At 40.1% G+C, this 60,948-nt stretch overlaps 2 protein-coding genes across 3 annotated transcripts; one reads left to right on the top strand and one right to left on the bottom strand.

Moving 5' to 3' along the window:
- Positions 1-443: 443 nt before the first annotated feature.
- Positions 444-30,816, top strand: wrap73 (WD repeat containing, antisense to TP73). 2 transcript variants are annotated; one of them, XM_063033471.1, is made up of 12 exons: positions 444-792; positions 5,165-5,317; positions 9,903-10,019; positions 16,237-16,309; positions 18,089-18,192; positions 18,941-19,027; positions 21,587-21,721; positions 22,762-22,839; positions 23,919-24,024; positions 26,320-26,445; positions 27,356-27,547; positions 27,661-30,816. In XM_063033471.1, the coding sequence occupies exons 1-12, from the start codon at positions 724-726 to the stop codon at positions 27,768-27,770; spliced, it is 1,350 nt and encodes a 449-aa protein (XP_062889541.1). In that variant the 5' UTR covers positions 444-723; the 3' UTR covers positions 27,771-30,816. The 2 variants fall into 2 exon arrangements, with proteins under 2 accessions (XP_062889541.1, XP_062889543.1); XM_063033473.1 differs by lacking the exon at positions 22,762-22,839.
- Positions 30,817-30,959: 143 nt separating this feature from the next.
- Positions 30,960-51,538, bottom strand: tprg1l (tumor protein p63 regulated 1-like). The gene is made up of 5 exons (XM_063033474.1): positions 51,150-51,538; positions 40,815-40,906; positions 39,079-39,255; positions 33,378-33,531; positions 30,960-33,021 (listed from the first exon to the last, which is right to left on the bottom strand). Exons 1-5 carry the CDS (start codon positions 51,390-51,392, stop codon positions 32,827-32,829), a joined length of 861 nt encoding a protein of 286 aa, XP_062889544.1. The 5' UTR covers positions 51,393-51,538; the 3' UTR covers positions 30,960-32,826.
- Between the last annotated feature and the right edge of the window lie 9,410 nt (positions 51,539-60,948).

The following is a 60,948-nucleotide window of genomic DNA, read 5'->3' as shown; positions in this document are numbered from 1 at the left end:
ATACTATATCTTATAACTTCAGTCGAAGGGTCTTCGATGTGAAACATTATCTCTTCCTACAGATGCTGCCTGAACTTCTGAGTATTTCCAGCATATTCTGTCTTGATATTAAATCGTCAAGTTGTGTCGTCAAAAAAAAGAGAGTCAATACAAGATATAACATACTACTCCGTACGGTGAATTAGCAATCGGTGCTTTTCTCCATACCTTGCCTTTGCTGGAGGAATCACATGCTCGAAATGTTGAAAACCGTTGGTTCCCGGTACCCCACCAAGCAACATAAACTACAACTCCCATAGTTCTCTATTGCTTCAGTTTCCCTCCACTGGACCGAATTGGATTGGTGGATGAGCCTATCAATCGGAAGTTGAAGCCATCACTCCTGCCGGATTGGCCGACTTGATATCTTTCGTGATCCCGCCCTGCAGCTAACCTCAACTGGTGGTTTCAACGGTTTTCGGCTCGAGCTGATTCCCGGAAACTGGGTCGGAACAAGTTGGGGAGGAGACAGGGCCTCGGGTCAGGAGGACCGGGGAGAGTGAGGGGCCAGAGCGGCGAGGGTTTAGGCGGCCCCTGGCCCCCGGCCTGGGCAGGTGCAAGTGCAAGGAGTGAAGGGGCTTGTAGCCAGGACAGGGGTAAAGAGTGAGGAGGGTCTCGGACCGGGCCAGGGGCAAGGAGTATTGAGGCTCGGGCCGGACGAAGGGTCCCAAGGTTTATACTGACATGAATTTCTCCGAACTGTTTAAACAGTCGAACCAGTTGTGCAGACTATCTCCCGATGGGCGGTACTCGGTAAGAAATTTCATTGCCGCACGGCCCGTGTCTTCATTGAAATACTTAGTCATCCGCTGACTTCAGGACTGCTTGTAGATCTTTCATTGTTGATAGATTGGCCCATGCAAGAGTGATACTTGGGAAGTGATTCATTGCCTGAGTGGTGTGGGATTCAATTGAACAAGGAGAGCTGATGTGTACAGTATTTGATAAAGGCGAATTGTGCGTGATAACGATTGCACTCCTGGAAGTAAGAGAAGGTTGATCAAGATAGTGTAACATGTCTGTAGGTTTAGACTTTTGGAGAACTAAAGGTGAACTAGGTAGTAGAGGCTTACTAAGATAGCATATTATGGAATTAAAAGACTGATGTTGGGGCAAAGTAAAACCAGGAAGCCAATGATTGTGGAGGTGATGATGAATGTATGTTTTTTTAAAAACTGGATGGTAACTTGGTGTGATGTTTTACAAAGCAAGGCTGGACTTCAGTCCAGATCGATACTTGAATTGGTGCTATAGCAGTTAAACTAATGGCTAGTAATCCAGTAGCCTGGACTAATGGTAAGGAAGGAGAATTGGAAAATGTAAAACTTGTGTTGTTTCCATCCCAATTCATGTTTATTTTTCCACTGGAATATTGAGATTGTTTCTTGTTGATGGATTATGTAATTTATCATGAAGGTCTTAAGTTTGGTATTTTTCTAAATTCAAATTGAGTGCCCAAGTTCAGTATGCTCATGAATTCATATATGCTTATAGTTCAAATCAATTTGCAGCTAAACCATGTTCTAATTGACATACAATCAATATGAAAAGACTATAAAGATTGGCCTGGAAGAAATGGATTTCAAATCATAGGACATGAGGGAATAAGTGTGTTGTTCCACTGAGATGGGCTTTACTCAAATCAAGCTGAAATTAGTGCAATATAAAAACAGAAAATAGAAAGGTACCCAGTGCATGTATAAAATACAAGACAGTCTCTAGACCATTGTATTGAGTAGCCTACACGGAGAAAGGTTGTTTAGTGGAGAGCTGCAGAAATCTATATTGGGGCCTGGGCTGCTCATGGTCATTAGGGAAATAAATGTAATATATCCAAATTTGAACATACAAAGCTGAATGGCAATACAAGTTCTGAGGAGGATGCAGAGAGGCATCAGAAAGGCCAGATTAAGTTACTGATGAAGAAAAAAAGGCTCAAAGGTTCATTTATTATCAAAGCATGGATCTATGTACAACTTTAAATGTGCCTTCTCCAGATGGCCATGACACAAAGAAAGAACATGAAAGTCATTCAGAGACAAACGGCCCCCCCCCAAAAGAATGACATCCCCATCATCAGCCCCCTCCCAACCCCCCCCCCACAAAAAACAGAACAGGAACATCAATCCCCAAACAACCCTTCCCCCCCAACAAAAAAACTCAAATCATCAATTCCCAAACATGTTCCCCTCACACAATAAGATGGGAAAAATGTGCAATTAAAAAAACGCAATAAAAAGACCATAAGTCTGAAAAAAGTCTGCAGTCAATAACTCAATGGTCCAATCCATAAATGCAGAAATTATACATGGAATATAATGTAAAAATATGAGAAGAAAAAGTTAGCTGAGAGATTGGAGGGTGTTGGTTTTAGAGGGCATGGATATCTTTGAGCACCATTTGAAAGTTAACTTTCTTTTTTCAATCTTTTTATTGATTTAGAAAAAAAGTGTGTATACAAACAGGAGAATATCTCTGCTATATATGTCAATAACAGTACATACAGAAGGTGAAATAATATCAAAATCACAGTTGATCTACAAAGTATAAATTTGATATACAGTAGAATGTATAATACAGAAAAAATGTAATTCATTCTCTTATCAATTTATGAAGAAAGGAAGGACTATTAGAAATTTTTATATATAAAAAAAGAAAAAAAAACACTAATCTAAACAGGAGAAAAAAGGGCTGGGCAGTCCATCCTGAGAGAAAATCTAAGAGAAGAGAGACTCTCTGATCAAATCCAAGGTTCTGAAAAAATAGCCGGAAGAGAACAAGTACAAAAATCAGATCATATGAAAATATTGAATGAAAGGTCGCCAGATTTCTTCAAATTTAAAGGATGTATCCAATGGCTGAATAGAGCAAGGGTTCCCATACTTTATGCCATGGACCAATACCATTAAGCAAGTGGTCCGTGGACAAGATGTTAGGAAGCCCTGACTTGGAGGCACAGCAAGCATTGAGGAAAATCAAACAGGATGGGCCCGAATGAGATCATATGTGGAATATGTCGAGGTCTGGCCCCCTAACTGGAAAAAGAATATTCTCGTGATAGAAGAGTGCAGTGAAGATTCAGTAGATTGATTCATGGCAGTTTGTTTCTGAGGAAAGATTGCTGAGTAGCCTTGTTCTCTTTTGTTTAGAACATTGAGAGAACAAAATTATAATGGGGCTTGCCATGGTAGTTGGCGAGATGTTTCCTTTGGGTTGTCTAAAACCAAGGGACAATCTCAAAATAAGGGCTTAGACTTTCCAAATGAGAAGACGTTTCTTTGCCAGAGTGGAGTGCATCCTTACAATTCTCAACACGTGGGCTGTGGAGCATAATATATTTAAAAAACAATTGGATATGGAGTTTACGCAGGAAATTGAACTGCATGAACAATTAGCTGTTCTGGATGCTAGAGCAGGTGTGAGGGGCTGAATGGCCTACTCCTTTTTCTTGTTTACTTTTGGGAATGAATCCACATTTTTTTATGATTATACTTACAGTAGTTTGTTAAATTGAGTGCCCTTTTCAAGTCAGAATTAATAGTCAAATGTGGCCTAGATCTGATTTCCCAAGTACCTTCAGCGTAAATAGTTTAAAGATTGCAATGTTTTATTGTTTTTCATTTAATTGAAATTTAAATGACCCCAATATTGTCTGTTATTCAATTATTACTGCAGCAATATAACCTCACTGTCATCATTTCTACATGATTTGGTGTTCCCATCAATTCTTTTTGCTTTTCTACAGTTTTTCAAGTTAAATTGAATAAAGTTTCTCTTATTAGACTCCTTAAGTAATGCAGAGAGTTTGGTTTAGAACATGGAACACTGCAGCACAGTGCAGGCCCTTCAGCCCATGATGTTGTGCTAACCTTTTAACCAACGCTAAGTTCAGTCTAACTCTTCCCTCCTACAGAGCTTTCCTTTCTTGTATCAGACATCTAAGTCTTATATTCTAAGATTTCTTAAAATATCCCTATATATGGCTCTACCATTACGCTTGGCAGGGCGATCCGTATACCCACCACTTTTTTTTATATATAAAAAAGCTTAGCTCTGATATCCATGCCTGCCCCCATACTTTTCCTCCAATCACTTTAAAATTTTCCCCTCTCATGTTAGCTATTTCCACCCTGGGTAACAGTCTCTGGCTATCCCCTTGATCTATGCATCTTATCATCTTGTACAACTGTATCAAGTCACCTGTCATCCTCCTTTGCTTTGAAGAGCAAAATCCCCAGCATGCTCAACCTATTCTCACTGGACAAAATAAGGTTTAAAGCACAAATGGCGGTCAAAGGGTCCGTTAGTAATCCAGCTTCTGTGTTTGCTAAAATGATGGTACTATGACTTTTGTTGTTTTTGTCAATAAAAACACTTATGCAATAGAACACTGCTTCATGAGAATCAGAATCTGTCCTTCATCAATTGAAACATACCTGGAATTGTGAATATTGTGGCCACTTTATTAGGTATAGACGTGCTTGTTCATGCATACATCTAATCAGCTAATCATGTGGCAAAAACTAGGTGCAGACATGATCAAGAGGTTCAGTTGTTGTTCATACAAAATATCAGATTGGGGAAGAAATGTAATCTAAATATCTTTGACCATGGAATTATTGTTGGGGCCAGACAGGGTGGTTTGAGTATCTCAGAGACTGTTGATCTCTTCGGATTTTCACATATCGCAGTCTCTAGAGTTTACAGAGAAGGCTACAAAAAAACAAAAACAATTTAATGAGTGGCATCTCTGTGGATGTAAATGCCTCGTTATTGAGAGAGGTCAGATGAGAATGGCCAGACTGATTCAAGCCGACAGGAAGGCGACAGTAGCTCAAATAACCATGTATTACAACAGTGGTGTGCAGAAGAGCATCTCCTTGAGAGTTGAACGTTGGAGTGGATGGACTACAGCAGCAGAGGACCACACCAGGTTCCACTTCTATACCTAATAAAATAGCCACCGAGTTTTCTAGCTGTGTATATAGGGCACTGATATGCAAGGTGTTTCTTCATAAGATATAGGTAGCAACTTTGAATGACCGGTACCAGGATGTCTGATTTGTGTTTTTATCAGTTGGGGAAATTATCAAACTGAATTTAATAATTTGATCCATTCATGCAGGCAGTTTGTGTCCAGTACCGTCTGATAATCCGTGATGCACACACCTTGCAAGTCCTGCACTTGTATACATGTTTGGACCAGATTCAGTATGTCGAGTGGTCAGCAGATTCCCTCTTCCTCTTGTGTGCCATGTACAAGCGTGGTCTCGTGCAGGTAATTTGCATCTATTAATATTTCTATTCAGAAGGCTTTTCATGTCCATTTATATTCTTCAACAGGAAGGATTATCGTATGCCATGTATTTTTCTAAGATGTGGACTCCAGTTCATGTATTCACTAAGAATGAAGAGAAATGTATAGAGAAGTAGGAATGAGGGTAACTCATTCAGGTTCTGGTCATGACCTAGTCTGAATATTTCCTTTCTATTCTGCAGTATGCTCAGGGCATCTGGAAATATAGCTATTATGCATTTAGTAGTTCTGATATTAGATTTAAATGCTTTGGGATGTTGAATAGTGAATATTTTGTGTATGTTAAATATACACAATATTGAACCATGAACTTTAAATATATAATGAATATTATATTTAATATAAATGGTATTTAAAATTTAATATTGAAATACCATATTAAATATTTAAATACCATATTTAACACTGGAATTTTATCAGTGTTGCACAAAGATTGAGGACAATCTGCTGGACTTGCTGCAAATTAGTTGGGAATATTGCTGAAAGAAAATTTGAGGCCTCAATTTGGCAGAGCCGGTTTTTTTTTGCATACTTTATTAGCCTTGGTTCATTAGTAGTTCTTTCTTCTCCTGAATCAGCAGTTGTGTTCAAACTGAACTTCAGAGATCATTAGCCTTAACGTACAATAATACTGATTAGATTAAATACTGGACTGTTGAAGATGGTATTTTATGAATAAGAAGTTTTATCTCTCAGATCACCATCATCATTATGTACTGTGTCATATGATGTGGGCAATCATAGTCTTCTGACTGTGATTGTTCTTGGCACATTTTTCTACAGAAGTGCTTTGCCATTGCCCTCTTCTGGGCAGTGTCTTTACAAGACAAGTGACCCCAGCCATTATCAATACTCTTCAGAGATTGTCTGCCTGGTATCAGTGGTTGCATAACCAGGACTTGTGATGTGCACCAGCTACTTATGTTGCCATCCACCACCTCCCCCCCATGGTTTCAGTAAGTCTGATCGGGGGGTAGGGGGGACTAAGCAGGTGCTACGTCTTGCCCTGCAGGCTTGTTGCGGGAAGGAGTGCCTTACACCTTCTTTGGTAGAGACCTATCATCACCCCACCACCTAGATCTCCCAGATGACACTATTTAAAGAAGAGTAGAGATGTGGGATGGCTTTCGTGGGTGCAATACAAGTGTGTTTGGTTCTGCTAATATCTCCATTATACTTTAGCTGACATCAGCGTCTTAAAAACCTGCAACGTGCACCAATAAAAAGACCAAGGGCAATGGGCATTTGGGAACACCACCCTCTGCATGTTTCCCTCAAAGTTGCACTCAATGTTGACTTGGAAAAATGTTACTACGACTTCATTGTTGGCATATCTCCCTGTATGATTCAATTTAATCGGGAAGAAGATAATGGATAGTTTTAATCTTAATATCAGATCGCTACCTTTTGTTTCTTTCTGCCCCATCCACATTTCTCTGTTTTTTTTTCCCCCTTTAATGCCCTCCTCTAATTTAGTTTGTCAATAACGCTTACCTTTTCTATTCTCCCAAACCAGAAACCACTAAGTTGCAGTCAATGTTATTTTCCTTCCTGTCTCTGTTAGCTGTTAATACTGGATTATTAGTCATAGTCATACTTTATTTCTGCTAAGTGCTGACTTTTCTACAAAATTGATTCTGTTTTATTCACGTGTGCTTGAATCCATTGTCTTTCTTCAGTACTGCATCTCAACTTTTTGAATGTGGAGTTGCTTCCAAAATCTGTGCCCATCATTTCCATCTTCAAGTTAGAATCTCTCATCAGGTTTCTGTTCCTTTCATAATTCATCCTCCTACAACTTTCAATAAAACTTAAATTATAAATTAACCATCGCTGTGATAGATTCATTCTCATCCTTTCTGCAGAATTATGACACCTAAAGGAAGATGCAAATTTAGTTTCCAGGTATAGAATCTATTTCTAGTCTCCCGCCCCCCTCCCCCCACAGAATGACAGCCATTTAAATTGGAAGTAGTTTGAATGATGTGAGGTGAGAGTAGGAAATTGTTGTAGTTTTCTTTCTTAAAAGATTCTCTTAGAATGTACCTTTCTCACAAAGTCTTTAGACCTCTGATGCAATATCTCCTTGTGTGATCACAAATATAATGTACAACATTACTGGTACAGTGAAAATTCTTAGCAACTTTTCATGTGTAATTTAACTTGATTAGTGTTTTACTTCTGTGGTGAATGGTGGACCGTTTTTAATGTATATGACCTGATACACTCAGATGTAAAGAGTAGAAATCTGGAGCAGTACGTTATTAGCACTGTTAGAGTTCCAAATGCTCAGTTTCAGAAAGTGAACAGTTTAGTACACACTTGAACCTGTAATGATACCATCCATAACTCCTGAGTTTGTCATCAGGACAAGATCTTTTTAAGCCAGTTAGTATGCTGAAAAATGTGTGTGAGATTTATGCCCATTGTTTATTGAAAATGGACTGAAACAAATATAAGCATTGTTTCAGATTCAATTATTAGAAATGCATACATTGAATCATACAGTGAAATGCGTCATTTGCATTAACAAACAACATAACCTAAGTATGTGTTGGGGTCTGCCAGTAAGTGTTGCCATACTTTCTGGTGCCAACATAGCATGCCCCGCAATGTCCAACAGAATAACACAACCAGCAACAATAACAGCAAAACAAATCCCTTTCCCACCCTCCTACTCACACACACACACAGATAGGTGTCCAACCACAGGGCAAGCTGCCTCTGGAGTCCTTGGCTCCGAATTCCCAGTCTCACAGACATTGGATCTCTAAATGTCCAATACTAGTCCAGACTTGCAGACATTGGGCCTCTGACTTCCAAGCATGACAACCCAGGGGCTTTGAGCCTCGACTGCTGGACTTGCGGTCTTTGGGCTTCGGGGTTCAACTTCCGGTATTGACCCCAAGATTCGCTAATCATAGGGCTTTGAACTGTGAACCTCATCCTCTGGACTCCAATCCTGGAATTTGCCAACCTAGGAGGGTGGTCACCAGCCCTCATGCCTCCTGCCCCCAGAGACCTCTGACCCCGGGTCTCACCAACCAGGGTGGTTGGTCCAGCCCTTGTCCTTGGCAACTGCTGGCCTTGGTCCCTGATCATAGGGATCACTGGTCTTTGTCCTTAACACCTGCCGGACCCACACCTAGCTCACTGTGCTATCCTCAAAACCATCCTTACAAACCTGAAAAAAACAACCAAGCCTGAAGCACAACCTCAATGGTCACTCAGCTCAGTGCCATCTTGAAATAAGTGGAAAATGGATTCCTTGTCAATAGTGTATGTTTCAGTTGGATGAGAGAAGTGCCACTTGGTATAATAAGCCATCATTCACTTAATGTCTCCTTTTTGTCAATCCATTTAAAGTACTTAGGCTATGATTATACATTACCTGTTAATGATTTAAATCTACTTTTTAAAATCTAATTGTATTCTCAGTGATATGTTGTAGTGCAACATCAATTTGCTAAGTTAGACATGCAGGATAAAATCAATTAGAAAACTTGGATTTACTGAACAAAATATTGTGTAAATTTGTAACATTTGACAAGTTTGCACGCTTGTTAAGAATGTGTAATCAAAGTAATGCTAAATGTATTTCTAAAATTGACTAGAATTAACATTGTTCCAGAATAGACATTTTGAAATAATCTTGCCCTTTCCCAATAACTGCTGGGACAGTTCCGTGTGGTGGAATATGATCCCACAAGTACAAGTGCCCATTTACTGCCTCACAAAGTTCTTGTTCTTCTTGTGTGAGGTTTGACAGCAGTAATGCCAAAGGGAGATAACCTGTAGAAAGTATGCCAAAGCTCTACATAATTTCTTCTCTGCGTAATTGTTTCACATACTTCTATAAAATGATTGATTAAATGGCAATGTAGGATGTAGCAAGGAAAGGAATTACAGTGCAGAATATTAAATTGCTTCATCTGATTTTATTGATTTTGATTTTTGCTGCAGAAATTGCATCACCAGGCAGTGATTTGCAGGTTGTTAGAATGACTTAGAACTGCTACTTTAATATAGGTTTTACTCTGGCAATTCGGCAGGTATTGATTATAAATATATCTAGAGGTAATGGTTGCAAATAGAGGCAAGAGGGATGGGGTGTGAATAAAGAACAAAGTAAAAGCTTGTTTAAAACAGTTTTTTTTTCACCACAGCTATCTTATGCAAAATCCACACTTCAAGCTATATTGCAAATATTGCATTTTGTAAATTTAGATAACTGTCATATTAATCTCATCCATTACTGAGTATAAGCTCCTCATCTGTTGTTCATTAGTCAGTAAACAAAGCTGCAAATCATCAATATTTGCTGTAAATCATAAGGGAAGGATCAAAGGAAAGATCATAGTTACCTTTGCAGAGGTATCCAGCGCCAGTCTTTCATGCTTTAGCTTGCTTTCTAAATACTAGACTTCGGAAATGTTTTTTATGTAGCACTTCTCTCTGCCTCTTGAACTGAATGAAGAGTACTAGCTGTTCTATGACAGATTGTTTCCAATGTCTGTATTCACATTTGTGGCTCTTCTAAAAACAGGTCTGGTCCTTGGAGCAGCCTGATTGGCACTGCAAGATTGATGAGGGATCTGCTGGGCTACTGGCCTCACGTTGGAGTCCTGATGGACGTCATATTCTCAATACTACAGAGTTCCATGTAAGTAAGGCTAATGACCCCACAGACAGCCTCAACTGTTGCTGTCTGTAGCCTTGTGCTGAAATAGGACTCGAGTCTTAGCAGTTGTTAGCTACCACTTGCTCTGCTAATCCTGTGCAATATGTTGGTGTGAGGGAGTTAAAAAGCTGTCCAGTGATGGAATTCAGACACAATAATAAACTGATAATGAAGCCTGAATTAAGTACTTTAGACTGTAAAAATGTATGTAATTTGTTTTCTCTATTTCAATTATTCTGCCATCATTTTCAGAAATGCCGATAGACTACAACACAACACGTATGCTTTTAAAAATTGGTGTTATTCTAATATTTGAGTTTGAATATGCAAGTGAAGTTCAGAGAATTAGTGTCATGTCACAACTTTTTCTTAATGGTATGATCCATGGAACTTATATTTTATTGTCAAATAAAATAGTGTTACATATAGTGCAAATTCAACATGGGCCAGTGCCCTCAGCAGCTTCGCATTTTCCAGAACTACGTTTCATCTAGACTTAAGCCCCACTCCAGACCCCTAATATCAATACACTGGCTCTTGCTACCCACTGCCTCTCCACTCAAATATCTCAAATTTATATTTCTCACTCCTTCATTATTCTCTCCCATTAACACTTATTTTAGCCCATAATTAACCAATTTATTCCAGCCTGCCTTTCTTAACTAACCCTTTCCTCTAACCCCTCCCTCCACAAAATTCCTCCATGTAGATTATTATTGTCTTTTTGTATTGTGTTTTGCATAGAAGCAAATATGTCTTGATCAAATTATGCAGGGCTTTCATGGGACTGCTTGAGTATTGTGCAGTCTTGAGCTGATTAAACTTGCCAAGAAGGTTATCCTGGTTAGGGAACTAGAGGTTGATGTCTCAAGACATTCAGGAGAAGATTTTTATGAGTGTGGTGAATCTGTGGAAGTCTTAATCAGAAAGCCATGGAGGCCAATTCACTTAATATGTTTATGAAACATTTCAGAACAGAGCATTAAGGGATATGAAGAAGAAGCAGGAATATTGGATCAAGTTACAGGATCATTCGCAATGATATTGAATACTGGAGCAGATTAAAAGGACTGAATGGTCAATCATTTAAGTTTATCTCTGCTTATCATTACTTCACCTTGTTTAGTCATACTTGCATACATTTTGGATTGGGTGTTCCTGAACTAGAGGTTTGCCATTTTAGAACACCTATCTTCCTCATATTCATGGTGCCTATCCAGACATCTTTTAAAAGCCTCTAACGTATTTGCCTGTACCGCCATACCAGGCCTTGCATTCCAGGCATCCAGCACTCTGAGTATAAAAAAAACTTAACCCCTCACATCCCCTTTGAAGTTACCCCCTCTCACCTATAATGCATGCCCTCTGGTATTCGACATTTCTACCCTGGGGAAAACAATATTCCCTGTCTACTCTAAGTCTCTCATAAGCATATAAACCTCTATCAGATCTCCCCCTCAGTCTCTGCCACTGCAAAGAAAACAACCCAAGTTTGTCCAGTCTCTCGTCCTCTAAACCAGGCAGCATCCTAGTAAACCTCTTCTGCACCCTCTCCAAAGCCTTAACATCCTTCCTGTAGTGAAGTGACCAGAACTGTATGTAACTTTATTTGTGACGTCATGAGAATCAATGAATTGTAATCATGGGTTGTATTACTTTGCTAAATTCATATTGTGGTAATATGAGATCTTGTTTTGAATGATGCAATTATAAATGGTGATTCATGTCTGAAAATTCATAGACCATTGCCCCTACATCATATCCTAAAACAAGCATTACGCACAGCATTCTGATAACCTTGCGTCAATATATTAGACCTAACTGGTTTGTGACTATTTTAGCTTAATCTAATAGTTTTAACACCTTTTATTTTAATGCCTGCTTAATTAAGTCCTTTCTATTAGTTGTGTTCTCTTCCGTCTCCTGGCCTGACCATTTCAAAAGTTTCCAAGTATAGCTGAAATGGGATGACAAGTGACTTTCCTACCAGGAATTGGCAAGGGTTTTGGGGGGGGCAGGGGGTGAAAGATTATTTGCTGAATTTTGACCAATCCACAGTAATATTAGAAAAAATATCCTGTTAAATGAAGGATTTGATAATAGTATTAAATATTTCATTATTTAGCTATATGGCTCTTTGCTGCTTCATTCTTGTTACAGGTTCTTCCTTTTGTGGGGGTGATTCCAGAAGCGCCAGGCGCTAGTATAATCTTACCCTTTTTTTTTGTTGTTGGGCCAACACAATGATTACCTGGCAGAGCTCTGGACATGAACAATGGGACTTGAGCAGTGAAACTTACTGTTAAGCACCTCTGCTACTGTCCTAGTTGATGTCAAGTGCAACATTGATCTTTTCTTGTATATTCTGAGTTGCATGCATTTAAGCTTGTGGTGCATCATAAAGGCTGGGTTAACATGTCTTGAGACCTGCCATCTCCTGCAGCCGTATAATGCTCTGCATATAATTACTGTCAATGTTGGTTAAGTTACATACTGACTTTACCAAGTAAGCCATTAGGATAGTATATTTTTCAAAAGAATTTTAAGTTATTTCGAAACTGAACATTGATTTAAGAATTGTGTTGGTACAAAGTTAACTTGTAGAAAGCATCAACAAAGTTAACTTATAGAAAACAATGCAGTGTTCTTGCACCCTCTAAATCAAAGCAAATAGAATTGAAATGATATAGGAAGTGCATTTAAAGTCGTTCAGTTAAACGTTTTATGTTGTGGAATGGTCACTGTGTAATTCAGTAAAATCCCATGCTGACAGACATGGCTGGGAAAAGAGACCTCCTGACTGAGCAGTCTGGTTTACTAATGGAAGGTTATTTGAGCTTTTTATAATTGTTATTTTGTACGGTGGTTACCAGCATAGCACCTGTCGGAATGCTTCAGCAGCAGTCATTGGTGTCATTCAGCCCCGAGGTATATTAGCTTCTTGCGTTATTGACGGATATTACAAGCTCAAGATGTATTTTGGACAAGGCAGACAGTCTCATTTTGGAAAGAAAGTCATGTATATAGAAGTGTTCATGTTCCTTTCAGGACATCCTAAAGTGCTTTGCTGCCACTGAGGAACTTTTTAAAGAGTTGTCACTGATTAAGATAGGAAATGCCCATTGGAAATTCCGATACGTAACAATGTAATTATGACTTGATAATTTATCTTTGAATTTATTGCAACATGTGTATGATATTGTCGCTCTGCAAAAGCTTGAAAGGGTTTTTGCTTTGGAATGAACTGTTAGAAAGAGAACTTGGCGCAGTTTCCCATATTCCTTAAGTTACAGGCATAGGAGTCTATCCTGTCTCTCAGGCCAACCCCATAACCTCACTTATTTTCTTATAACTTATTCCTGAAAGGAACATAGCATATCTTTTGGGCTGGTGGGCAGGAGGAAATGGAGAGCCGGGGAAAATTTACAGACTTGTAAACACCACACAGACGTACAAGTGGTCAGAAATTAACCCTAATCACCAGCACTGTGAGACAGCTGCACAACCAGCAGTGCTACTTTGCTGTCCACTTGACAAAAATCTAAATATAATTGACATTTTATATTCAAATTTTCAATTAAAACACCAGCCCCCGACTTTCTGCCTTTTGAGGTTCACCTGTTTTACCTTCACTGTACTCTTTAACTGTAACACTGCATTTTGCTTCCTGTTACTGTTTTCCCTTTTGTGCTTTTTCTGTGTATTTGCTTGGATTGAACTGTCTGGATGGCATGAAAAAGCAAAGCTATTCACTGTACCTCGGTACATGGAAGAATTAAAAAAAAAACATTTTTAAAATTTGTATAGTAACAATTTTCCAACTTCCATCTTAAATAACACTGCACCATAGTTTGTTCTTCAGAACTAACAATTGTATAACACAATAGTAGTGTGAATCTTTTAAATTTTCTGCCCTAAAAAGTGGTGGAGACGTTCATTGTCTACTGCCCTCACAGTGTGGATATACAAAGCAATACAGTGAGTTAAACAATTTCTCAAAAATCACCTGAGATGGAAGTTTCCTTCGGTGTTTTTAATGACATCTTGTAGAACTGGAGAAAGTTAAGTAAAATGCATATTAAATTCAAGGCAAGATTGCGGCTCGCCTGAATATACTAATACTGTCAATTATTCTCTTAATCAGTATTAATCAAGGTAATACATAAACACAACTCTCCATCACTATGCCGTGTAAACAGAAGTAAATTTGTGGCACAACGAAATCTTAATGATGAATGATAAACGTAATACTTCTTTCAAAATATATCTACTAAATGTTCACCGATATTAACAAAAACTTGAGGCTCACAGATGTTGCTGTCTCAAGGACAAGTAAAGAGAGAATGGAGTCTTTTCATTCTGTACTTCAAAACAAAATCCAAATTAATCCGCGCAGAAATTTATATACACATATATACACACAGTACATAAAAACTGCTTGCGTACTGGAAGTGATGAACTGAACTGCATACGAAATGAGCGCATCTCCAGAGGCCAGAGCACATTAGATATATTCAAGGTGGGGACAGAAAATCTTCTTAAACCAAAAAGGAGCTGATGGGTATTAAGGAGACCCAAGGTTGGTGGAATGGCATTATTATTATTATCATTGTTATAATGTAAATTAGGAAGTGCAAAACTATGTGAAATGGTAATAGAGCTGCTAATTTATGGCCACCAGGTAAAGACCAACTTCATTTAAATGAGTTATTCTGGGATTTCCATTTGTAATTTGGAGAGTTGTATTTCTTTGCTCATTGCTTTTTCTCTGCAAGTAGATAACCATTTGGCTGACTTTAATTAAAGTTTGAAGCTTAATCCTTCCTTGATTATGATGGTTGAAGTTGGCATTCTTTAAATGGCACTAGGTCAAGCTATCTTGAGTTACCATGTTTAGACAATGTCAGCAACTTGTATTCTATTTTAAAAGTGGCTATACAGTATAGTGGCACAATTCAGGATCACTTTCTCTTGTGAAACAACAGCTGAGAGCTGTACAGCTGGAACTAAAATGCCTTTTGTGTTCAGTTTTTAAACATTTTTAAAAAATCCTTAATATCTTACAACATTAAGACATCTTTGAATTTAATCAGCTTGTAAGTAAGAGGTATAATTTTGAGTTTTCTTGTGGTATATTACCAGCCAAACATTATTTTGGGCCTCTCTCCTCTTCCCCCAATGTGCGCATGCATGCATTTCACGTGCACACCTTGCTCACCTCTCATGGAGCTGCTGATACTACTGGTGAAGAGGTTCCATAGGCCAAAGTTGTTTGGTCAGTCAGTAACATTAGTAAATTGCTGAAATTTTTATACTAGGCAAGGCAAGGGATGGTCACGATTTAGGCTTTATCCACTGTGCATTATACCAGTATAGTCCACCAAACATTTTTGGACCAAGTATTGTCTATCGTTTTGTGCTGCTTCCAAAACCAACTAATTGGTGGAGATTGGTCCACTTGACCTATCTTAGGAATCAACTTTGCAGTACATTTTGGTTCATTACTATCTTTATGTGCAGCCATTTGTGGAGAGGAGTTGAAGTGTAACTGCCTAGTGTTGATTTTATTAAAACTATTGCTGCTTTGTGTTGCCAGCATTGTAACAAGAAAATCTCCACAAAGCTACAATATTCCATGTGTTTTATAGATTGTTTTAAGGTAAATAGAAATATGTGCTACAAATTAAATTGTGGGAGGACTTTTAAGTATGTGCTGGCAGAAGATTTTTAAGAACAGTTTGGTAACTCAGCTGGTTACAGAATTTTAGGTTTTTTTTATTACTTCTGCATCAGATAATGACACATACAGTATTCAGTTGAATGAGAGAGAGTTTTTGTCTGAAAGCTTGGCCTGCCACTTTTTTTTTCCTTCTACCCCATTCCCTATCTCAAGATTTAGGGATAACCTGCAACACTCTTCATAAAAGTTGAACTGACTTGTTATAATGCTCCTATATTTAGAACTGTCCAGCATTTGTATTTAGGTTAAATATCACATTAGGGTTACCACATGAGCAGTGTGCTGAAAATTAAGTTTTTGCACAGAATTTTGTAATTTCTTCAGATGGGATTGTTATTCATTGTAGAAATGTAGTCAGCAAGCCTGCATAGATCAATTTCTGAAGGATTGCAGTTAAGTTGGAGTCCCTGCATTCTTACTTGCTGCAGCAATGAAATAAATGTTTATCTATCTTGACAGCTGAGAATCACCGTCTGGTCGTTGTGCACCAAATCTGTATCTTATATCAAGTATCCCAAAGCCTGTCAGCATGGTAAGTAGAGGAACAATGTTGGTTCAAAGGATGACATAAGAAGTGTTAATCTTGTGGAATTAAGGACAAATGTAAACACTTCATAGTTTGTTTATACTTCAGTCCAGGATGTATGTATGATATTTTTTATTATTTATTGGGCCTTTCCTAATCCTATTTAGTGTATGAAGGTTGGCTATTGTTCATTATTCTTTCAGGAAGTTCTGGAATTGTACTGTAGATGTTAGAGAAAGTGAATATAAAGGAACTTCCTAGAGAATCCTCGTGTACATATTCAAAGTAGGTATAAAGGACACTTCAAGTGGATTGTAGTTTTTTCCACCATGCAACTTTTGATCTTAAACGGGCTGCTTTCTTAAGATGAGTTTCCTCAGGAGGAATGATTGAATATCTACCTGTTTGGACCACTGCATGCCTGTCTTAGAGGCTGTAGTAATGTGGAATTGAAGGAATGGGGAGGAGGAAAGAATCAACATGGTCCAAATAGCTGAGGAGGAGAAATAAGCGAAATTTAGATTGATTAACCTAACTGTACATTGGAATCCTTACCATCACTGCTCACTTTTAGCTGAAACCAACCATCCTTTGGTCTCCTATCTGACCAGAGAATAATTGTAAAATACCAGTCTTTACCACCAGGTGACTGTAAATACATACTGAATATCTTCAGCTTTGAATAGTTAGGTAGCAGTGAAACCAGCTGCTTGATCCAACTATCCTGCCATTTATGCTCCTGATAACTATATCATTATATCATTCTCTTCCTTTCTGCTTCAAGTTCTTGGTTTATATTTTAATGTTTCTGGACAATCACCCCAAGTATTCCATGTCAGAGAGTATTCAGTATTCTTGAGTTTCAGGCAGTTTCTCCTGGATTCCTTCGTGACTGTTGTATTTAAGGTCTGTACTCTGATCACATCATGTAACATCATCTTTCCAAGTACTCTATCAAGCCTTTGTGTTTTAGAGTAAGTTTGGATCACCTTGAGGAAAATGTCAACTTATCAATCTTCTTTATTGACAATGTGCTGCTTAAGAACGAACATAGTTATTACCTCCTTTAAGGAAAATTCACATGTATGTTACCATCCGCAGGTTTTTGACAAATTCTCAGAAGACAAATGTTTTTGTTTTCTATTTGAACCATTGTAGTTTATAACAATGAGGAATAGATTTTTGCATTGCTATAATTTGAAACTTCAAGTCATGTTAATTTGAGTAGGTCCAAAAAGAATTTAAAAATACAAGTTTGAAGTAATCTTCAAGTATCAACTGTAGTTTGTTAGCTAAACTGATCTGTGATGCTGTTGATGCATGATAATTGGTTTTGGAATCCCAGAACTAGGGTACATAGCTAAGTAGGGATGACACCCAAGAATGAATGTGAGTAATTTGCCTAACTGGCAGGTACCCAGTTTGACATGATTCTGGGAAGACCATATAATCTCAGGAACATGCACCTGGAAATGCCTGGTTAACTTTCTGGACTAATGTGAAGTAGTCTTTGAATGCTATTGTGTTGAATTCTTTTTGGTATGTGAGGGGATCTATTTTGCATTTGCATAATATTATTGAGTTTATAAACACTTGTTTTAAATGATATTAAAAGTTCTTTTAAAAGCTGTGATTAAAACATTCAGTTCTAACAAAGCTTTCGTGTAGTTGTAGCTAATAATGGTGATTGGGTTTTAGGAATTTTGTGCATGTAATTGCATAAAACCTTAAGATTTTGGCAATCTAATAAAAGGCATGCATTAAATTTTTGTTTATGATCTTCAGGGGTGGATTTCACTAAGGATGGCCGCTACATGGCACTGGCCGAGAGAAGGGACTGCAAGGATTACATAAGTATCTTTGTGTGCAGTGAGCTGCAGCTGCTGAGGGTAATTAACTTCATTTATAAAAGCACACACGTTATTCCTTATTAAGAGATGTATGACCCGGTCCTAATTTTTGCTTCTTGTGCACTGTTCTGGAAATATCAGGTAAAATTGTTCCAGGTTTTAAGTTCAAATTTTCTACACTTATAAAATTGAAATTTTTCCAAGTGCAAGATCATTGGCAACTGGAAGAAAAGTGTTTCTAAAAAAAAGTCCATTAAGATAAACATTAGTAGTGCTAGAAAATAGAATGTCTTTGTTACTCTTTGTGATTTTCAGCCAGACCATAGTCATAGAGTTTGAATCATGTACAGATAGATTAAGTAGGAGTGACACTGTTATCCCTCATACTCCAAATAAATCAAATCGTATTGTGCCGGTAGGAAATTTCTGATTAATGCCTTTCAGCAATCTGAATTTTGTTATTTTCCCGTACTTAAACTCTGGAACAACCTAAGTTTCTACCTTAATCTGGATTGAGTTTAAACAATATTTAGATTTAAGCTATTATGCAATTTGCCACATAATGGAGCAATTTAGTTGTCTGCATCACTTTCCTGTGCTGCACCTCCCAGCAGCTTCATTTCACAAATAGTAAAATCATGGGATCTGAATATAACATAATTCTGGCATTACCTTCTTGTATTTTTGTAAATGGTATTAAGTAAGTATCTGTTCAAAGTCAGCTTTACTGAAATTAATGTCGTAAATGCCTTCACTTTTATTATTAAGCTTTTGTGTGTAATTTCAGCATTTTGAAACTCTGACTCAGGACCTAGCTGGTATTGAATTTTCACCGAATGGCTGTGTGTTGGCAGTCTGGGATTCCTGTTTGGAAGTGAGTAACTCCTCTGAGGGGTGGAGGGGTGCAGTTCAAATATTTGATAACTGTCAAATAGCATGAAACGTTACTTCCCTTAAAATAACTGAATGTTTTGCAGTAAATTTGGGATAAAGTTTACCAGTCAACAGGAAATGGTTAACATGGAGTTCTTGGCCTTTTAATAGAACAGAATTTGAAATGTTAAAATCACACCAACATGTAGTCCATTTGGCCATAAGACATAAGAGCAGAATTATGTCATTCAGCCAATTGAGTCTGGTCTGGCGTTCAATCATGGCCGATTATCTTCACTCCCAACCCATTCTCCTGCCTTCTCTGCATAATCTTTGATGCCCTTACTGGTCAAGAACCTATCAACCTCCACTTTAAATATACCCAATAACTTGACCTCCATAGCCGTCTGTGGCAATTAATTCCACAGATTCACCACCCTCTGGCTTAAGAAACTCCTCCTCATCTCTGATTTAGAGAGCCATCTTTCTATTCGAGGCTGTGCCCTCTGGTCCTAGACTCTCTCACTATCCTCTCCATGTCTAGTCTAGCCCAGCCTTTAATATTCAGTGGGTTTCAAGCAAATTCTCTTATTCTTCTAAACTCCAAAGCCATCAAGTTCAAAATGGGAGAGCTTGCATTGAGATATCCTCAAGTATCAGCCCTGATTCAGTGACAACATACTTACCTCTGAACAAGTAGATTATGGGTATCATCACTGTACTGAAACATCAAACAAAAGGTATGTCAATGCTTCCAAGTGGATATTAGCAGCTACTATTGAAGAAAAAGAAGTTCTGATGTTTTGATCAACATTTATCCCTTCAACTAAAATCATTTTTAAACCCACTTCCAAATAATTTAGTGTGCCTTTTGATGGAACTTTTTGAAATTATCTGATACATCGGTGATAATAGCTTTCAAAGAATTTCATTGGCTTTGAAATATTAGCATTGTCAATGATCCCTCCCATCTGACAATCAGGCAGGAGGTACTGTAGCATTAGATTGTTAGAAATAGCTTTCTCCTCCAGGTCATGAATCTCCAGAACTCCCTGGCACCATCCACATCTCATCGTGTATGAAGCAGCAGTAGTATATACTGCTGACTGTTTGACTAGTGTCATAAATGCATTTTATTACTTGTTAATTTATTTGTGGTAATATTATCTTTGTGTGTGAGTTATATATACTGTGTTGTGCACCTTGGTCCAGAGGAACATTGTTTCATTTAGATTACGAGAACACTCAGTCCTCTTCTATTGTCACTTAGAAATGCATACATGCATTAAGAAATGATACAATGTTTCTCCGGAGTGATATCACAGAAAACAGGACAAACCAAAGACTAACACTGACAGAACCACATAATTATAAGATATAGTTACAGCAATGCAAAGCAGTACCATAATTTGATGAAGAACAAACCATGGGCACGGTAAAAAAAAAATCTCAAAGCCTCTGAGTCGATCGACTCCCGAGTTCCCGATAGCAGGCGGCAAAAGGGAGAAACTCCCTGCCATAAACCTCCAGGCACCGTCAACTGGCCGATGCCTTGGAAGCAGCCGATCACAGCCGACACTGAGTCCATACATCCGAAAACTTCAAGCCTCCGACCGGCCCCTCCGATATAGCCTCCTGAGCGCCATCCTCTGCCGAGTGCCTTCAACCTAGCCCCGGCCGCTGAAACAAGCAAAGCCGAGGATTTCGGGGCCTTCAGCTTCGGAGATTCTGGTTACCACACAGTAGCAGCAGCAGTGGCAGTGAAGCAGGCATTTCAGAAGTTTTCCAGATGTTCCTCTGTACTCTCACATCCGTCTCCATCAAATCAGAATTGTGCACAGTCCCCTACTTGACAGATAACAGATATTCATCACCGGAGAGGCCGTGCGTGCTGCCGTTGCGCCGCCATCTTCTCCTCCCTTAAAATATATGCCTAAATATATTTAGCGGCATATATGCAAGTTCAAAGTAAATGTATTATCAAAGTATATACATGTCACCATACACAACCCTGAGATTCATTTTCTTAGGGCATACTCAATAAATCCATGATAGAATAATAACGATTATAGAATCAATAAAGACCACACCAACTTGGGCATCCAACTCATGTTCAAAAGATAAACTGTGTAAGTACAAAAACTAAATAATAATAAATAAGTAATAAATATTGGGAACATGAGATGAAGGATCCTAGAAAGTGAATCCATAGGTTGTGAGAACATTCAGGAATGGGTAGAGTGAAGTTGTATGGTTGATGACAATAAACTTGAACTTGAATTGGCTGTAAAATGATTTGAATGTACAGAAGATCTAAAATATGGCAGAGAGATGCAAGATGGTTTTTACTTAAACATTAATGACGAAGTGTAGGAATTGGCAGAACGAACTCAAGTTTCTGAGTACTGACTTCCCCTCTGCCACTCTCGACTCTTAAATGAAATTCCTTTTGATTTCTTACACACTTCAATATGTAGAATTGCTTTGATTAGTTTTTTGTACCTCACCCCACACATTTGCCACCCTCAATACTGAGTAATATCTTTTTTGGTCCTTCCAGTATAAAGTCCTCTTATACTCATTGGATGGGCGCTTGCTGTCCACATACAGTGCATACCAGTGGTCTCTTGGTGTGAAATCTGTTGCATGGAGTCCGAGCAGCCAGTTTCTGGCCATTGGCAGCTATGATGAAAAGGTAAGAGATGTGAAATAGAAAGTTAATAGCCAACTAACAAATCTTGTCAGAAATCGGTGAAAGCAAATAAATGTCAACAAACATTTTCAGAGAGGACTCTTAGTGGTAATATTACCTTTGTTGTCTGTGAGTTGTATGTACTGTGTTTTGGTCCAAAGGAATGTTGTTTCATTTGACGGTATATATGTAGTTCAAAGTAAAATGATCAAAGTACATATATGTCACCATATAATATAACAAACCCACCCACTGGACTTCACAAGGGACATAACGAGACAAAAATTGATGCAGAACTAAATGTTATTTGGGACTGTGGCTTTAAGAAGTGTTGCTGAAAGCTTTGACAACAAGGTGACTTTCTAGCAAAGTCTTAGAGAGGTGGAAAGGTCTCCTGAGAGAAATTACAGAACATTTGGCTTAGATGGATTATGATGGGAAATCATAATCAAAATTTATACATTAAAGCAAAATATGCAGCAACAGTTATGGAGGGAGAGGTGGAAAAAAGCTAGTTATCAAGTTTGCAGATCATACGAAGATTGGTGAAGGGGCTGGTAGTGTTGAGGAAACAGGTGGGATGCAGAAGGACTTAGACAGATTAGGAGAATGTGCAAGAAAGTGGCAAATGAAATACAATGTTGGAAAATGCATGGTCATGCACTTTGGTAGTAGAAATAAATGTGCAGACTATTTTCTAAATGGGGAGAAAATCCAAAAATCTGAGATGCAAAGGGACTTGGGAGGCCTCGTGCAGAACACCCTAAAGCTTAATTTGCAGGTCGAGTGGATGGTGAGGAAGGCAAATGCCATGTTAGCATTCATTTCAAGAGGTCTAGAATACAAGAGCAAGGATGTGATGCTGAGGCTTTATAAGACATTGGTGAGGCTTCGCCTTGAGTATTGTGAACAGTTTTGTCCAACTTTTGCTAAGATAAAGAGCCCCTCTTTTGAGAATTTTTGACCTTAATTATTCTGAAATATTCTATGTGAATTTTGTTATTTAAAGAAATTTTAATTATAATGATCTCACAATGAATTAGGTAAGAATTTTAAATCATGTGACCTGGAGAATGATTGTGGAATTGGAACATCTTCCAATTATCAAAGATTCTAAAAGTGTAAGTAAGTGGTTCTTTCTAAATTAGGGTGGGAGTGGGTTATTTGAAATGAAAGAACAATGTTTGAGTTGAAAAAGCTGCTGCTTTTGAATGTTTGAACAATTTTCTGCAGATACTCCAGTGTTTTAGTGGTACTCTAGCATTATAAATGTTAAGTGGTTGGGCATTAAACTAAATCCCATATGCCTGTTCAAGAGACCTTAAACATTCCCTGACACTTTCAAAATAAGAGAAAGGAGTTCTTTGGTTAATTTGATTAAAGTTTATTCCACGGCCAAAGTCACCAAAAAATGAAATTTACCTTATATTATCTATGTTTATCAATAATGTAGAATGATAACTGGACTTGGCAACATCATTAAAATTCATTAGATCTTATTAAGAACTTTAAGATGCTTGATATTCAAGTAATTAGTATTTATCAGTCCATGAAGGTAATTTGTGATGAATGTTAAGTAGAGTTTAAGTTCTGTAACAAATAACATAGCCAAATTGTTACTGAAATATTTGTAAGCTGGAGAGGTAATTATTCCAGTACTGGACTATATTGCATTATAGTCCATCTGAATAAGTAGACAAGATCAGCAATCAGAATGGTGAAAGTCAAATGTATACAAATGTTCTTCATTTGCTTCCTTATGCAATTGAGACTTTCTCCCATGTTCTAAGTCTGCTTTTTTCATGGTTCGGAATGATGGGGGGAAAAGAATAACGTATTTAAGTCAGTGTGGAACAATATTAGAAAAGGTAGACTACCTGTTCCATAGAAGTTTGGGAGATTCTGTTTTGAATTTCTCCCACTCTGGGTGAAATTGCAAAATATTAAATCACTGCATTAACCAAAACAGCCAACTCAGTACAAAAGAAGATAATTTGGAATCTGAAGCTGTAATTAGCTAAGTACTGGAATACTACATCCTTGCATGACCATGGGCATGGCAGTCTCCATGCTTACCCCAATCGCTTGGTAGCCTCCGTGTATGTTGTACTTTCTTAGTTATCTTCAGTTGCAGGTAAGAAAAGCAAGCATAAGAGATTATTGCTGTGGCAGTTTCTAACTCCCCCCTCTCTGCTTATAGGTTATATATAAGGAGGTTGAAAGTCGCCCAGACATTGCTGCTGGAGTTTTGTCACTTCCTCCACTTGCAACTGGAGCAAGTTCCTTGTTCAGCTCAGAAAGTAAATGTAAGTAATAGTATACAATTAGTTTATTTTTAAGTTCATAGAGATGGTTTGGGGACAGAGATGGGAGGTGCAGGTCAGGTTAGGGTTTAGGGTCAAAGATGTGGGGAGGTTAGAAGGCATGCCTTTGCTCCAGGCTCCATGTTTGAAGTCCAGTAATGTGTGCAGGTGACGAAGGACATCTGGAGTCTCGGCCTCCACTACACTGTGGAAGGCCAGCTACGTGGGCTGGTGATGAAGGACATCTGTGGATGTTAGTTGAGCCCGGTGGGTGAGTTCAAGCAGGAGGCATGAGGGCCAGTCCATTGGCGAGCCTGTAGTTCGGGGTCCTGCCATCAACTAGTCCAGCAGTCGATACCAAAGATCGTAAGTCAAACCCTAATAGCTGAGGCCTTGAGCCCTGACAAGTTGGAGGACTGTCCAAGTGTGTTGTTGGGAGGGGAGGAGAGGGGCTTGTTTTGTTATGTTGTGTGTTGTTCTGCTGAGCACTGTGGATGTGCTGAGTTGGCGCCAGAAGGTGTAGTGACATTTGTGGGCAGCCTTAGGTCATTGATACAAACGTTTGCGTTTTGACGTACATGTGATAAATAAATCTGAATCTTGTTACTTATCTATTTTCATCATTAATGTGTTACCCATGAAATGTTCATTGTTACTATTTCTTCATACTGCCTACTGTCTCTGAAAGGAAGTGCACAGAAATTTCTCCATAAGAACATAGTTTGTTGATTTAGCAGATGGGAAATTGCACTTGGTGGATTGAACCTGATCTGTTCAGGCCCAGAATTTGTTATTCTATTTATGGCAGATAGCAAAAAGCCTACTTCATATCTCTAATCCCCACCAGCTAGCCCAGGAGGCTGTGATTTTATTGGAGCATTCCTATTGATTGCTCAGTTCATTCAGCACAATTAAGAAATTGTATCAGTAAGGTTCCAATTACTTGGGCTCAGCTTCGCACTTACTTTGCAGAGTGTCATTGCCTCCATAGATGTGACTCAATCTGCTGAGTTCTTCCAACAGTTTGTTTCTTCTTACTTGAGATTCCAGCATCTGTAATCTTGTTTTGACCCACTTTCTGTGCCTTGTCTTTAGCTGTAAAGTTTTTAAATTGGTCTGCAGTTTTAAACTTGTAAATATAGCAATGAGATATTTCCTCTTTGGTTTTCTGACAGAAGGTCAAGCAAATTAAGTAAATGTGTTTAAAACGTTATTCCCCTTCCACACTTGCTCGCACTCCAACAGAATCTTGTAAAGCAATTTAAGCTAAATTTAGTTTAACTTTTCTAAGCACTGTTGTGAGGTAAAACCAAATATGTACAGTATGTGAAAGTGAATATACACTCCTGGAATACATCTGATTTTTAGATAATCACAGCCCACCAGCTGTTACTTCACACAATTTCACAACCATATTCAGCCCACACAATCTTTATTTGGAAAAACAGAAGCTTGGTGAATTGATCTTTTTCGAGCGTTCTTCCTTTTTTGACATGCAAATCTGCATCGAACAAATAAACTCCTTTGCCTGCAGGTTGTTGTATTAGTTAAACTCTTCTCAAATTCTATTGCCTCTAAATAAGGAGGCCTTTGTGAATGTGTGGCCCAAGTAAAAGTATGACTGTTAGTATAGTATACCCAATTCTTTTCTCTTGAGGATCATTTTGTCATAATAAATCACTGTCCCACAGTTAATCTGTACATTCAGCAAATGACCAGACTTGAAGGACCAAAACAAGCTTGTTCAAACTTGCATACTGAAAGCCATTTTCAGGTTTGAGTGCCGAGTTGGTAGATTGAAGGGCCTGTTTCTGTGCAGTATGTCACTATGACTGGTATTTCTGAGTGCATGATATTATTGTACAGAGCCCAGTGCTCATGTGCAATAAAATCATGTATCGTCAGACATAAGGGTTAATTTTTCTCCTTTGGACACCTAAACCTCCTACTGAGTTCAAACTCCACCTTCTCACTTACTAATGCTGAAGCTGTCAGCTCCCTTCTGTATTATGCATGCAGTTCAAATCTCAGTGTCTCTTTCAAATCTCCCCAATCCGAATGCTAACATGCTTTTTAGTATTTACTTCCAAGAATAGCTGTGGTATCAGAAATTTTTGAGCTTGTGGGAAGTAAAATATCCAAGTCAGATTTGTTTAGTGAGTAGAAATGTTGTCATTCTAGTACTTCAAAAGATCCCAAAACAAAACTTCACTTTTCCTGTGGTAATTTGCAGGGCTCATTGTCATATTTAGTTAAAACACTACATTTATCTTTCTCTTACTGATTCTTTCTTTTCAGATGAGATTTGCCAGCCTCCAGTTCAAGTCCCAATAGTGAAGCCTGATCCAGATCGCGCAAATCCTAAACTGGGTGTTGGGATGATTGCCTTCAGTCCAGACAACCGTTTCTTGGCAACCAGAAATGGTATGTTAGTAGGAGCAATATGGTGGGTTAAAAATCATTTTAGTAGACTTTAAGACTTGATCTGCAATTAGGAATGGCAGTTTGAATTGGTGTGCATATTTAGTTTTCTAAATTGTGTTTGAAAGTAGTACTGACCTTGCAGGGAATGTGCAGAATGGTGTAAAATGCACACATTCAGTTGTGTTTGTAATTAGCAGCATATGGATGGAGGCAGGCACCTCTAGCAAGAGAAAAGGCTGAAGTGAAAATGCCCTCGGAGTCTTCTGTCATTTTATTTTAGTGTTTGTTCACTACAGTGCGTGAAGCTGCCTCTGTAGTTTTTTTCCTAAGCAGTCTGTGCCTTTGTTTGGAATAATGCTAAGGGAGTTAATTTGCTGTACATTTTTTTTTGCTGGACTAAATTGTTCCCTGCTGTTGAACTTTTGTTAAGTTTAATTTTTGAGAATTGTGTCATTTATTGTGGTCAGCACACTCACCATATGATGTAAAATATCTCTACACAGGAAGCAGTGCTTTCAGTTATGTTTTATATGAAGCAACAGTTGTTTTTGTTTTACTTTGCATTTGATGAACTCTTGGCTGGAAGATGTGTTAAATTCTGGAACTTTTAACATTTTCATTCCTTACTATAACCTGCAGTCAATGTAGCATTTTTGGATGCTCAACTAAAGCTTTGGCAAAATGTATTCCTTAGAATTCCTCCCTTTACAAATGACTACATTTAATACTTAGTATGATTGATAATAGGATATTTTTAATGTACTTTTGTTTACCACTTTCTTTGTAGGCTAACTTAAAAAGAATCATTGGAATCTTGATAATCCTCGTTTGTAACATTATGTTCCCTTTTTTATTAATTGTAACAAATAACAGGATAGTTCACTTATCCTGTCTTTTTCTCCTGTACAAGATAACATGCCAAATACTGTGTGGATATGGGATGCTCAGAGGCTGAAGCAATTTGTGGTTTTGGAACAAATATCTGCTGTGAGATCCTTCCAGTGGGACCCACGTAGAGCCCGGTTGGCCATCTGTACTGGCAGCAACAAAGTCTACCTGTGGTCTCCTGCAGGGTGTCTATCTGTGCAAGTACCAGCTGAAGGTAAAGATAGAGGCACTGAAGAGTCTAAAGACTTCTGAATGTATATTTTGTGCTTTCTTAACTAGTACTACTTTTCCCTTGATATCTTTCTAAAATCTGAACTCTTTCTGCAGGAAGTTTCCAGGTTTTATCACTGCAATGGCATCCCAGTGGAGACTCCTTAATTCTAATGAGTAAGGATCAAATGTGTGTGTGTTATCTGGAACCTGAAGATGCAAGTTAACAATCTGCTCCTAAGAAATGAAAGTACAAGTTCACACTGGTTCTGCCATGTGTCAAGGGCATTGTGGACCCTGAAACACTACCAGCTCCTTATGAAATGGAAATTAAAATGTGAAAAATATTCTTCTACTATTTTTAGGTACCAAAGCTATTTTAAAAAAATAATAGTACATATTCTATGAATTCAGCAAAACTCAAATCTTGACTGAAATATTTTTCTGTTTGACATTGGTTCCTTGTAAATTGGTCAACATTTCCCTCATGATAAATTGCTCAGTTTTCCTTGGAAAGATGTCTGCTTATTGATTGAAGAAAAGGTGAAGTTGCTTGAAAAAAAAACTCCCAAATTGTGTAACAAAAAAAATTTGGGTTTTGTTATAAAAGTTGACTAATTAAAAGTCTTTATTGATCTTGGCACATCTCATGCAAGTGAAAGGCACTATGTAAATATTCTTCCAACAGGAGAGTTGTATATAGTTTCTCAAAGATGCAAACATCATTTATGGGTGTTTTAGGCAACTATCAATGTAAAATTGTAGATCTTTCTTGTTATATTCATTAAAATATGGCTGCATTTGTCTCAGGGTTGCAGCTGGACATTTTGCCATGTGCCATGACATTGTTTTAAAATTCTGCATATTGTAAACCTTGATTGTGTAATTTCACTGTCTTAAGTTACTCGTTCTTATGAACTAAGTGACTTAAAATTGTTTTTGTTTCATTTTATGCTGCTGTAATGTTGAATTAATATTAAGCTATCATGGAAACAGGCAGCACAGAAGGCCATTTTGTTCCATTGTACTGAATAGTGTATATTCTGCTGCATCCTAACTAAGTGGTGGAGACCACTAGTACACTGCCTGAAACATTATGTTTTATTCATTGATCCAACAGGAATGATCTGATTTAAGTTTTAAAAAAGTAAAAGCTGAGTTCATATTGAAATGCCAAGAACTGACTTCACCCTGCTGCTTTTCTACTTAATTTTAATACATTATTAACCCTAACCAATATATTTTCTAGAGTTTAATGCTGTTAACTATCACATGTTGTGCAGTTAAGTTTATATTTTCTGCACAAGCTTCGCACATTTGTAAACTAGTTTGCTGATAACTTAAAAGTCCTTGCATGGCATAGAAAAATTAGCCATATGAAACAAATTGGTATGTCTATTGTACAAACTTCGTCTTCATTTGTTGTGTATATAAAGATCAGTTAATGACATACTATGGAATCATTCAATCTTGCGTGTAAGTTTTTGTAGAATTTGATTTAAATAAAATTTACATTTTTCCATTATTATGCAATATTATAAAATTATTTAGGCTATTGGTGGAGGTTTGGAATTTTGCTAGGGTTTAGGGAGTAATACGAAATGTTAATTTAAGCTTTTAATCTAAGGTGGTTTGAATTATTCCCAGTTGCATCTCTCAATCTGTTCAATGATTCAGAACAATGTTAAGCTTGGCTTGTGTGAAGCTTCCTTGTCATAATTTGTTAGAAAATATAATCTAAACAAATGGCATGTTAAGAGAACAGCTGGGAATGCAATAGAGATGAAAATTATCTGCACAACAGGATCACCTGCTTTTCCCTTCAATGAAAGCTAATGGTTCAATTGATAATCTACATTCCAAAACTTAATTTGAATGTACTGTCATTTCAATATGGACTCATGAATTATCCTGTTGTTGAATGCATTGAAGTCCAAAAAAATCTACTGTTCTATCCTAAAGATATTCAATGGGCCAAATTCTGCTCTTAATTCCTGTTCAAATTTCTTTGAAATGTTACTGTACCTGCCTCAACCACTCCCACCTTAAACCTATTTTTGATTCCTTTCTCCTGGGGAAAGTACTGTGCACATTTACTCTATGCATCTCATGATTAACCTATTGAATATTGAAAGTCATAAATCGAGGAGTATACATGGTGGAGTCTGGGAGGCACAACCTCAGAAAAGAAGGTGGCCCTTTTAGAACAGATGGAGGAATTTACTTAACCTTTGAAATTCATTCCTGCAGACTACTGAGAAAGTCAAGTCATTAGGTATATTTAAAGCAGAGGTAGATAGGTTCTCGATTAGTAAGGGCAGCAAAGGTTATGGGGAAAAGGCAAGGAAATGGGATTGAGCGAGATGATAAATCAGCTATGATGGAATGGTGAAGCAGACTTGATGGGCCAATTGGCTGAATTCTGCTGTCTTGTGCTCTCCAGCTGAGACTTCCTCAAAGTAAAAATAACATTGTCAGAAAATTTCCTCATTCTTCTGCTGTTATACTGACCCTGCTAACAATATTTTAAATATACCACTGAGTAATTGATTCTAACAATTTTCTGATAATATTATGCTATTTGGCCTATAGTTACCTGCTTTTCACCTCCATTTTTGAAAAAGGATAATAACTACATACAATATTTCACATTTAATAGCTTTATTAATATTTGATAGCTTCAAAATACAAAACACTGGAATACAGATGATGCATTATTCTACTTAAATTATCTTTTCAATTGCTTGTATCTGGTGGATTAACAACAATTTAAGTTTAGTGTGAATGTAGTTTGCAAATATGCCACTTTCTTTACTATGAGACGTTGAACTAATGTGTTTATAAGTTAATGTTAAGCAGGAAGGTCAATAACTCCCATTTCTGCTTTATAGGAGTTGTTGTAATGCCATAGGCTAGGATAATTCGGTGAAGGTCAGTGGTGCCAAATACTAGACCATGCATTTACCTAACAATGAAATATTATTGCTTTAATATTGTGAAAGTTTTCTTTACCTTATTGAGTGGTCTGGTGATGGTTGTGGGCATTTGTTTGTCATTGTATTCACATCTATATGGTTTACCATGCCCATTCAACAACAATTTGCTCATTAATCCTGTAATAGGAGACTAAATATATGTAATTTTCATCTCTTGAAGGGGCTAATCAAGCACTTCCTTAAGAGAGTCACATTTATTCCAATGCTAACTCAACTAATTAGAAGTTTAATGATTTGAAAAATTTCAAAGGCACAATTGAGCGGTGATTTCTTTTCTAGTCAGGGTACTGAAATTGCACTTCAGTTCATTTAATTTAGTGACAGTGCAGCATTGGCCCTTCAGGCCACAGCACCTCCACAACCATAATTAACTCCAAACTAATTTACAATGGCTAATTCATCTACCCAGTACATCTTTGGACTGTGGGAGGAAACCAGGAAACCAGGACACCCAGGGAAAACACACATTCCACAAGGAGGACGTACAGAGACTCCTTACAGAACGGCACCAGAATTAAATTTCAAAATGTCCCATGCTGTAAAAGCATTGCGCTAACATTGTGGGATGTCAGCATTGCAGGAGATCTTATAGAAACATAAAATTATGAAAGGGATAGATAAGGTAAAGGCAGGAAAGTTGTTTCTGCTGATAGGTGAGACTAGAATTAGGGGACATAGCCTCAAAATTCAAGGAATAGATTTAGGACAGAGATGATGGGGAACTGCTTTTCCCAGAGGGTGCTGAATCTGTGAAATTCTCTGCCCAATGAAGCAGTGGAGGCCACCTCAGTAAACATATTTAAGACAAGGTTGGATAGATTTTTGCGTAGTAGGGGAATTAAGGGTTATGGGCAAAAGGCAAGTAGGTGGAGGTTAGTCCAAGGCTAGATCTTAGCCCTGATCTTATTGAATAGTGGAGCAGGCTCAAGGGGCCACATGGCCTACTCCTGCTCCCATTTCTTATGTTAACCACCTCACCAGCATGGTATCCTACCACTATAGTAGTTTTAGCTGTTCATGGGTTCTGATTTTTCTTCAGCCAAAATCCTGCATATCTAGTATTTCATATTCCAATTTTTGATATGCCATTTTATTTGGACATTGGATAAGTATACTTAATGCATTTCTTCATGACTTATGGAAGACAGTAACTTTGGCATAAATAACTGGTCTCAAAATGGAGTTACAAATGCTGGTAAAAGTGAATGGTTAATCTTGCACCTTTGCAAGGTTGTTTATTTTAGACTGGTAATGTTTGCTCAACTTTTTTTTCCCTATTATAGTATAATGCAACTTGTACACTTTTCTCGCTGAAACGAAAATTATTTGTACTTCTGAACCTTCCCATACCAGACTACAGAATTGCTTCTGTTCCATGGTCTCTGGCCATCAGGTCAGTATGGATAAAATGTAGTAATACAACTTCAGTTATTACATGCAGTATTAGCTTTCTTTGAAAGTAAATGAATTAGTGACTGATGTAGGCACTACTACTCCATTTGTCATCTAAATCCAATTACTCCTGAAAAGTCAATAGTGAGAAAACAGGTCATACCACACAAGGGTAATGAATCTCCTTTCTTGAAGGATTTTAATGAACCAAATGGGGGTTTACAACAATAGTTTTGCCTTTTAAGTTCAAGATTTAATTACTAGAAAGTTTTCCCAACAGTAACAAGATTCAAACCCATCTTTGAATCAATAATCCAGAAATTTAACCAGATGACTACATGACATTAGTTTGTACATCACAGTCACTTAGTGACTGCGTCAGACCATCCTTGCTTCAGGATGACCATCAAAGACCACATCTGGGTTGATTTCAAACCCAAACATGCAGCTTTTCTCTATCTGCTTTTGTTTGTGATATACTTGAACCAGAATCAAGAAGTGAAAGCAAACTGTAGTAACTGGCCCCCCACTTTCACCTCTGACTAAAACACAGACGATTATGACAAAGTAATTAAAATATGACCAGTTTCTGTAGGTTGCAAAAACAAGCATAGGAAGCAAGTCCATCAGTAAACATCTGCAACACAAGCACGACACTGTGCTAATCATTTTTCAATTGCAATGCTGCACTTTGTATAATATGCAATATTACAGAAGCACTGTTCTTAAAAATAACATTGCACCACATGCTACAATTGCCTGTGCTCTCAGGAAAGAGCGATCTCACCCAGTTTATTCCAACTCCTGACATGCACCCAAAGGTGTCCATTTCCTAACTTGGAATAATGCAAATTGAAAGGGTGCAGAGGAGGCAATATGGAATACCTCAGGTCCTTTAAAATCCAATTGTTCCCCTTGACATAGAATAGCCCAATTTAGCTTCATTATTGATGAATGACATTAACCCTACGTAGGTCTGAATGAGAAGAGGCCGCTCCAAGATCAGCACTCCATTGGCCCGGCCTGGCAGTGGTGCCTCTTTGTGAGCCTTCTTCACTGCTTGGATTAATTGGGTCTTAAAGTTCTCCAGCTGAAAGTTAAGAGTATTGGTAAAGTCAACCCATTTCAAAATACCAGTGACTAGATAATGTATTTTAGCATTTAAAACAACCTCTGCAATTCAATAACTGAAGATAATTAATACAAATTTATGAATTTAGCTTTATGATAAACTTAGTTGCATTTAATTCAATGCAAGTACTCCAGGACAAATAAACTGTTACATCTCAGAAATTAAGAGAATCTTCAAATTTCTGTCAAGGCAATGGGTTTACTCAAGGCCAAAGATTAAAAAGTGGGTTATACAACACAATTGTTACTGAGTCATTGCCTTGGTTAATCAGTATCAGATGTTCTTCCTAAACATTTTGGCTGATCACTTCTTACCTGGCAGAGAGATGCAATCTTCTCATCTGCATTTGCCATGGGATGTTCAGTGAAAGTGGCATATGGCATGTCAGTGGACCATGGATTCCAGCGATTAATAAAGGATGGCGTCTCCCGTTTGTCCCACTGAACCCGAATCCCATGTCCCTCTCTCCTGTAAAATGAAACAAATTGTACGAGTCCCAAAGAAGGATATTGGCCTGAAATGTTGATTGTTTATTCATTTCCATATATACTGCCTGACCTGCCGAGTTTTGAGCGTGTTGCTTTGGATTTCTGGCATCTGAAACCTTCTCGTGTTTATAAGTTGTATGATAAGGGCAGCATGGTAGCGTAGTGGTTAACACAACGCTTTACAGTACCAGTGACTGGGGTTCAATTCCCACTGCTGTCTGCAAGGGAGGTTGTACATTCTGTGTGACCGCACGGGTTTCCTCTGGGTGCCCCAGTTCTCCCCCCACCCCTCCCCACCAAGTCTAAAGACTTACCAGTTGGTAGGTTCATTGGTCATTGTAAATTGTCCCATGATTAAGCTAGGGTTAAAGTGGGGGACTGCTGGGGTTGTGGTAACTCAATAATAATAAGCTCCACTTCATTCATTTTATTATTACTGAGATACAGTGTGGAGTAGGCCCTTTGAGCCATGCCACCCAGCAATCTCCAATTTAATCCTACCCTAATCACAGGCTAATTTACAATGAGCAATTAACCTACCAATGCCCTTTTTTGAAATGGCTTTTCCTGCTTCATATAAAGCAATAGACTCAGTTAAGCAAATAGGAAGTAAGTGGTTTCATAGTTTCCAAAAAAGTCTGTGGGCACAATGAAAAGATTCTGAACTGTGATAATGAGGAACCGTGAAGAGATTAATGCTCTAAAATGAACTTCTCAATTATATGTAGCCTGTTTTGACGAAATTAATCTGTCTTCTCAAAAGTTTTAGTATCTACAATCCTGGGATGTGAGTGTGGTTAGCAACAGTACATTCTGGGTTGAAGAGTTCTCCCTTCCAGTAATTGATGGCCAAAAACAGACCATGTAAAGTAGATGGTTTGTTTCACACAGTATTGACAACACCATGGTAGAATTAAGGGGAAAAACTCATCAGCCAGTGGGAGGAAGAAGAGACTCTGATTTACTCTGTGGTTACAGCAATCACACTTGTTTCAAGGCAGCAGTAAATGATTAAAGCATCTGAGGTTTCCCATTACCCCTACTGCCTTCTCATATGTGGACTATATGAGATTGCGATGTGTGACTGAAGCTCTTCACTGCTGACTTTTCCTTCAGTAGTAATGGGAAACTGTTCAACCTATAGCAGCCACATCTCAGCAGTCTAGCTGCATCATACAGGGAATTTTGGATATGTGCATGCTCCCTAGCTGCATCATAGCCTGGTATGGAAACACCAATGACTTCAAAAGGAAAATCCAACAAAAAGTAGTGGCTGTGGCCCAGTATATCACAGGTAAAGCCCTGCCAATCATTGAGCACATCTAGACGAAAGTGTCCTCGGAAAGCAGTATCCATCATCAGTGATCCTCACCTCACCTCCCAGATCATGCTCTTTTCCCTGCTGCTATCAGGTAGAAGGTACAAGAGCCTCAGGGCTCACACCATCAGGTTTGCGAACAGTTACTACAGCTCAGCTGTCAGGCTCTTGAACAAAATGGGATAACTACACTCAACTTCACTTGCCCCATCACTGAAAGGTTCCCGCAACCAATGTTCTCACTTTCAAGGACTCAATCTCACTATCTCATGCTCTTGATATTCAATGCTTATTTACTTATATTAGCATTTTGAAGTTTGTTGTCTTCTGCATTCTGGTTGATCTTTCACTGGTCCTGTTGTAGTTACTATTCTATAGATTTGCTGAGTATGCATACAAGAAAATGAAGGGTTGTATTTGGTGACATGTATTTTGATAGTAAATTTACTTTGAACTTTGGCTTCGAGCTCAGCCTTTGTTACTGGCTGAAATAAAAGGCCTTGCACTCGATATCTGCAATTAAGGTCACTGATAAATCTGTCCTATTGCCTCTGACAAAAATTTGTAGCAAGGAATTATGGATTATGGAGGGTCTGACACCCTGAGCCAATAGGCTAGTCCTGGACTTATTTCCTGGCATAATTTACATATTACTATTTAACTATTTATGATTTTATTACTATTTAATTATTTATGGTGCAACTGTAACAAAAACCAATTTCCCCTGGGATCAATAAAGTATGACTATGACTATGGATTACTTCCCAAAACTAAGTCCCACTGCTGCATGAATATGAAATTCATGGCTGCTTTCAATTCCCTACACAGCACATGACTGATGATACAATAGCTTACAAGGAAAAAGGTGTTTGAAGATCAAATCCTCAAATAGCACAACCTCAATTCTCCAGGTATCAGTGATCCCTGTTGATCTTCCCCTGCCATCCCCAGCAATCAAGCCCCAGTTACGTCCAAGCATTTTGGTTTGCATTAAAAACTCCAAAATCTTGAAACAGACACTGTTCCAACTAATCACTAGAAGAGAGAAAAATCAGGGATGTGATCGTGTCCTTGTCGGAAAAAATGCAAAATCCTTACTGACTTAAGGGAATTTCAAGCTCACAATAATCAGAATGAAGGTACAATATTCGAAATAGAATTGAGAACAGAATAAAGTCCATCCTTTGGGAGCACTACAGATGCCTTGCATAAGCAGTATGCTGTCTTGCAAGCCAACCAATCTGCCCTGTCTCTGGAAGAGTTCTTACTCTGGTTTTCCAGGTCTACAGTGACTGATGAAGCAAATCATCCTAGATCCTAAGAAACTGCCCAAGATAAATTTGGTTTTATTATGTATTTTAGACCATGTTCGTGAGGAGCTTTTCTGATTGGTGCAGCGTACAATAGGTTAACTATTGAATTGTATGGAATTCACAGCAGACTAACAGACCATTCAGTCACCACCTCCCTTACTCTAGAACAGAAAATAGTAGAGGCCATTTAGAACATGCTGTGCTGATCCCGATGCCAATTTATACTAAATGTCCTCCAGTGTGTCATCCATAATTGCTCCATGCCCATCATGCATGTCTATCTAAACACCAAACTCCAAACTGCCTGTTTCTACTACTACCCCAGGTAACCTATTCTACTACTCTGCATTAAAAAAAAAATCACCCCTCTAGCCTTTAAATACATCTTCTGGTATTTAACATTCCTACCCTGGGGAAGACATTTTGATTGTCTACCCTATCTATGCCTCTCAAAATTTTCAAGTACTCTATCAGGACTTCTTACAGTCTCCAAGAGTTCAGAGCAGGGTACCCAACCTTGTTTATGCCATGGACCCCTACCATTAACCAAGGAGCCTGTGGAACTCAGGTTGCGAACCCCTAATCAAGACAGTGGAACCCAGCCTGTCCAACTTCTCCATATAGTTCATACCTTTTAATCTGGCCAGCAAGCTGGTAAACCTCTTCTGCACTCTCTCCCTATCCTTCCTATTAAGGGGGTGACCAGAACCGCATATAGTAACTTCAATTGCGGTTTGACTAAAGTTTTTTTTAATAGCGACAGTATGACTTCCTTAACCTTATACGCAACCCATCTAACAATGAAGGCAAGAATTCTATATGACTTCTTTACCACTATCTACTTGGGAAGCCACTTTCAGTGAACTCTGCACTGGGACCTCAAGATTCCTCTGTATCTTAATGCTATTAAGGAGTTTATCATCATCTCTATAATCCCTCCTTCATCTAACCTCCCAAAGTGCAACATCTCACACTTGCCTGGATTAAAGTCCAGATGTCACTTTTCTGCCCATTTCTGTAATACATCTAAATCCAATTGTTTTTAGACACTATATATATATAGATAGATAGACACACACACATACATACAGTCCTTTACACCATCCCCAGTTCCACTAACTTGCTCATCCGCAACCACCCAGTTACATTCCATCCTTTTTTAATATTATCATTGGCAATAATGGGAATGGGAAAGATATCCAGAATAAGATTGGAAGCACTTGAAGGATTGAAATACACAGCAAGTACTTCGTACTTTTTCCTCACTGCAGCAGTCAGAGCAGCAAAGGGGAAGAGCTAGCAGCTTTATTTTTAAATCAAAGTGTATGATTGGCTAATTGTGTGGCAACTCCGCCAATAAAAGGAAAGGAGGGTAAAGTGGAGCAAGCATTTTCCAGTGGCCATTGTGTGAGAGGGCTAATGTAGGAGTGGCAGTCCGAAGATTTGGCTCAATCAGCTTCAGCGAAGAGGTATAAGTGAGTAACAGGCAAGTTTTTTTTTATATATAGTGGTTAAAAAGATATCAAGTTCCAAATGATTAAATAAAGTAGGGATGCAGGATCAGGTGATGTGGGAACTGGTGGGCTCCACTGCCGTGGCCATATCTGCAGCAAGTGTTGGTTGTTTGTGAACTCAAGCTCAAAGCTGATGGTCTGGAATCTGAGCTCCGATGAGGAGAGTTACCTGGATATCGCATTTCAGGAGGCAGTCACACCCATTAGACTAACTACTTCAAAATTAGGTCTTTGTCAGGGACAAGAGGGTGTGACTGCAAATATGGCAGGCAGTGGAGAAAAAAAAATAGTAGTTGTGCTGGAGGAGCCCCAGCCCTTGGGCTTGTCCAACAGGTTTGAGAATCTTGCTGTGTGGATGAGAGTGGGGACTGTAGTGCAACTGAACCATGGCATTATGGTTCAGGAAGTCATTCAGGGAGAAGAGGAGAAATATAATTGTGGTTGGAGATAGCATAGTCAGGGGAATTGTCACAAGGATCAAGAGTCCTGAAGGTTGTGTTTCCTGCCTGGTGCTCAGGTTTCATCATCTCATTTGACCTGCAGAGGAATGTGGACTGGGAAGGGAAATATCTAGTTGTCACAGTCCATGTGGGTATCAACGACATAGGAGAAACAAAAATAGAGGTTCTATGAGGGAATGTGAGCAGCTAAGGTCTAAATTAAAATGCAGAACTAAAAAGGCAATAATCTCCAGATTGTTATGCAAGCCATGTGCAAACTGGCACAAGATTAATAAGATTAGAGTTAAATATTTGGCTCAAAGAATGCTGTGGGAGAGGTAGGATATTGGCACCAGTATTGGGGAAACAGGGAGCTGTTCAACGGGGCGGGCTCCATCCGTACCATGGTGGGGGCCAGGCTCCTGGCAAATCACAGCCAGAGTTGTGGATTGGGCTTTAAATTAATAGTGGGGGTGGGTTCAATAGCTTGGAAAAGTACAATGAGGTAAAGGGAAGAAGAGTGCAGGGGAGGTCACTGAATTCTCCAGAATAAGGAATAAGACAAAGCTTAGCAAGGGATACAATTAACTTGAGGCAACACGGAGACAAAATTGAGAAGGGTGGTAAATTTAGAACTGAAGGTGTTATATTTGAATGCATACTGTATACAAAAATGAAGTCTATGAACCTATAGCAGAAATTGGCAGGTATTACATTGTGGGATTACAGAGTACAGGTAAAAGATCACACCTGGGAGATGAGCATCCAAGGATACACGTTCTATTAAATAGACAGTAAGTGGGCGGAGATGGGCATTAGTGACTTTCTCCAATTGTGATCAATAGTTTTATTATAAATCGTTATGAGACCACAAACCAATATGCGATCTCCCAAAAGTCCGGCGCAGAAACATCAGATAAAACATTTTGCTTTTCTACTCACTTGTTCAAAGACTTTGGAGGAAAAACAAACTCTCCAATGGAAATAGTATCCACAGCGTTCAGTGAAATTCGTATAACTTGTCGGCAACTGAGGTTGATGAAGTCATATTTACACAGGAGCAGTGATCGCTCAGTTATGAGCACCAGGCGTTCCTTCTCATTGTTCCAGTGGTCGATCCTGTGACACGGTTGGGGGGGGGGGGGAGGGAAATCACATTCATAAAGTGCAGATACATTGTTCAATAAAAGAAGCATACAAGAACATAAATTGTTGGCATATCTTGGCAGGTTTTCACTACTACCCTCCAACTACTCACCAATACTGTTGATTGTTTACCTGACTGTAAAGAGCAGAGAAAGGCAAGTACGCCATCTGTGCCCGATATGCATGTTGATGCTTACACACTTCCCAGGAACAGTCCATGCCAGCATATCAGGTGGGTGAAAATTCAATAACTATAAACCAGTGGGAAAGTCCCAAAACAAAGGAATGGAGATGGTAGTTTAATTTACTTCAATACACATTATATTTTGTTATTTACTGTCAAGAATGGGCAAAAACAACTAAACAGTTGAACACTATGGGCACAGTACAAGCTGTATCGTGGTCTACTGTGGACTTCTGAAGCATTCATGGAACCAGGGTCTGAACTATATACATTTATATTTGTGTGGTTGTATTTTACTGATAGCTTATATGTGTGAGGACTATGCCTCAAGACACAGTGTCACCTGTTTACAGCCGTCAGGACAGAGGCGTCGGTGGCGGTGCACTCCACCAGAGACGGTGTGGCGTGGCGTGGCGTCCAGGCTGGAGTCGGTGCTGCCCCCACCGCCCCCCAGTGTTCAATCGGCGGAAGACAAGCTGGATTGTAATTGACTGCAGATTTCTGTGACAGTCATGGCTGGACTATTTCTTTTGCGTGGTTGCATCTTACTGATAGGTTTAGGTACTTGCCACCCTGTATGTGCTACGAGAGCTTTATGCTGAGTGACTGTTGGTAGTGTGTTTTGCACCTTGGCCCCCGAGTAACGCTGTCTCGTGGGTATCCATGTATGTTTGAATGACAATTGATCTTGAATTGAATTGAACGGAACAAAACAGAAATATTCAGGTCAGGAAACACCTTCCCCAATGCTGCCTGACATGCTGAGTGTTTGTGGCATTTTGTAATTTATATCAGATTTTGAGCAGCTGTAGCATTTTGCTTCGGCGTGAGATGACCATAATGACTTTGCCAATAGAGCCTACATGTCCGGATTTTAAACCATTCAGCTATATCCCAAAGATAACAAGGGACCAGGATCTGAATCTGAGGAAGATTCCTGTCTGATTACATCTTGGAGACAGGAACAGACTGACAACATCTGGTTTTACGCTTCAAACTGAGCAACAGCAAATGTGTAAAGCTCACAAATAGATGATGAACCCTTGAGACATCACCTCCTTGTAGAAACCTGCTCTGTCCTGAATGACTGGGCAAAATGTAAAACGGTTACTGAAAATACAGCCTAATACTGCACAAAGAAAAATGAATAGGCTTCAAATAGAAAGTTTTCCCACTGGATAATACAATTACATCTGATGGATCCTGGATCTCAAACTTTGCAAGATATCCAGCAGCAAGCATCAACTAACCAACCATTACTCAATACTTCTGACTCTCCAAATCCAACTGGAAAATTATTGAAATGAACCACAACCAAAGTGAGAATATTACAAATCTCATCACTTACTCTGTCAGCAGCCACACACTCTGCACACCTCCATCTTCTATTGGTACAGCAATAGATCGGATATCTGAAACAGCCTTTTCAATCGTCCCTGGCTGGAATGAGGAGTGAAAGTTCAGTGAGAAATAATGCAAGGTCAAAATTTAATGAAAAATTAAATGTCCATTAGCAATATCACACAGCATGATAAACCAGCAATATTCATTTGAAAATTCCCACCAAGTTCCCCAGGCTGAGTTGATTTGCCTTTGGCTCTAGGGGGAGAAAATTTATAATGATCCCCATTAGAACCCAATGCAATCTGTGAGTAAAGGCGAGAGACAGACAGAGAGAAGGATTGGGACGTCAGCTTGGAAAAAGAGAGGTACAGGTCACAATCCTCAACTCTGGTTCCACTGCAGGTTCGGAGATCATTTTCACCAGCCTACTTTCATAGTCAACAGTCATACTTTATTGATCCCGGGGGAAATTGGTTTTCGTTACAGTTGCGCCATAAATAATAAATAGTAATAGAAATAGTAATAGTAATAGTGATATTACTATTAGTAAATAGTACATAGTCATGGAAATAATAAATAGTAATAGAAAAATAGTAATAAACAGTTTAATAGTAATATGTAAATTATGCCAGAAAATTACAAAAAAGTCCAGGACCAGCCTATCGGCCCAGGGTGTCTGACCCTCCAAGGGAGGAGTTGTAAAGTTTGATGGCCACAGGCAGGAATGACTTCCTATGACACTCTGTGTTGCATCTTGGCGGAATGAGTCTCTGGCTGAATGTACTCCTGTGCCCAACCAGTACATTATGTAGTGAATGGGAGACATTGTCCAAGATGGCATGTAACTTAGACAGCATCCTCTTTTCAGACACCACCGTCAGAGAGTCCAGTTCCATCCCCACAACATCACTGGCTTTATGAATGAGTTTGTTGATTCTGTTGGTGTCTGCCACCCTCAGCCTGCTGCCCCAGCACACGACAGCAAACATGATAGCACTGGCCACCACAGACTCGTAGAACATCCTCAGCATCGTCCGGCAGATGTTAAAGGACCTCAGTCTCCTCAGGAAATAGAGACGGCTCTGACCCTTCTTGTAGACAGCCTCAGTGTTCTTAGACCAGTCCAGTTTATTGTCAATTCGTATCCACAGGTATTTGTAATCCTCCGCCATGTCCACACTGACCCCCTGGATGGAAACAGGGGTCATTGGTACCTTAGTTCTCCTCAAGTCTACCACCAGCTCCTTAGTCTTTTTCACATTAAGCTGCAGATAATTCTGCTCACACCATATGACAAAGTTCCCTACTGTAGCCCTGTACTCAACCTCATCTCCCTTGCTGATGCATCCAACTATGGCAGAGTCATCCGAAAACTTCTGAAGATGACAAGACTCTGTGCAGTAGTTGAAGTCCGAGGTGTAAATGGTGAAGAGAAAGGGAGACAAGACAGTCCCCTGTGGAGCCCCAGTGCTGCTGACCACACTGTCGGACACACAGTGTTGCAAGCACACGTACTGTCGTCTGCCAGTCAGGTAATCAAGAATCCATGACACCAGGAAAGCATCCACCTGCATCACTTTCAGCTTCTCCCCCAGCAGAGCAGGGCAGATGGTGTTGAACGCACTGGAGAAGTCAAAAAACATGACCCTCACAGTGCTCTCAAATTTACCGCGCCTCCGCGCCAATGCTTTGCCACTGTTTTGGTGGCACCATTAGCAGAATCAGCCGTTGGCACGGTCTTTAAAAGTAATTCCCGTGTTATTCTGCATTTATTTTTATCACTTGTGCTTATCTAGACCCAGTCATGTCTTCATTGAATAAAGGAAGTGTTTCTTGTGATGTAAAGCGCAAACACCACACGTTATCTATACAAGATATGGCGGAAGCTCTGAAAAAAAAACTTGACGGGGAAAAGCAAATACGACTTGTATGACATTGGCTCGTCCACAGTTTATGATATAAAGAAACGAAAAGAAAAATTGCACCAGTTCTTCGTTGACAGCGAATCAAAAACAAACAGATGTGCATAAGGAAAACAGTCAAAGGTAGATGTTCACAACTAGATAAAGTTCTCAAAGTGGTTTAAACTCTGTGTCAGTGAAGGTAGAGAACTGTCAGGAGAGATGTTGGAGGAACAAGTTAAATTACTTCATGAAGAATTATGACTGGATTATGACTGTGGCTTCAGTGTCCCAAGCAGCGACATTGCATAACATTTCATGCAATGTGTGGCAAAAAAAAAGTCAGCAGACAAGGAAACAGCTGCTGAATTTGTTGATGAAAATTTAAGTCCCGAGCAGGTCTACAATGCTGATGAAACCATCTTATATTGGCATTGTATTCCAAGACAAACACTGATTACTGAGGATGCAGTCACCACAGGTAATAAAAGATCGTGTCAATGTGTTGGACTGCTCTAACACTTTTATGCTTAAGGAAAAACCGTAACACATAGAAACACAGAAAACCTACAGCACAATACAGGCCCTTCAGCCCACAAAGCCATGCTGAACACGTCCTTACCTTAGAACTACCTAGGCTTAACCACAGCCCTCTATTTTTTCAAGCTCCGTGTACCTATCCAGGAGTCTCTTCCAGGAGTCCTTATCGTTTCTGCCTCCACCATTGCCGCCGGCAGCCCATTCCACGCACTCACCACTCTGTAAAAAAAACTTACCCCTGACATCTCCTCTGTACCTACTTCCCCAAGCACCTTAAAACAATGCCCTCTCATGCTAGCCATTTCAGCCCTGGGAAAAAGCCTCTGACTATCCACACGATCAATGCCCCTCAATACCTTGTACACCTCAATCAGGTCACCTCTCATCCTCTGTCGCTCCAAGGAGAAAAGGCAGAGTTCGCTCAATCTATTCTCATAAGGCAATCTCCCCAATCCAGGCAACATCCTTGTAAATCTCCTCTGCACCCTTTCTATGGTTTCCACATACTTCCTGTAGTGAGGCAACCAGAATTGAGCACAGTACTCCAAATGGGGTCTGATCAGGGTCCTAGGTAGCTGCAACATTACCTCTCGGCTCTTAATTCAACACATTTTATTGAACTTCAAAACCTGAACACAAAGTGTGCCAAAAACCTTTTACAAAATTACATCATCACGTCAGACCTGCCTTTTAAAGTGAAACTCCAACTCAATATTGGTGGTTGTGAATTATGTGCCTATGTATCAGTTACATTGCCCCAAGACTGCTCTGTGCATCTAAAAGAATTTTTCTCAATAAAATGTTTACAGTATCTACCTGCCACCTAACTGTACGTCATTAACTCAACGGCAGGACAATGGCATATTATGCTCTTTGAAGGCTAAATATTGCTCCGATTATGAAGTGGCCACTGAGTGTAGTTGACTCTGGCAGGCCAGTACAGGAATTTGTGAAAGAATTACTTCTCATTTGTCATTTCTTTTTCCTTTATTATCCAAGGATGAGGTAATCATCAAATGGGTTAGAAGTGTTAATTAATCCTAACCTGTGATTTAGCAAAAATCACTAATCTGGTACTGCACAGGTCCCAATCATTCTGGATTTGTGGTTGTCAACCTGCATTACGTTTTGCTTCGATAAGACTATCTAATTTATCAAGTATTCTGAGCATTCCTTCACTCAATGCAAATGCACTTGGCAACTAGCCCAAATGACACTGCTCTGCCTTTCTAAGGTGATACAGTGAACTAAACTGGAATGGGGAGGTGGGAAAGTATTACTGCCAAGGCATCAGGCAATCAGGCACCCTCCCTCACCTAATAACATTGAAGTAAGCACACTGTCTTAACATCTTTAAATATAACCTTGTAGATTTCTTTGAACATTAAATCTCCGAGTATCGTCACCAGGTTATTTAGAGATACAGCGTGGAACAGGCAAATCCACCCAGCAACCCACCTATGTAACACTAGCCTAATTACAATGATCAATTAACCTACTAACTGTTGAATCTTTGAACTTTGGGAGGAAACTGGAGCACCTGGAGGAAACCCATGTTGATCACGGGGAGAACGTACAAACTCCTTGCAGGCAGCCCTGGGATTGACCTCCGGAATGCCCCGATCCGTAAGTGTTGTACTAATCTCAACGCTACTGTGGCGGCCTCTATCTATTAACAGTAACTGATGCCAGATGAACTGAAATAGTTTCACAATAAATTCAGATGCGGCAACTCAAACAAATTTATTCCAAGAAACCACTATTTACTACCAACCCCTCATTTCAAACTCATGAATCCTCCTCAATAGATTCCCACGTGGCAACTTCCAAACACCTATTGAAAGTTTGTTTACATTACTTTCACTCCATTTTCCCTCCTGCCTCTTCCAAGAACTCTTCTAGCCACACTGACAACCTTCATAAACCAGAAAGCTGATGCGTGGAAACAGTGTTCTTCAGAATCTCATTCCAAATCATGCACCATTCAGATGTGGACATTTCTCACCATTATCATGACCGAGTCAGAAGTTCTGGTCAAAGCATCAGGAAGGCAACTTCACGTACACTGCAAAAATTCAAAGCAATGGTCGATTGCCTCACCCCCATACCCCAGACCCTTGCAACACCAATACGGTTACTAAATAGAACAAAACAACTTTTTTATTACACACAATTACACAATTTTTTGCTATTACACACAAATCCACAATTTTTTTGCTAATGAGTGTACTTTCCATGAAAACCCTCAAATGAGTCTTACATCAAACATCTCTTCAAACTTAAAATGTTTCATTCCAGAACAAAACTTTGTGTGATTTTCTAATATCCTTTAAAAAGGTCATTATTCAACAACAGCAATATTGCAACATCTATATCAAACACACAGAACCTTTCTAAGGCATTTCAAGCAACCAGTACAATGATATAAAAATAGTAATTGTCCGAATTTTGTCATCAAATTAATATCAATGTGTCTCAGAGATCTACTCAGTACATTTTCCCCCATGGGATACATCTGATAAAACCCCACGCAGTACAACATTCCACTTTTGGTAAACACTTATAGAAGCTGATAACTGGTCTAGATCAGAGTGTAGTGCAGGTTGACCTGAATTTTACCATGGTTTAAATTAGGATAGATTGCATTATCAAGGCTTATAATGTTAAAAATCTGTGCTGTTAGGTGATCTTGTGCCACAAGTACAGAGCATATGGAGAATCTATTTTCTCTGGTGAGTGGATCATTAAAGACTGTAAGACCATAAGATATAGGAGTAGAATTAGGTCATTTGGCCCATCAAACCCAAACGGGGAAAACAGGAAAACCTGGAATACGGATTGATGGACCGGACCGTGAACCGAAATGCCGACTTCATGGGCTGGGCCATCAATGGCTGATCCATTTCCCCTCTCAGCCTCAATCTCCTGGCTTCTCCCCATATCCCTTCATGCCCTGACCAATCAAAAATCTATCAACCTCTGCCTTAAATATACACTGTCTTGGCCTCCATAGCCGCCTGTGGCAATGAATTCCACCACTTCATAGCTAAAGAAATTCCTCCTCACCACTGTTCTATAAGGATGCCCCTCTCTTCTGAGGCTGCATCTTAAGACTCCCCCACCACAGCAAACATCCTCTCCACATCCACTCTATTCAACAATTAACAAGTTTCAATGAGGTCACTCTTCATTCATAATTTAGTTAAACAATCAGTAATTAAACTAGGAATTACTTTCCACTGTCAGAAGTTATCTGGAAGAATGGAGCTTTCAAAACAGCTTGATTATTTTTGTTAAGCAAGTACACAATCTGATAACAAGCCAGCAGAAGGTAAATGGAGAGAAAAAGATACGGAATAGCTGTGATCTAAAGCAATGGCAGGGTACACCCAAGGGATCTGAACGGTCTCATTTTCCTCACAGAAGGATGCACAAAATCCCAAAGTAGTCAAGCAGCTGGTATCTGTGCTTTGAGGAAAGGTAATGTTATCATTCCCTAATCAATCTGTTGGTCTCTGGCTAAGAGGCATTATACCAGAAATTAAAGTGACTGGGATAAAAATCAGAAGAGATCTATCTTCCCTTTGAAATACTGCTACTCTGTACAATCTGATCTTCAAAACCGCTGCTGGGATGAAAGCAGGCGGCAGAAATTCTGTCACTTTATTTCAAACTAGCAATCACTGAACAAGTGGTTACAAGGAGGTGCTTGTTGTTCATATCGTGCTGTTCTCTCTTTGCCCAGAATTTGGAGTATTTATTTATTGAGATAAGTTAGCCAGCAAACCCTGATTTAACCTTAGCTTAATCACGGGACAATGGACAATGACCAATTAACCTATCAACCGGTATGTGTCAAGACTGTGCAAGGAAACCCACATGGTCATGGAGAGAACTTGGAGGCAGAAGTGGGAATTGAATCCAGGTCACTGGTATTGTTAAGCGTTGTGCCAAGCACTATGCTGCTGTGCTGTCCTGTTTTAAGAGGTTAATGTATGGGTAGAGAAGATTATACGAATATAGATCAGAGGTGTAAATAAGGAACATTTTTGCAATTATTATTTAGAGATACAGCACAGTAACAGGGCCTTCCAGTTCAACTAACCCAATCCACGCCACCCAATTAGACCCAATGTGATCAATTAACCTATTAACCTGTAAGTCATTGAAATGGGGGAAGAAACAAGAGCACCCGGAGGAAACACACGCGATCAAGAGGAGAATGTCACTCATTACAGAGTGACAGAAATTGAACTTGGGCCGCTGGTGCTGTAATTGTGTTAAGCTACTGTGTCACCCCTGCAGTGCAAATTAAATTCATTTTAGAGCGACAGAGTTATACAACACAGAAGCATGCCTTTCAGCCCAACTTTTCTATGCCTTCCTGAGCTTGTCCCACTTGTTCATAACTAGACTCTAACCCTCTACCTGTCCTATCGATGAACCTGTCCAAATCCCTTTAGTGCTGTAGTTGCATCTGTCTCAAACACTTCCTCTGGCAGCTTCTGTGTGGAAAAACTGCCCCTCAGGTCCCCTTAACTCTTTCCCCTCTCAGCTTAAATCTATGCCCTGAATTTTTAGACTCTCTGAAGCTTCTGACCCTGGGAAAAAAGACTGATCTATGCCCTTCATGATTTTGAAAACCTCAAGGTCAAACCTCAGGCTTCTTCGCTCCAGGAAAAACAATCAAAGTACATTTATTATCTAAGAATGAATACAATCTTGAGATTCATCTTCTTGCAGGCAGCCACAAAACAAAGAAACACAATAGAACCCATTTCAAAACACCACACAACAAAGACCGTCAAACGCCCAATGTGCGGGAAAAAAAAGAACAAATCGTGCAAATAATATAAATAAAAGTAAACAAATAACACACATTACATTAACCGCAGAGTCTCTGAAAGTGAGTCCATAGCCACAGAGCCAGTTCATCGCCGAGGAGAGTGCTGATGGCTGCAAGTCCACAGCTGAGAGTCAGTTCAGCACTGAAGCAAGTATACCTAGCAGAGAAGTGAGCTGAAGGCTGGCTCATCCTTCACTCATGGCCTTGATAAAGTCACGCAAGTATCCAGTCTCTCCTATAACTCAGTTCCGCCATCAACATCCTTGTGAATCCTTTCTACACCCTCTATAGCTTAATCACATCTTTCCTTTAGTATGGACACCAGAACTGCAGATAAAAATCTAGATGCGTTCTCACTCATATCCTATGCAACTATAACATACCATTCCAAGTCCTCTGCTTAGTGTTCCATGCACTGAAGGGAAGTGCACTGTATGGCTTCTTCACCACCGTGCCTGTGTCATCACTTTTAAAGAACTATGTACTTGTACTCCTAGATCTCTATTTTATAGAGCAATAAGTCCCCAGAGCCCTAACATTTACCGTGCAACATTTACTCACCCCGGTTTAACTTCGCAAATTGCATTATTTCACACCTGTCAAGAGTTTTAAAAAAACGAACTACTTGTTAGAGGAACAAAGCAGGTCAAGCAGCCCCTGTGGAGGGATGTACGGTTGATGCGTCTGGTCAACACCCTTCATCTGGAGTGGGGTGGAGGAGCGGTTCGCCAGAATAAAGAGGCAGTGGAGGATCACGAGCTCTCTTTTCCTTACTATTTCCACATACCCATCTTACCTCCCTGATTTAGTTCCATGCCCCGCCTTTCTTTCCTATCTCATTCCTTTAACTGAAACACTATGTTGCCTCCGCCCATCACCTCCCAGCCTGTCACTATTTCCACTCTTCCCTCTAGTTGCCCATCGTCACTCACGTGGATCTCTATCGGTTTCTAGTTCCCGCTGTGCATCTTCCCCTTGTACCATAATAGCGGTGTCAAAATGGTTGTTGTGGTAGTGCAGTGGGTATGCTTGTCGCTCTCTCTCTCTCTCTCTCTCTCTCAGCTTCCACCGCTGGCTAGCTGTCTTGCGAATAGGAAAGCTGAATGTGCAAGTCTCTCCAACAGCAAACCTCGTGTAATGCCTCCTTGCTGGCACACACAGAAACTGAACTCCTTTCGGACCCGGGCTGAACTACAGAAGATGGGGAGGAGGTCTGGCCCCTGCACACCTAGCACGTAGGCTCACCAGTGTGTGGACACACCCTGGTGCTCGTGAACCAGATCCCCAGCTATGGGTAAATAGCTCCACTGCCTTCTGGGCAGCCTTGGGAGAGACGAAGACTATGGGAGTAAACCCAGACAGCAAATCTGGAGTGGAGTCCCTAAGGCAGCTGGATGTCATTGAACATCCTTCCAGCAGCTCCTGCAGCCAAGCTGGAGGCAAAGGTATTGCTTCATAAGCTTTCCTTTGGACTACACCAGTGAGGTGGAGAGGGGGACCTTGACGACTGGGCATCTCAGAATCTCCATACCTTCCGCCCAGACTTGTGATGATGATCATCACCCATTGTCCTCTGAGACAGATAGATACCAACTACCGTCATCTTAATAGCAGCATGTTCCCTCTACTTTTCAATCCAGATGAAGGGTCATTTGAGTTCATTCGACAGCGTGTTTTTGGGTCCAGATTTCAGCATCTGCAATCTGTAGTATCTCCATTTCTTTCATCCACTTTCCCAACTGACTTAGATCCTGTTGTACTCTTAAGACAACCTTTTCACCGCCCATCCCCACCACTAACATTGGTGTCACCTGCAAATTTACTAATCCTTCTACATTCTCATCCAATCCATAAATACATATGACAATGTGGGACCCAACACCAATCACTTGTGATGTTAACTCACATCCAGTCTACAATTTATTTATTGAGATACAGCAATATCGGCCTTTCAAGCCACACCATCCAACAATCCCCTGATTTAACACCAGCCTAATCACAGGACAATTTACAATGACCAATTTTCCTACCAACTAGTATGTCTAAGGACTATGGGAGGAAACCAGAGCAGCTGGAGGAATCCCACGTGGACACAGGGAGGGCGTACTAAGTCCTTATAGATAGCAGCAGGAACATTTTGCAGTAATTGGTAAAAAGTCTTGCTAAAACCATAGCCTAGTCAATCCTCTTGGTCGCTCTTTCAGGAAAAAAGGTCAGTACCTGTGAGACAAAACCAGGCTACAGTCCTTGCCTTTTGAAATGCAAATTAAAGTAAATGTTGGGAAAAGGAGAGATTATGGATGGTTAAGATTTGCTTGACCAATTGCACTTCCATTAGATTTTATCTAGTTTATCAAATATTCTTAATCTTCCTTCAGTCAATGCAAAAACCTGTGGCAACTGGCCCACAACACCAAGATACACACACTACCTGATAAATCTGTTATCTGATAAAAGTAATCAGATGCATTTTCAAAACAAGAAGAATAAAAAGTAGATGCAGGATTTGATTACAACTATCAGCAAAAAGTTCTTTGGATAAATATAGGACTACAAGGTTGTTAAACTGTGGTGGTCATATTGTTGAACTTGCAACCCAGTGCTCTAGACAAATCCAAATTCCACCCATGGGTGAATCTAAATCAAGATTACAAACATCTGGGAAAAACACACAGCTGTATTATGAAAAAGTGACCATAGGTACTACTCTTACCCAACCAAAAGGGAGACCAACTTTATTACCTATTTCGACAAGGGGCTTTGCCAGGGTTACGCCAAATACAGCTGAGTAGAAGGATATATACAAAGAAATGTACAAGCAGTACTTTGGACAGACTCAGCCATTTGATCTAGATATAGCACAAGCACACTAAATGCTCACGACTGTATCAGACAAGTAAACAGAGATATAAACACACAGGAACAAGAAATAAATGACAACTAAATAATCTTAAACGCAAAAACGTAACTGACATTATTAAGGGTAATATATAAAAATAAAAATATTTTAAAGACACAGAGACAAAATCGGCAGGTGTAAGAAGCCTGTTACCCTGAACACGAAATAATCCTTGATCCTGGCCTGCAGAGTGGGATCCTTTACACTGAACGGAGTCAGGGTCTCGACGCCGTAGGCCGCGGGAACCCTGCTTTCCAAACTGCTGCCCACCGCCGTCGCCTCACAGGGCACTGGCTCGGTCCCGGCAGTGGCTTCCACTGGGAAGCCCGGAGCTGAGATGCCCACCGTCGGGAGCACAGCCGCATCCGGCTCCACCGAGTCATTCATCTGCAGCATAGCGGCGGTGGAAGGGCAGAGACGAGAGACGGCGGCGGCGGCAGCCCGGACTACGCGGGGCCGAAGGGGATGGGGGAGTCTGAGGATTGGTGGGTATCCAGGCCCTTGGGCGGAGCCAAGAGATGAGGGCGGGAGCGGAGCCGGGGATTGGCTTAGGCCCTGGAGTTATAAACAAGGCTGGGGCAGCATATCCGGGACAAGAGCATGGCCAGTGCAGGGCGGGGCCAGTGGGTTAGGGCGGAGCCTGGGGATTGGACGGGAGCTGGGATTGGGGCGGGGCCAGGGGATTGGGGCGAGACCGGGGGATTGAAGGGGAGGTGGGGATTGGGGCGGGGCCAGGGGATTGTGACGTGCAGGGGATTAGGGAAGATCCTGCCGATTGGAGGGGACAGGGGATTGGGGCGGAGTCAGGGGATTGGAATGGGACCAGAGGACTGGGATAGGGCCAGGGGATTAGCGCAGGGGCGGGATGGGGTGGGACCAGGGGATTGGAGCGGGGTCAGGGGACCAGGGGACCAGGGGACCAGGGGACCAGGGGAGTAGGGGAGTAGGGGAGTAGGGGAGTGGGGAGGGGCCAGTGGATTGGGGGCAGTTCCTGGGGATCAGGGCAGGGGCCAGGGGATAGGAGCGGACACTGAGATGGGGTTTGGGGCAAAACCAGGGCATCTGAGTGGAGCTAAAGTTCGGGACGTGGACTGTGCGTAAAGTTTCAGAGATAGTGGAACAGGGTGATCATGGTGTGCCACAGATACTCGTTGGAACGTGGGAAGCTGTTTAGGCCATTATTGGGCAGATGTGTGCTGCCTAGTTTGCAGGATATTCTGGCACCTGAGGCAGGGATGAATAAATCATATAGGGCACCGATGATTTAAAAAAATTAGAACAGGTTTTGGAGATAGGATCTGATCCCCCACATGGTTCTTTTCCTACTCTATTACAGTAGGTGACAGTAATGTACTTTTCTGATAGATGTAAGCCGCCGTTCGCACAGAAGAAGAAAAAGACATGGATTGTGTGGGGGCGGGGCCAGGGATTTGTCAGGAATGGGTTAGGGATGTACCCAGGCTCACCTGTAAAGTGTGTGTGCCAAATCCATGCTTGTGTGGGAAGAAATACAAATTGAAAACACTGGAAATATTCAGCAGGACAGGCAGTGTAACTGGGGAGAGAACACTTCGGTAATGACCTTGCCACCGAACTGGACAGTTCTGACAAAAACCTGAAAATCTGGTTATCCCAGATGATTGTTAAACTCTAGGAACCTACTCAGAGAGTAGGTCTGGTGCTCATGCTAGATTTTATTTTAGGATATTTTCTCACTACTAAGGGGGATTTGTGTAAATTCGGGTACTTTGGTCTCAGAAATAATAATGAGGCTAATTTAGAACATGTAGATCCTTTAACTCTGTAATTCTGCATTTATACCAGGCTTCCATGTGCTCCCAGCATTTGGACGTTGTGATTGGTGCTATCCTGTGAAATCAAACAGAGGTACAGAGAATGATTTTGGGGTATGTGCAACCTCATTAACCCAGCATCCCTATTTCCAAAGGTTTTTCACACATATGGAGGGAGAGGGGAGGAGAAGATGGCGGTGCGATGCAGCGTGCGCGGCCGCTCTGAAATGATATCGTATTTGTAAGTAGGTACTGTGCACAATCCTGATTTGATGGAGACAGACGTGAGAAGCACGGAGAAACTTCTGAAATGCCTGCTTCACTGCCGCTGCTGCTGTGCGATTGAGAATCTCCGGAGGGGAAGGCCCCAAATCCTTGGCTTTGCCTATTGCCTGTTGCCGGGGTCGAAGTGCTTGGCAGAGATGGTGCTCGGTGCTCGGTGTCGGAGGGCTGGTTGGAGGCTCGAAGTTTTCGGACAGACTTAAGAGTCGGCTGTGGTCGGGTGCTTCCAGGGTGCTGCATCGGCAAGTTTACGGTGCTGGAAGCTCATGGCAGGGCGAGTTTTTCTTCCTTCTACCACCTGCATGAGATGATGGGACCTTCGAGAGACTTTGAGACTTTTTACCGTGCCCATGATCTGTTCTTATCAAATTATGGTATTGTTTTGCACTGTTGTAACTATATGTTATGATTATGTGGTTTTTGTCAGTTTTTCAGTCTTGATTGTCTTGTGTTTCTGTGGTATCATTCTGGAGGAACATTGTATCATTTCTAAATGCATGCATTACTAAATGACAATAAAAGAGGACTGCGTGTCCTCATAATCTAATCTAATCTAATTATGTTTGTTGAACCCTGTTTTTTATACCTTTTTGCCACGATTCTAATTTATGGGAGCCAAAGAAAACGTTTTTAAGATATGGGAGGGAATTGCAGCACCCATTGGAAACCCAGCACCATGCAAACTCTGCAAAGGCAGCACCTGAGATTGGGATGAAACACAGGTCACTGGAGCTGTGAGGCAACAACACCAACTGTTTGTGATCGTGCTACCACGAATGCTGCCACTACTCTGAACTGATTCTACAACTTACAGACTTACTTTCAAGCACTCTTTTACAAATCATAGAACAGTATATCACAGGACTAGGCCCTTCAGCCTACAATGTTGTGCAAAACCAATTAATTTGGTAATAAAATGGCCAACTGAGTAAATCCCCTTCATCCATATCCTTCTATTTTCCTCACATCCATATGCCTATCTAAACGTCTCTTAAAAGTCTCTGATGTATCTACCTCTACCACCACTTCAGGCAGCGAACTGAGAGAATCAAGTAAATAGAAGGAAAACATCTGCATGTTAGAGAGACTAAGCGAAGAAGGAATAGGCTAAAAATGAGAACCAGGTGTTTCAAAGGTGAGGAAGCAATTTTACATGCAACAAGTGGTAAAACATTGGAGTTTTCTCCCTCAAATAGCAACATGCTTTGTCAGTTGCTGACTCCAAATCAAAAATTGATATGTTTTTATTAGTCAAAGTTACTTAGAGTTGTTGGGAGAAGGCTGGTGCTGTATATGGTTTGGATGACACATTAGCCATGATCTCAGTAAATGGCGGAACAGATGCGAGGGACAAAATGCCCTTTTCCTGTTCCTGATTTCTTTCCCACGCTGGTCTTGTTCAATCTTAGGGCCTATTTCCTGAATGGAGCTATGTTTAGCAGACTTTTGAATCTACCTGATCTGATCAAATATCCTGTTCCAGAAAAAAATTAATCACTGGAATTATTGGGAAATATTTTAAATCACCATTTTAGACTCTGCTTTCCTTAATGTTCAAGTTCATGATCATTGAAAATGGGAGCTGCAGGTTAGCGAATTGGGATTTTCACTTAATTCCTCCATCTGTCCTACTTAGTAACTTTATTGGAAGACAAGTAGCACTTAGAAAGTGAAGACACAAGAGAAAAGAAGTGTTACAGGTCTGACATTCCACTGCCACTTCCCTCATAATCAATCATTCCTGATTCTTTCCTCAGAGTGGGGAGAGGGGGCAATGGGAGGACATACCTTCAGGGTTCTGAGATGTTCCCCCTGCATTGTGGAAATCAGTAAATATATTTCAGTTGGGAGAATTAGGTGAACTGAATATTCTCCTGTCAAAAATTTATGCTTGACTATGATACTAAGGTCTCAATAGACAGTCCCAGAATTGCCATCTCTACCTCTCCTCATATACGGAAGAACGTCCTATTCTTTCACTTGAAAGAGGATGGCTAATGAAAGTTAGCCTCAAAGAAGAAAGACCAAAATTCCGTAAAACAATATGCATTGGATCTAAAAGAGTTGTGCTTGGTATAGAAGGATATCTCCCGATATAAACCAAAATGAAAGGTTCCAGTCATTCACAGTTCCTGTTATATGTTGTTTTACCATGGGTTCATCTGATCTTTGGTGAAAGTGGGAAACAGGGTTTTATGAATCAATGGCACAGTTCACTCTGTTCTGTTTCCACTCCCATTGCCAAAATCCAGTTTTACCCCCATCATTGTTTTGCACTTGCTTATGGGGTGGGGAATGTTTTGCATATTCTAAGATCATCCTACATGAGATCCCTTCTGGTTTCTTCTTCATTACTATTCATTACATCCCTTCTAAACCATGAATGCCAGAGGTAGCTTCTCTCCATGCAAGGTCCATTGCTAGCAGATAGCCTGTAGAAAGAACCTCCGATTAATTTTGCCACATCGGTGATTTGAGAAGTTATTGCCTCATGTTCTAGAGTCCCAGATGGAAATAACTTGTATTTTCAAGAGGTTGTATTTGAAGAGCATAACTTCCGATCAGTTTTATCTCACTTTTTTTTTGTGAACAATGCATGAATTCTGTCCCTCTATAGACATGTGGGAATCTTGTACCTACCACCTCAAACTATCACCATTCGCTCAAAACAGTCCAAGCAACAGCATTAATTATGACTAATTAAATATATTCAATTTTACTTCCCTTGGCAAGCCCAAGGAATGAACATCAATAGAACAGTAATGCAGCTGTCTCTCTCCCATCTTGTATATGTCATATTCATACATGCAAACTTTCCAGTAGTGGTGATGAGGAGCAAGGCTTTTGGTCAAGTATCTTCTCATGGCCCTAGAACACAAGGGCCAGTTTAGTTTCACTCTACCCAACTCTAGTTCTGACTAAGATCCACTAAGCATATGGAAGGGGCTTTGACAATTAAAAATTAAAAGCACAAATGTCTCCGATTAAATGTTTTATATTCCAGAATAGCTCAGTGATTCATGGTTCTACATGTCCTCTTAGTGAAGTTCAATGCCAATTCAAATTTGACAAGTTTTCTCAGGTCCTGGCTATTAATTGCTATTTATTCCATTGTCAGGTTCTACTAATCATTTTTTATCCATTCAAAGTTATTAACCTCCTTCCTCATTGCAACCTCAATTCCTTATTTGAGTTTTTATTCTTCTTTTGAATTCATCCTCGATCTCATCACGAATCTTCACTGTCCTTTCTCTTCCCAGTCTCCATTCCTCATCCCAACTTCCATTCTCCCTTTTCATCTTTATCCCTCCATTTGCCACATTAAAAGAATTTGGTTATAAGACAGAAGCCCATGTTTCCAAAAAGGTATTTTTCACAAAGCAAGCATTATATTCGGAATCTTAGCATTAAAGATATAGGAATAGGTTAAGATAAGGGACAAAAATAGAGCAAATGAGTTTAAATGTAGGCAGATGAGAGGTTTTCCATTTTGAACATAAAGAAGAGAAATGAGTACTTTCTAAACACTGATCAGGTTGAAGCTGAGGACAGTCAAAGGAATTTACAGCCCATGAAAGAGTACAGTACAGGAACAGGCCATTCAGCCCACAATGTTGTGCTGGAATCAGCTAAAAGCAAATCAAAAACACCCCAACACTAATCCTTCCTACCTACACCATGTCCAAATCCTTCCAACCTCCTTATATCCACGTGCCTATCCACACTTCTCTTAAAAGCCTCTAACGTATTCACAACCCCCTAGAACCTATCCCCTCTCACTTAAATGTATGTCCTCTGGTGTCAGACGTTTCTATCCTTGGAAATAGATACTCTCTGTCCAGTCTATGTCTGCCTCTCATAATCTTGTAAACTTCTATCAAATCTCTCCTCAGCCTCCGATGCTCCAGAGAAAAGTTGTACAACAAATGGTGAGATCCTACATGGAGTATAGTAAACATGTTGGTTTTTTTTATATAGGAAAGACATCATTAAGCTGGAAAGAGCAGCAAATAATTTTAATGAGAATGTTGCCAGGACTGGAATCATATGGTGGGGTTGAGTAGGCTGGAACTTTATTCAGTGAAATGTAGGAGACAGAGGGCTGATCTTATAGAGCTGTATAATATCATGAGGGGCATAGGTAGGGTGAATGCAATTATGAAGACAGCTTGGCAGCACTTCTATTTCCTTAGGAGTTTGCGATTTAGTATGATATGTAAAACTTTGATAAACTTCTATAGATGTGTGGTGGAGACTGGCTGCATCACAGTCTGGTATGGAAATACCATTGCTCTTGAACAGAAAATCCTACAGAAAGTTATGAATACAGCCCAGCATCAAGGGTAAAGCTGTCCCCACTATTGTGCGCATCTACACGGAGCGTTGTTGCAGGGAGGCAGCATCCATCATCAGGGACCCCAACCACCCAGGACATGCCCTCTTCTCACTGCTGCCATCAAGAAGAAGGTATAGGAGCCTTAGGATTCACACCACCAGGTTCAGGAATAGTTATTACCTCTTAACCATCAGGTTCTTGAACCAAAGGGGATAACTTCACTTGCCCCATCACAGATATCCCACCCTGCAAAAACTCATTTCAGGGAGGTAGCATCATCAATTTGCGGGAGACTCCCGGAACTTCCGGGAGAGGTGGGATGTTTGCAATAGATTAGCTCCTCAGCAGTTAGCCAGCTAGTTTAAGTAACGTTAGCTATGCTAATGAATGAATGACACCTGTTAAACTCACCTCAACATGTCTTTTATGTTTTAACCCACCATGGGCAATAGAAAAGTCACTGTTGCAAACAGTGCAGCGAGAAACACTGTCATTATTTTTGACCCCTATTAGGCAGGGGTACACTTTAGGGTAGTCTGGGGTGACCTACGTTTTATATTTTCTTTTTTTGGAACACTCTGTCACTCTGACTTTTTTTTTGGAACTCTCTCGCTCTAGCTCTTGCTCTCTATTGTGCGCGCGCGCGCTCTCTCTCGCTCGTGGTCACTCTCGCTCGCGCTCGCTCTCTTGCACGTTTTCTCACGCTTGCTCTCAAAAAAAAAATCAATTTCCGGGACATTGTATATAATTTGCAGGCATCAGAGAGCCACTATCTATTTGTGGGAGACTCCCGGACCCTCCGGGAGAGGTGGGGTGTCTGCCATCACTGAAATGTTCCCACAACCAATGGACTCACTTTCAGGGGCTCTTCAACTCATGTTCTAGATATTTATTCCTTATTTATGTATTATCATTATTTCTTTCTTTTTGTATTTGCACAGTTTGTCATCTTTTGCGCACCGGTTGAATGCCCAGGTTTATTTATTTATTGAGATACAGGGCAGAGTAGGCTCTTCAGCCCTTTGATCCGTGCTATCCAGCAATCACCCAATTTAATCCTAGCTTAATTACGGGATAGTTTGCAATGACCAATTAACCTGCCAACCGGTACATCTTTAGACTGTGGGAGGAAACCAGAGCACTCGGAGGAAACCCAGGTGGTCACGGGGATAACGTACAAACTCCTTACGGGCAGCGACAGGAATTGAACCTGGGTAACAGGTACTGTAAAGCTTTGTGCTAACCACTAAGTTACCATGCCTCCCCAGTTGGTTCTGTCTTTCATTGATACTATTATGGATTTATAGAGTATGCCCACAAGATAATGAATATAGTGATATATAAGTAGTTTGATAATGGATTTACTTCGAACTTTGAAATAGTTGAGGCAGTACAATAACAACATTTAAACATTTGGATAGTTGCATTGATGAGAAAGGTTTAGAGAAGGAGTTCCCAACCTTTTTTATGCCATAGGCCTTTAAGCAAGGGGTCTGCAGATCCTGGGTTGGGAACCCTTAATTTAGAGAGAAGCACAGGCAAAAGGTTTGAACCTAGATATACATCTTGGTTTGCATGGATGGTTTGCCTGTCCCCTTGTCGTATTGCTATGACCCTACACTGCTCGACCCATTGAGTTCCTTCAGCAGATTATTCATTGCAGAGGATGTTGGTGTTGAGTTTTGTGTCAGCTTTGATGTTTGGATGTTAAAACACCCTTCACCTCAGGCAGAAGCGAAGGACAAAGAGATCAGAGTGGGGAATGGGTTGGGTACTTTTTGGGGTGACCATTGCAGATAAATGGAGATCATTTGTCACCCAAAGATGAGGAGCTTTAAGGCCTCAGCATCTCAGAGGGTTTTTCCTGGGCCCAACATATTGATGCAATTACGAAAGGGCACACCAGCGTCTGTATTTCATCAGGCCTTTGAGGAGATTTGGTATATCACCAAAGACTCTTGCAGATATTTACAGATGTTCTGTGGTGAGAATTTAGACTGGTTGCATTAATGTCTGGTATGGTGGCTCCCAAATGCAGAACTGAAAAAGCTGCAAAGGGTTGTACACTCAGCCAGTTCCATAGTGGGCACAATGTTATCTAGCACCAAGGACATCTTCAAAAGGTGTGTCTCAGGAAGCTGGCATCCATCATTGAGAACCTTCACCATCCAGGACATGCCCTCTTCTCATTATTACCATCACAGAGGAGGCACAGGAGCCTGAGGACGCACATTCAACATTTTAGGAACATTTTTTCCTTTGCCATCGGATTTCTGAACCGTCTATAAATTCATGAATTAAAAAATTTTGCTCTCTGTTGCACTGCTTCTTATTGTATTTAAATTAATTTTTTACAAATAGCACTATACTGCTGCTGCAAAGCTACAAATTTCACAATATATGTCTGTGATAGTAAACCTAATTCTGATTCTAGCTACACTTAGTTGTAGAAAAGATCCAAATGTGAGCACTGAGTGCAGTATGATAAATTGGAATTCTTATTGGACTTGACAGGCTACTTGCAAGGAATATACTTCCCTTTAGTAGTGAGTCTTGAATCAGGGTGGTGGGTGCTACAGAGATTGGTATTGAGGCTTCATGGGCTGCTACTTAATGTGGGACCATTCCTTCCTTCCTTCCTTCCTTCATTCCTTCCCTCCTTCATTCCTTCTTTCATTCCTTCCTTCATTCATTCCTTCATACCTACCTTTATTCATTCATTCCTTCCTTCATTCATTCCTTCATATCTACCTTCATTCATTCCTTCATACCTTCACACCTTCATACCAGAATAGGCCCTTCCTGCCTTCAAGCCATGCCACTTAGCAGCCCCCTGATTTAATCACAATTTATAATGACCAGTCCTACCTACCAACCGGGAAAGTGGGAGGAAACCAGAGCACCCGGAGGAAACCCATGTGGTCACATTGAGAATGTACAAACTCCTTGCAGACAGTGGTGGGAATTGAACCTCAGTGGCTGGTACTGTAAAGTGTTGTGCTAATCACTAGGCTGTGATCACATGATCCTTCAGTTTCCTCCCGCATGGTAAAGGTGGCAGGTTAGTCAACTCCAGTATAAGCAGCCCCTACTGTAGTTGGGTGGTAGAAAAATTAGCTGGGATTGGGACAGGGGAAGAGTTATGGGATGCAAAAGGATAGATGGGTACTTGACTGTAGCATGGACAATGTGGGCTGAAGGTCCCTCTCCAAGCTGTATAAAGATACTGGGGATTTCATTGCCAAATTTGCTGTTGACATAAGTATAAGAGGACATAATAAGAAGGCTACAGAATAATGTAGATACTTAAAACTAATGGAATGTTCCTATTATTTGCATTTAATTTTGAGGTCTGATACCAAGTATGTATACCACAGTTTGGTTTAGTTACGTAAGGCAATGGTAAAACCACATCTTAACTTCAAAGTTCAAAGTAAATGTTATTATCGAAGTACATATATGTCACTATATACAACCCGGAGATTCATTTTCTTGTGGGCAAGATACTCAACAGATCTATAGACTAGTAACTGTAACAGAT

Source organism: Mobula hypostoma, chromosome 25 (assembly GCF_963921235.1).
Source record: "Mobula hypostoma chromosome 25, sMobHyp1.1, whole genome shotgun sequence".
NCBI lineage: Eukaryota > Metazoa > Chordata > Chondrichthyes > Myliobatiformes > Myliobatidae > Mobula > Mobula hypostoma.
The sequence above is the reverse complement of the archived record's forward strand: the minus strand, read 5'-3'. Positions and strand labels throughout refer to the sequence as shown.

Excerpts from the sequence above, each read along its gene's own strand:
- wrap73 (XM_063033471.1), top strand. The coding sequence starts at position 724 with ATGAATTTCTCCGAACTGTTTAAACAGTCGAACCAGTTGTGCAGACTA. Across the intron at positions 10,020-16,236 it reads TCAATACTACAGAGTTCCAT|CTGAGAATCACCGTCTGGTC; the intron begins GTAAGTAAGGCT and ends CTATCTTGACAG. Across the intron at positions 18,193-18,940 it reads GTGAGCTGCAGCTGCTGAGG|CATTTTGAAACTCTGACTCA; the intron begins GTAATTAACTTC and ends GTGTAATTTCAG.
- tprg1l (XM_063033474.1), bottom strand. The coding sequence starts at position 51,392 with ATGCTGCAGATGAATGACTCGGTGGAGCCGGATGCGGCTGTGCTCCCG. Across the intron at positions 39,256-40,814 it reads AGTGTGTGGCTGCTGACAGA|GATCGACCACTGGAACAATG; the intron begins GTAAGTGATGAG and ends ACCGTGTCACAG. Across the intron at positions 33,022-33,377 it reads AGATTGCATCTCTCTGCCAG|CTGGAGAACTTTAAGACCCA; the intron begins GTAAGAAGTGAT and ends CTTAACTTTCAG.